The following is a 72,089-nucleotide window of genomic DNA, read 5'->3' as shown; positions in this document are numbered from 1 at the left end:
TAACTACAGGCTTGCACACTCAATTCAAACTGAAATGGAATCTCAGTTTTTCAACTGGAACACATTCCTTTGCCTGTGTGGGTGGCTTAGTGAATGGTGTCGTCCCACTAATGATATATAATGTGTCATTAAGTTCAATTAGCAGTAGTGAAACTCTCCTAAGAACTCAGATAAGTTAAATCAATTATTTAGTTTCCTATAGCTTTGTGAGTTGGGAAGTATTACTTTTCTGAGTAAGAACATGGGAAAGGCAAGAGGAGGAGCACCTGGCTGCTGGATTTGACAGACAGCTGGAATTCTAGGGAGGACAACATGTACTAAAAGGGTAATTACTCCTCCCATTTCATTAACTTGCCTTAAGGTAAACTAGTCTTCCCTTATAGAGACTCAGTTAAATTTCTGAATACAGCCATGACAGTCTGATCACTCACAGTTCAGCTTAGAGAGCTGCTGATGTAGTTTATTTTCCAGGTGGGGGAGTGGCAAGATGTCACACTATGTAGTTTAGGTGATCAGGTTCAGCAGAAAGTTCCTTAAAACACTGAGTAAAGTTTGGGGTCTTTTATAGCTTTTAAATAATTTAACCTTCAAATTAGTCCTAAAGTATCCCAGGAAGGGCAGACTTAGATAAGTGTGTGGTATGTACAGGATTGTATCTCCATATATTCCATAATCAACATTGCTTTGAAAAGCATTGGGGTGGTTTCTCTCCCTCCCCTTCTCCTCTTCTTCCTCCACTTCCTCCTCTTCTTCCTACTCCTCTTCTTCCTCCTCCTCTTTTTCCTTCTCCTCCTCCTCCCTTTTGGATGGCCCTCTGTTTCTTTTCTCCCTTCCAATAGAACTTAGACTTTTGAAGACTGAATACTCTGGAATTATCTAAATCCCAACTCTTAAGTCAGCTGAAGTGGACAGGTCAGTAGACTCCTCCACAGAAGCCCTGGGTTCCGGTTTCTGGGATGTCTCTTAAAGTTCTCAAAGAAATCACAGTGATGCCTCCATGAGCAGCCAGTCAAGCAGGGTAAGTGCACAGAAAGCGTTACACATCTCAACTGCTACTGCTTTCTCACAGCTGTAAGCACCGAGTGTGCTCGCTGACCTTCAAGCCCATCCTAGTGCAAGACGGGAGAATGTCAGAGAAGCATTTGGGGTGAGACCTGATTTTTCCATGACTCAGTATTCTAGAATATCTAAGTAAATCTCATGATGTCTGGAAAAAAAAGTCAGGATTTGGGATTGGTTGAAGTCTGACAAGTACTTGCAATCAATAATTCTCTTAAATGTATTTTTTTAAATTTCCATTTGTACTAACTTTGTTTTAAAATAAGATGAATATAAATTCAAACACTGGAATCTAGATTATAAATAGAAATGTTATTTTCATTTTTATATATTAATGGATAAGGCCATTTTTAAGGGAACAGAATCCTTGCTCTAGGTAAGGAAGGTAGCACATTGTAACCCAGTGGCAGTGATTTGTAAACAACCATGCCTTACATTTTCTATAATTTCTATTAAAATATCATCATTTTCAGTAGAAGAATGAAACACATATTTTTTTAAAAAAATAAGTTTATCCTTTTTAGTTTTATTTGCTATACTTTAGTTGATAGTTTTCATCTAAAGGAACACTAATACTGCCTTTATTTGCTTAATTTTTTAGTTTCCATATTTTTCATTTATTTTGATCACTGACCTCTAAGATTATTCTATTAGATAAAGTCCTTGCTTCAATGGGCCCCTCACACAATTCAATTAACTTATTGTTTCATTCTTTTTTTTTGTAAAACATTCATAAAGTCTCAAGCTTCTGAGTCTCTTCAGGAAATGGCACCAAACAACGTGAGTAAGCCAGGCGTGAAATTAGAAAATACTGTGAATAGGGCTGGAAAGTCTATTTCCTTTAATGGAATTTCTAGCCATAGCTTAACACATTGAACAACATTAAGTTACATTAAGAAATCACAGTGCTACAGAGTACAGGAGTCAAACAGCAGCACGAGGAGGCCCTGTGGAAAGGATGCAACTTTCTGACCGTGGCCGGGTGAGGCTAGAATTAACTTCTCCCCAGCAATGCTGGGTTGCTCTTTTTGCTTTCCCCCCAGCATTTTCAGATGGGTTTAGAGGTAGATATAGCTTCCACTCTGCCTCCTGTTCAAAACAATCATCTCTCTTCCATCAGATCCCCAAGCTTGCCTTTATACAGACTGCAGACAGTTGACTTAGTACTCCCCATGCATAATGGATATTCTACAACAATGACAACATACAGTTCTCATGCACATAGCTATATTTACCCAGTGTTGTATGAATCAGTAAATGCACCAATCTCATTTCCCAGTTAATTGATCTGAGGAACATAATAGATTGAATAGGAAAGAGGAGTGATCTCCACTCTTCCAATGGTTCTCTTTAGGTGGACCTGGGCTCTGAGCTAATAAGTGTTAACTCTATAGGATTGTTTGTTAGCATGCTCAAGGGAATTTACAGCAGGCAGAATGAACAATAGCTTTAGGATCCAAGTGCCAACTTAAAATGATATTTATTTTGCCGCAGTGACAATGTTGGTGTTGTGGGATGCTGCATTTTTCAGTCTCTGATTATAGAAACTAAGGTTTTGTTTCTTCCAAATAAGTTGTATTACACCAATGGTCTTTTGATAGCTGAAAATAGCTACATATGATTGTGCTTTGATAAACAAAGTTAGCATTAAAACCGCAGTTATAATTTTTAAGCTGTCTTGCTTGGGTTAACCTGTTTTCTGTGATATGGCTTAGGCCCTATTAGGTCTGTTTACTTATTCTGTTACTACTGAGTGCTTCTTTTCTTTTTTATAACTGAGTAATTATTAATAATAAAGAATATACATTTTCTATAAAATCACGAGAAATGTTTTCTTCACTCTAATGAAGTTTATTACTTAGAATTATGAGCTGGAAAAAAAAGTTTATATTTCCGTGTCATGGTTCAAACAGAAAACTTTCAGTTTCTCAAGATGTGATAAAGAAGAGCCTGCTTTCTAATGGAATGTGAAGGCAATGCGACTGGATGGAAGCTAAATCATGTGTTCTTTTTGCTACTGATTTTGGCTCTTGTTTCATATAAAACTTTCGTTATAAAAACTCTCTCATGAATTTATCTGGAGATAAGACAGAAAAAGTATCAGGATACCATCAAGTCCTGTCTCCTAAAGAGAGCTGCCTTATAAACAAGGAAATGACTTCAGTTTTAACCACTGACGTATCACAGACACAATGAAATCTATTCCAATCAAATGCATTGAAGTTTAACTTCAAAGAAGTATCTTGATTTTCTGTGCCCACCTCAGAAGACACCTTAGCTTTTCACCACTGCAGGCTCTGCAGCGGGCCGATTTGCTATCTGGTATTGAGGTTCTCTCCTCCTGAAGTTAGAGGGTATGGCATATTTTGACGTAAGGAAGCCTATTCTATGAAAAATACCTTTCTTCCTATCACTGGAACTGAGGAGAATGACAGGAGATATTTTCAACAAAATGTCTTAAGCAAAAATATGCCATCCGGAAAAGCTGATTAAGCAAACACAAGTTTACTCTGCCAACAACTCTGGCCATTTATCATCTAAATATGTAATTTTTTAAGGAGCATGGAACATAGAATATGTGTTCAAGCAAGGTTAGAAGGCATTCTTTGTACAGTGCCCTTTGATTTGATTCTACTGTGAACTGATATACTCATATCATCTTAATGAGGGTGACAGTATTACTCAGAAAAATGGAAGGATTGAAGAAAAGTTCTAATCATCTTGGGCTATGGGTAATGTGTAGAGTTTAACTAAATGGTTGCTTATCTGAAAGGTGGCCGTGGCTAGGATTGACAGTGGGTTATGGGCTCTTGGTGCAATGTGAGATGAACCACAGCCAAATTCATTCAAGGATTAGATTTGCCAAGCTGATTGCAGGATTTGGGAACTGAAGATTCATACATGGATGCCATTGTGATCTAGTCCTGTAGGCATGTCTTCCCCTAACTGTTCAGTGGGAATCTAAAGGCATGAAGATCATTTCAGAAACCTCCCAGGACACATACACTTAGATCCAAAAAGATTTGCACATAAAATCATGACTGAACTTTTCTACTACACTATAATGAGAGTAGAGTTAACCACTTCAAAGATTAAAAAAATTCACTGCTACACATTTTAGTGTGTGGTAATGACTTTTCACTGTGAGTTTTTGTGTGTCATTTTTATCTAAGGTCTCTGTCTGTATTGAGTCAATTTTATTGTCATTAATGGGACTCTCAATCTTTTGGCCACATCTAGCAGCCTCAGGAAGGGCGGCCAACCAGCAACAAGAGCAAAAGCAGAAACAGGAGTTGGTGGGGAGGGTGGAGGGAAGGGAGACCAGAAGTTCAGCCAAACAGCCAGCCAGAGGGACTAGGCCAGCTCCAATAGGTCAGGCATCAGTCAGCCAACATTTGATAAACAAGTGAACTCAGCTACTGAGCCCCAGTCAGCTTCATTTTGTGGAGTCCCATCTTGGGAGGGAGGGGACCTGACTATTCCTTAAGCTTCGGAGGGCTTTCCAACAAATGCACTGTGTTCTAGAGCCAAGTTCTGAAGAACATTACACAGGGGACCAAAAGAAATGATGATGTTTTCGTCAGTATCGGGAGGATAGAAAGAAAAAACTTCAAAGATGGTTTCATCTTTGCCAAGAATCCAGATCAGTAATAGTGCACTGGAGTCTAAGTTTCATAAGACAGGATGATGTATATTTAGTTGTTTCTTTACTGTTGTGTTTCTTTACTTCTATTTATCTGTTTTAAATTTGTTTCAAATTTACATATTTTCTGAAGATTCTGCAAAGAATTCCCATATTCTCTTCACAAAGAACCCCCAGATTCTAAAGTCTTCCATGATTAACACAATTCTGCATTTGTTCTTTCTGACATCTTTCTTTCTCTCTTTGACAAGGAAAATATTTCTGTCCTAAATTTCTATTATGTAGTTATCCCATTAATAGCTTAACAGTAATACACATGTTATCCAAACCTCAGACTGTTTAAATTTCTCCAACTGATCTTGCAAAATCTTCCTTTTTCTCCCTTCCTTCCTTCCTTCCTTCCTTCCTTCCTTCCTTCCTTCCTTCCTTTCATTTGTTTTGGTCAGGGACCCTAATTACTCATCCATGTACCTTATCTGTCATGTCTCATTGATAGTGTTTGAATTGTTCTTCCATCTGTCCCTATTACCCATGCTCATGAGGTTATGGAAGAACCCATTTTATTTATATGTTATTTCTGACTGATATATCCACATGACAAACTTTAAGCCAAACATTCGTGTCAAGAATTTCACTGAAGTGAGATGGGCTTCCCCATCTGTAATTCCAGCCTTCTTTCATCACAGAAGTTGATAACTTCTCTAGCCTAGTCTGTTCCTCAGTTGGACTCATTGCTAAATCATTACACAATGCCATTGGAAATAATAAGCTATATTTTCCAAATGATTGGTAGGCCATTTGGCTTTACCCCTGTTTTCTCTGTCACTCATATTGTAATCACATCATAGGGTCATCTGTACTACAGAAAATAAACTAGAGGGGGAGATAAACTAGAGGTATATGAGAAAAATAACAGAAAGGTAGTTACTTGGACTTGAACTTTATGAAGAATGATAAAAAATGATGGAATGGGTTTGTAAATAGAGGGAGGAACGAAGCATATAGTCATGGAACTCATAAAGAGGAAGATGGTGGGGTTGAGAGAACAATTCCAGAATCTATGAATGTGGGGAATGAGGGGCTAGAAGGGTATCTACTGAGTCAAGAGTCATAAAGGTATCTAAGGCTGAGACACAAGTCCAAAATAAGCAATTTTGTACATTTATATACAATAAGTACCATGTGGAAATTTACTCCTGGGCAGCCATGACACTGGTGGAAACAATGGAAATAAAAAGAAATCGAGAAGTTTAGTATTATATAAAGGCTGTTACTCTCATGACCTACAGCTGGCCTTCTTTACTTTTCACATTTTATAATTGGTTTTATATATTCAGAGCTCCCCTCAGATCCAGATTCATATTTAATAGAAATGCTAATTGAAAATGTTATATGGGAAAATATGAGTTTGGGCAAGAAAATGTTCCCACATTTTTTTAAAAATAATTTATGTCTCAATAAAATGAAATACTTTTCTGTTAGCAAAATAGTTATGGTCTTTCTCCCAGTATTATTGAATTTTCTTTCATTGCTTTTATTTTCTGAAGTAGATCTAGCCATTTCTAGCTGTGGTAGTTGGATTACAATTCTAAAGCCGTGCCTTTACTTAACGTGTATTGTCATGTTACCATATTGACTGATATCTGTGCTTCTCTTCTGTATCATGTAGGCATGTGTGTGCTCACACCATAACGTCACCACCAGAGAAAGCAAATACACAGAATAAGAGGAAGGCTTTGCAAAGTTTCTAAAGAAACAAGAACAAAGCTTCAAGTAACAAGTTATCTGCTTTCCAAATCCTCTTTCAACATAGAGTTATCAAATTCTTCAAAATCATGTAACTGTCATATAAGCAGACCACATGGCCCATGAACCACAAGAATCCAGAGATAAATGAAGAGAAATTGGTCCATTGGTAATTGACAAAGGTCCAAGAACACAGAAAGGAAAAAGGACATTCGTGTCAATCAGTGCTGCGTATCTAAGTGGATATCCACATGAATACAAGTAGACCTTGAGCTTTACTCTCCACTGTTCACAAGTCAATTATCTAAAAATTATTCACAAAACATGAGGCTTGAAGTTATTCATGTTCCAGAGGACAACACATAAAGACGGCTTTGTGGGATTGATTTTGGCAATAGTGTATTTTTTAATACAACTCTAAATTAAAGTCAATACGGCTAAAATGGAAAAAAGGGATTGCATTATAAACAAACAAACTCTCCACTCACCGAAGAGACAATGATGATAAGGTGATCTTTAGAACTGGACTAAATATCTGCATACCATATTTGATAAAAAATTTATATCCAAAATAAATGAGAAATTTTGTTCAACAGTGTAAAACTAGATGATGTGGTTTTAAAATGAACAAAAAAACTTGAAGATATTTCTTTTAAAAAAGTAATACAGGGAGGACGAACAAGTGTTCAAAAAATGCCCAGGAGCATGAATAGGCTTTAAAATCTCTCAAAATTGTGAAGATGGGTCTAGGAGGAAGAAAAAGAAGCAATTGTCAAGTATGTGCTGGGGAAAGAATCATCCTATACTACTCCAGAGAGTGTGATTAGGAAGAGTTTCTGCAGCCAAGTGGTCCTCATAATGTTAAACGTAGAAGCACTACAGGACCTAGCAATCTTACTTTTGTGTTATACTCAAATATAATGGAATGAGGGTCTAAGAAAGACACCTGTACCCTAGACTCACCAGGGAACTGTTCAGCATGGCAAAGATGGGGATTCAACCTAAGTCTTCGATGGGGAAAGACAATGTAGAATGTCCCCATGCGGGGAGGGGAAGAGAGTATCGGTACTATTAAACCACAAAATGACAGGCATCCCATAATTTTTAACAAGATCACTGAGCCCAAGGAACATTGTTCTATGTGATTCAAAAACAGCCACAGGAAGAACAACGAAAGAAAGCTGTGGCAGGGCAGGTCTTTCTTGTGTGTGGAATCCAAAGCAGAATGGTAGCTGTGGAGAATTGGAGGGTGCAGCATGCTGATTATAGTTACAGCACATTCCAGGTTCAAAATATGCACAGAGAATAGGTTTGAAAAGCTTGTAACCAGAGACACCACCGGACCCTGAAGGAAACAGACCGGATAAACAGTTCTCTGCACCCAAATCCCGTGGGAGGGAGAGCTAAACCTTCAGAGAGGCAGACAAGCCTGGGAAACCAGAAGAGACTGCTCCCTGCACACACATCTCGGACGCCAGAGGAAAAAGCCAAAGACCATCTGGAACCCTGGTGCACTGAAGCTCCCGGAAGGGGCGGCACAGGTCTTCCTGGTTGCTGCCGCTGCAGAGAGCCCCTGGGCAGCACCCCACCAGCGAACCTGAGCCTCGGGACCACAGGTAAGACCAAATTTTCTGCTGCAAGAAAGCTGCCTGGTGAACTCAAGACACAGGCCCACAGGAACAGCTGAAGACCTGTAGAGAGGAAAAACTACACGCCCGAAAGCAGAACACTCTGTCCCCAGAACTGACTGAAAGAGAGGAAAACAGGTCTACAGCACTCCTGACACACAGGCTTATAGGACAGTCTAGCCACTGTCAGAAATAGCAGAACAAAGTAACACTAGAGATTATCTGATGGCGAGAGGCAAGCGCAGGAACCCAAGCAACAGAAACCAAGACTACATGGCATCATCGGAGCCCAATTCTCCCACCAAAACAAACATGGAATATCCAAACACACCAGAAAAGCAAGATCTAGTTTCAAAATCATATTTGATCATGATGCTGGAGGACTTCAAGAAAGACATGAACACACTTAGGGAAACACAGGAAAACATTAATAAACAAGTAGAAGCCTACAGAGAGGAATCGCAAAAATCCCTGAAAGAATTCCAGGAAAACACAATCAATCAGTTGAAGGAATTAAAAATGGAAATAGAAGCAATCAAGAAAGAACACATGGAAACAACCCTGGATATAGAAAACCAAAAGAAGAGACAAGGAGCTGTAGATACAAGCTTCACCAACAGAATACAAGAGATGGAAGAGAGAATCTCAGGAGCAGAAGATTCCATAGAAATCATTGACTCAACTGTCAAAGATAATGTAAAGCGGAAAAAGCTACTGGTCCAAAACATACAGGAAATCCAGGACTCAATGAGAAGATCAAACCTAAGGATAATAGGTATAGAAGAGAGTGAAGACTCCCAGCTCAAAGGACCAGTAAATATCTTCAACAAAATCATAGAAGAAAACTTCCGTAACCTAAAAAAAGAGATACCCATAGACATACAAGAAGCCTACAGAACTCCAAATAGATTGGACCAGAAAAGAAACACCTCCCGTCACATAATTGTCAAAACACCAAACGCACAAAATAAAGAAAGAATATTAAAAGCAGTAAGGGAAAAAGGTCAAGTAACATATAAAGGGAGACCTATCAGAATCACACCAGACTTCTCGCCAGAAACTATGAAGGCCAGAAGATCCTGGACTGATGTTATACAGACCCTAAGAGAACACAAATGCCAGCCCAGGTTACTGTATCCAGCAAAACTCTCAATTAACATTGATGGAGAAACCAAGATATTCCATGACAAAACCATATTTACACAATATCTTTCTACAAATCCAGCACTACAAAGGATAATAAATTGTAAAGCCCAACATAAGGAGGCAAGCTATACCCTAGAAGAAGCAAGAAACTAATCGTCTTGGCAACAAAACAAAGAGAATGAAAGCACAAAAACATAACCTCACATCCAAATATGAATATAACGGGAAGCAATAATCACTATTCCTTAATATCTCTCAATATCAATGGCCTCAACTCCCCAATAAAAAGACATAGATTAACAAACTGGATATGCAACGAGGACCCTGCATTCTGCTGCCTACAGGAAACACACCTCAGAGACAAAGACAGACACTACCACAGAGTGAAAGGCTGGAAAACAACTTTCCAAGCAAATGGTCAGAAGAAGCAAGCTGGAGTAGCCATTCTAATATCAAATAAAATCAATTTTCAATTAAAAGTCATCAAAAAAGATAAGGAAGGACACTTCATATTCATCAAAGGAAAAATCAACCAAGATGAACTCTCAATCCTAAATATATATGCCCCAAATACAAGGGCACCTACATACGTAAAAGAAACCTTACTAAAGCTCAAAACACACATTGCACCTCACACAATAATAGTGGGAGATTTCAACACCCCACTCTCATCAATGGACAGATCATGGAAACAGAAATTAAACAGTGATGTCGACAGACTAAGAGAAGTCATGAGCCAAATGGACTTAACGGATATTTATAGAACATTCTATCCTAAAGCAAAAGGATATACCTTCTTCTCAGCTCCTCATGGTACTTTCTCCAAAATTGACCATATAATTGGTCAAAAAACGGGCCTCAACAGGTACAGAAAGATAAAAATAATCCCATGCGTGCTATCGGACCACCACGGCCTAAAACTGGTCTTCAATAACAATAAGGGAAGAATGCCCACATATACGTGGAAATTGAACAATGCTCTACTCAATGATAACCTGGTCAAGGAAGAAATAAAGAAAGAAATTAAAAACTTTTTTAGAATTTAATGAAAATGAAGATACAACATACTCAAACTTATGGGACACAATGAAAGCTGTGCTAAGAGGAAAACTCATAGCGCTGAGTGCCTGCAGAAAGAAACAGGAAAGAGCATATGTCAGCAGCTTGACAGCACACCTAAAAGCTCTAGAACAAAAAGAAGCAAATACACCCAGGAGGAGTAGAAGGCAGGAAATAATCAAACTCAGAGCTGAAATCAACCAAGTAGAAACAAAAGGACCATAGAAAGAATCAACAGAACCAAAAGTTGGTTCTTTGAGAAAATCAACAAGATAGATAAACCCTTAGCCAGACTAACGAGAGGACACAGAGAGTGTACCCAAATTAACAAAATCAGAAATGAAAAGGGAGACATAACTACAGATTCGGAGGAAATTCAAAAAATCATCAGATCTTACTATAAAAACCTATATTCAACAAAATTTGAAAATCTTCAGGAAATGGACAATTTCCTAGACAGATACCAGGTATCGAAGTTAAATCAGGAACAGATAAACCAGTTAAACAACCCCATAACTCCTAAGGAAATAGAAGCAGTCATTAAAGGTCTCCCAACCAAAAAGAGCCCAGGTCCAGATGGGTTTAGTGCAGAATTCTATCAAACGTTCATAGAAGACCTCATACCAATATTATCCAAACTATTCCACAAAGTTGAAACAGATGGAGCCCTACCTAATTCCTTCTACGAAGCCACAATTTCTCTTATACCTAAGCCACACAAAGACACAACGAAGAAAGAGAACTTCAGACCAATTTCCCTTATGAATATCGACGCAAAAATACTCAATAAAATTCTGGCAAACCGAATTCAAGAGCACATCAAAACAATCATCCACCATGATCAAGTAGGCTTCATCCCAGGCATGCAGGGATGGTTTAATATACGGAAAACCATCAACGTGATCCATTATATAAACAAACTGAAAGAACAGAACCACATGATCATTTCATTAGATGCTGAGAAAGCATTTGACAAAATTCAACACCCCTTCATGATAAAAGTCCTGGAAAGAATAGGAATTCAAGGCCCATACTTAAACATAGTAAAAGCCATATACAGCAAACCAGTTGCTAACATTAAACTAAATGGAGAGAAACTTGAAGCAATCCCACTAAAATCAGGGACTAGACAAGGCTGCCCACTCTCTCCCTACTTATTCCATATAGTTCTTGAAGTTCTAGCCAGAGCAATCAGACAACAAAAGGAGATCAAAGGGATACAGATCGGAAAAGAAGAGGTCAAAATATCACTATTTGCAGATGACATGATAGTATATTTAAGTCATCCCAAAAGTTCCACCAGAGAACTACTAAAGCTGATAAACAACTTCAGCAAAGTGGCTGGGTATAAAATTAACTCAAATAAATCAGTTGCCTTCCTCTATACAAAAGAGAAACAAGCCGAGAAAGAAATTAGGGAAACGACACCCTTCATAATAGACCCAAATAATATAAAGTACCTCGGTGTGACTTTAACCAAGCAAGTAAAAGATCTGTACAATAAGAACTTCAAGACACTGAAGAAAGAAATTGAAGAAGACCTCAGAAGATGGAAAGATCTCCCATGCTCATGGATTGGCAGGATTAATATAGTAAAAATGGCCATTTTACCAAAAGCAATCTACAGATTCAATGCAATCCCCATCAAAATACCAATCCAATTCTTCAAAGAGTTAGACAGAACAATTTGCAAATTCATCTGGAATAACAAAAAACCCAGGATAGCTAAAGCTATCCTCAACAATAAAAGGACTTCAGGGGGAATCACTATCCCTGAACTCAAGCAGTATTACAGAGCAATAGTGATAAAAACTGCATGGTATTGGTACAGAGATAGACAGATAGACCAATGGAATAGAATTGAAGACCCAGAAATGAACCCACACACCTATGGTCACTTGATTTTTGACAAAGGAGCCAAAACCATCCAATGGAAAAAAGATAGCATTTTCAGCAAATGGTGCTGGTTCAACTGGAGGGCAACATGTAGAAGAATGCAGATCGATCCATGCTTATCACCCTGTACAAAGCTTAAGTCCAAGTGGATCAAGGACCTCCACATCAAACCAGATACACTCAAACTAATAGAAGAAAAACTAGGGAAGCATCTGGAACACATGGGCACTGGAAAAAATTTCCTGAACAAAACACCAATGGCTTATGCTCTAAGATCAAGAATCGACAAATGGGATCTCATAAAACTGCAAAGCTTCTGTAAGGCAAAGGACACTGTGGTTAGGACAAAACGGCAACCAACAGATTGGGAAAAGATCTTTACCAACCCTACAACAGATAGAGGCCTTATATCCAAAATATACAAAGAACTCAAGAAGTTAGACCGCAGGGAAACAAATAACCCTATTAAAAATGGGATTCAGAGCTAAACAAAGAATTCACAGCTGAGGAATGCCGAATGGCTGAGAAACACCTAAAGAAATGTTCAACATCTTTAGCCATAAGGGAAATGCAAATCAAAACAACCCTGAGATTTCACCTAACACCAGTGCGATTGGCTAAGATCAAAAACTCAGGTGACAGCAGATGCTGGCGAGGATGCGGAGAAAGAGGAACACTCCTCCATTGTTGGTGGGGTTGCAGACTGGTAAAACCATTCTGGAAATCAGTCTGGAGGTTCCTCAGAAAATTGGACATTGAACTGCCTGAGGATCCAGCTATACCTCTCTTGGGCATATACCCAAAAGATGCCTCAACATATAAAAGAGACACGAGCTCCACTGTGTTCATCGCAGCCTTATTTATAATAGCCAGAAAATGGAAAGAACCCAGATGCCCTTCAACAGAGGAATGGATACAGAAAATGTGGTACATCTACACAATGGAATATTACTCAGCTATCAAAAACAACGAGTTTATGAAATTCGTAGGCAAATGGTTGGAACTGGAAAATATCATCCTGAGTGAGCTAACCCAATCACAGAAAGACATACATGGTATGCACTCATTGATAAGTGGCTATTAGCCCAAATGCTTGAATTACCCTAGATCCCTAGAACAAAGGAAACTCAAGACGGATGATCAAAATGTGAATGCTTCACTCCTTCTTTAAATGAGGAAAAAGAATACCCTTGGCAGGGAAGGGAGAGGCAAAGATTAAAACAGAGACTGAAGGAACACCCATTCAGAGCCTGCCCCACATGTGGCCCATACATATACAGCCATCCAATTAGACAAGATGGATGAAGCAAAGAAGTGCAGACCGACAGGAGCCGGATGTAGATCGCTCCTGAGAGACACAGCCAGAATACAGCAAATACAGAGGCGAATGCCAGCAGCAAACCACTGAACTGAGAATAGGTCCCCTATTGAAGGAATCAGAGAAAGAACTGGAAGAGCTTGAAGGGGCTCGAGACCCCAAAAGTACAACAATGCCAAGCAACCAGAGCTTCCAGAGACTAAGCCACTACCTAAAGACTATACATGGACTGACCCTGGACTCTGACCCCATAGGTAGCAATGAATATCCTAGTAAGAGCACCAGTGGAAGGGGAAGCCCTGGGTCCTGCTAAGACTGAACCCCCAGTGAACTAGTCTATGGGGGGAGGGCGGCAATGGGGGGAGGGTTGGGAGGGGAACACCCATAAGGAAGGGGAGGGGGGAGGGGGATGTTTGCCCGGAAACCGGGAAAGGGAATAACACTCGAAATGTATATAAGAAATACTCAAGTTAATAAACCCCCCCCCCCCCCCCAAAAAAAAAAAGAAAAGAAAAGCTTGTAACCATGTAAGAAGATGGAAATGGTGACGGGTTTTGCAGAAGCCATTAATTTCATATGTATATGTCGAAACCTCATCTACACTAAAAAGTTGTGCATTTTTGTTCAATGGTACCTGTGTGTAAAATTGGGACTATAACTAAATAAATATGTGGGTTAGCAGTAGCGGATAGCACCACAGGTTGATGATGACTCAGCAAATCAGGAAGCTCAATCAGTAGAAGAAACATATTAGTCACCAAGCTTATGTGGCAAATAGTGTAGGGGAAAAGGGGGAGGGAGGGAGAGAGAGGGGGGGAAGGGAGAGGGAGAAAGGGAGAGGTAGAAAGAAAAAAAGAGCAAAGGAGAAAAGAAAATACACGCTACATTTCTGAGACAAGGCAGACGACAATTATCTAGAAGAACCATCTAGACTGGTCATGATGTCAATCTCACCTCTCTGAGCTATTTTTTCTTCTTCTTTTTTTTTTTCAGCCACAGTCCTTTAAATCACTACCGTTTGTGCAGCTCTCTGATATTTGGAACATTAAAACCATGCCCGGGTTTTTCTAGTTACTCTTGGCAGGAGCAACTTTGTAACACGCTATTCGGTTACTAAATGGATTGCTGTCTTTTGAATGTTTATTAGCCTCAAAGGTCTGTGGGGAAAGACATGGCTCTCAGGGTGGCCTAGTGGGAGGTCTTTCAATATTGGCCTTGAGTTCTCTCATGTGACTGTAGGATTCTGGTGTCATCATCTTACTTCAGGGTTATGATGTGTTCTTTATGGCCAGTCACATCCTCAAGCTATAACATGCTGTCTTTAATAGACACCCAAAGCAATGTGGCTACTTGATGTTGCAAAGGAACTTCCAGAATTATGAGCTAAAATAAACATTTTCTCTTAGTAAATTTATGGCTTCATGTGTTCTGTTATAGTAGTTCAAAGATGAGCCATAGAGTGGTCATCACTTTACAGTAAAAAAGAAAGAAATTTGTATTAACAGTTTAAAAACAGAAGCACAGAGCATCTGAGAACTTAATTGACACAAGCCTTCTCTATAATGTCAGCACCATTTGGAATTGGCAAGCACTAATTTTCAAGTTATAGAAAATTTTGAATTAATCTCCTGCCAGTCTGAATATCTTTCAGCATCCAGCTAACAGTGACTCTGAAAGTATTGTAGATGCTGTGTGATACTCTTTAATAATGTAATATACAATATTATGTCTTGTATGCAGTGGTCATTTTGTTAATGTCCTTCATATGATTAGCTGTTTTTCCATTTGAAATCCAAAGGCTTATTTCTTTCTTAAAAATTTGTTTTGTTTTGATCATCTGTGTATGGGTGTTTTCCTGGATGTATTTATGTGTACCCCATGTGTGCCTGATGATCATGGAAAGCAGAAGAGACGGTTAGATCTCCTGAAACTGGAATTGTGAGCCAATGTGTGGGTGCTGGGAACCAAATCTGGGTCCTCTGGAAGATCAACCAGTGTACTTGACCTCTGTGATAGCTAGTCTTGTTTGTCAACTTGACTATATCTGGAATTAATTAAAACCTAAGTGGTGATTGGGTACACCGGTAAGGGACTTTTTCTTAATTAAATCTTTTGAAGTGGTAAGACCCACTTGGAATCCAGATATTCTTAGGTAGAAGATTCACTTTAATCTGGGCCATCCCCTCTGCTGACAGCCTGTACAAAGGACATGGAAGAGGAATCTTGGTCCCTTTGCGACTTGCGCTTGCTCTCTGGCAAGTCCATCCCTTCATTGGTTCTAGCTTACTTTTCTGGTTTCTGGCATGTAGTGAAGTCCAACTGAGATACAACTACTGGATTCATGAACTTTCAGTTGGTAGGCAGCCCTTGTTGGACTGGTTGGACCACCACCTGTACACCATTCTGAAAAACTCTCCTCTATACACATTAATTCTATCAGGTCTGTTTCTCTAGGGAACCCTGACTAATGCAACCAGTGAGCCATGTCCCTATCCCTTTAAGGTTATTTCAGATAATACTTTAAGCACCCTAATTCTCAGAGACCTGAAGCCAGTTAATTAAGACATGGAACAAGTCTGAAATATTATAATATGCACCAGAATCTTTAGCAATTACATGTATAAAGTGAAGTCCCAAGGAGAAACATGAATAAAACAATCTTATTTTTTTAAGGGAGCATTTTTTTTTGCCTCGTGAGCTTTAGAAATGTAAAGTTCCCATGTTTAAAGATATTATATAGTGTATTGATTTGTGTTGAAAGAACAGTTTGAGTTTCCCAAGATACCTTTAAAGTTTTTAATTCCTGAAGCCAATAGTTGGGATAGGACTTCGGAGACAAACACATCACAGAGTGCAGAGGCAGGAGCTGCCAGAGGAAGGTCTCCATGACATGATGTGATGTGGGACTTTGCCACACTGACACCCAGGGCTCTGGGGACTTTGAGATAGTTGCAGCAGAGCAGGGTCAGTTACGCATTGTATACTGTGAACCTTGCTCTGCTGAGATTTAAGATCCCAGAGTGACTTCATCAAGTTCAGAGTTAGAAAGGGAACAGGGGCTCTTTTGTAGGCCAACAGTGATCTAAGCGGAGACTATGCTGTGCTTCTAAGTAAGTCAGTTATGTCCAAAAGTTAGCTACAAACAATTTCACAGGATTCTGCTCTATGATCTGTTACAGTACAGTGTGGTGAAGTTCAATTGCAAATAACTTGGACATTCAGAAAGATGGATGCTCACACATGACTGGTTGGAGAAGCAAACCAGGAATGACTCAACTAATGGAGGGAAAGCAAGGAAATCCCGTGGCCTCATAGCTTCAGGCAGACCATGTAACCTAAGAGTTATATGCTGCTGACCAATGGATTTGTTCTCAACACAGTGTGGTCTGCTTAGCTGTATCCTGTGCAGGAAGCACAGTGTGTAGTAGGAGCAGGGAACTTGGTGTTCTCCTGAGGCTGGGAGCAAACATATGCAGAAGTCAGCTCTTCCCAGGTGCGGAAAACAATTATACAAAGCTTTCCTTTGATTTTGTTTACTTGTTCTAGCTGAAGTGCTGACGGAAATGTTGATTTTTCACTAATTTATACCACAACACTGTATTTCACACATATGATTGCTTAGAATCTAAGTACAAGTAGATTTTAATTCTAGGGTTAAACAAAAAGGATCCACTTACCCATGTGTGCTGGCTTAGGGAGTGGCACAAGAGGAGGTGTGGCCTTTTTGGTATAAAGATGGACTTGTTGGAGGGAGTGTATCACTGTGGGGAGTGGGCTTGGAAACCCTCCTCCAAGCTACCTGGAAGCTTCCTTTGGATGAAGATGTAGAACTCTCAGCTCCTCCAGCACCATGACTATCTGGATGCTGGATGCTGCCATGTTTTCTGCCATGATGATAATGGACTAAATCTCAGAAGCAGTAAATGTTGTCCTCATAAGAGTTACAAATGTTGTCATGGTGTCTCTTCACAGGAATGGAAACCTAACTAAGACACCATGCATCCATGGCATCTGTCCACCTGTATTTTCAAGTATTAATTCAGCAGTTTTCTTCTTTTTAAATTTAATATACAGATTACCTTGTCCCCTGAAAATAATAAAGTTCAAAGATTACTTTTGAATCTGAACAAAGAGCATAGATTAGAAAACATAAGACTGCTTCACAGTTGTGTTTGGGCATAAAGGGGGGGGATTTTATGTAGAAAGAGGAACTATGTTAAATTTTATGATATAACAACTTTAAGTGTCATGTGTGTGTGCATGTACATGTGTGAAAGAGAGAGATAACACAGAATAAGCAAACAGAGAGTAGAAAGTATAAAAAAGAAGTAAGTTCCTGCTTGTGGGAGTCTAGAACTATCTCTGTGGGAAGGGATAGGGACTCCTTCTGCACACCTTTTAATACTTTCTTAGCGAATCATGTGAATGTAACTTTTACTGGCAAACATATTTAAATTTCAGTTAGAAAATATGCACATATGCATATGAACACATGCGCACATGGACACACACACACATTCAGAAAGACAGGCAAATGGTTAGAAGAATAGAAGGACAAGTACATATACACATATTTTGGCTACTTTTGAGTTTATCAGAGTGTGGCCATTGTTTTATCTCTGTGACCTGGATCTGCTGATACATGGCCTGTTCAGTACACATCGTCTGTATCTAGTTGGGATGTGTTGTTGGCAAATTTTTCCTTTCTTCACTACCTCATATCTAATTGTATGTGTTATTGAGCATAAGGCATCACAATGTTTGAATGTTATAGGGGAATTGTCAATTTCTTCTTTTCAACTTCCCTTAAACTTTTTATGCATTTGGAAACAATATTGTTAGGAGAATACATACTTAAAATTGTTATGCTTTCTAGGGTAGAGTTGTGATTTTATTACAGCATAGTGGGTTTCTTTGAGTTAAATTACTTTCCCCCTAAAGCCTATTTTGTGTATTAGTATGTCATCTTAGATATCTTTTGAATAAGCTGACATCGAGTATATTTTTCTACGCTTTTACTTTCAACCATTTTATTTCTTTAAATCTAAAGCAAATTTTTAGAGATATTCAAATTTCATTACCCATATATACTTTCTTTAACTGGGAAGTTTAATTTTTATGTTTAATGTTATTTTGTTTAAAAGAATTTCTTCCTTTCCTGTGCTGTCTCTTACCTATACACTTCCTGTCTTTTACTATTCTCTAATTTCTTCATTACAATCTTCTTTTTGCATAAAATAACCTCAAATGTATCTTGTCATTTTTCTATGCTTTGGAGAAATTTCCTCATAACTGATAACATGATGAAAGCCAGTGTATGGTCTGAGAAACACCTGCTTACTTACCTACAGTTTACATTAAATGCTGCTCTGATGAATAGTTTATTGTGCTCATGATGCCTTTTCTTTCTCCACCTTGGGTGGCTGTCCAATATCCTTTCATTTCAGTTTTATCTCCTCAGTCAGTATCTTTTGGTTGCAACATCGACATTTGAATGTTTTCACGCACCAACTGTGGATTTTATTCCTCCTACTTATTACAGCTATCAGTGTTTACATTTTCTGAACTGGGCAAACATTGTTCTTTATTGTCACTTAAAGTCTCTAATTATATCAGGAAGTGGGCAAGGTGATGTGTGAATGGCGATTTCCTAAATATTTAGATCCCCTAATTTTTTTTCTCACTGCTTAAGGCCTGTATTACTGTGAGTACTGAGTATACTAACAGTGCCATCCAGAGAGCATTTTCTGCTTTTGCGTAGCTGCAGAGTCAATTAAGGTGGGAACTGCTGCTTTCTTTTGTTTGTTTTGAGCATGTATATGTTGCATATAGTTTTACACTACCACCTTTGCTCCGATCTGCCTTCCCTTAAATCCTCGGACAAAAGACACACACAGTTTTTTCCTTTTCAACTTGCCCTAAGACACAATTGCTGTGTGTTACTATCTCCTGCCTAGAAAAGTGTGCTCTTAATATTTTTATTTCCACTCCTCCAACCTGTCTCAAACTTCATTGGCTAGTCACATCTAGCCCCTGCCAAACATCCATGACTGCCTGCCTGTAGTAGTGGCCACAGGTCCAAGCTCCTAGAAACCTCACATGAGGTCTGCAAACTCCAAAGCACGGAAACTCCTCTCCTTCCTTGCACCTGCCATTTCCTCCGGGGACCCGGAAGTCCTGCCTATACCTCCTGCCCAGCAATTGGCCTACGGCTCTCTTTACTGACAGATCAAGAACCAATTGGAGAACAGGACAGCATCAGACCCCAGCCCCCACGCACACATGTGAGGAGGGAGCCCCCCATATGTGTACATTATGAATAATTATTTGATTTCTATTTTACTTGGGAATGTAGAAGCTTGGAAAAGCATTAACATATATCTCATTTCTTAGTCTTCTTTTTTTTTCCTATTCTGTTGACCTTTGATTTTCCTCAGCACATTAGGCCCAACCTCCATTTATTTAGAAAAAATTTCCATTGAAGGAGCAATAGTATTAGGGAATGGACATCCCATTCTAGCAGTTGAAGCAAAGTGATAGCATCTGAACTTGTCTTTTGGATAATCTGCAGAGAGAAACCAAGCAACCAACCAACAGAAAACTGACTAACCAACCTATGAATAAACCAACCAACAGAAAACCAACCAACCATTAGCCATTAACGTCATATCTCTGTGAATGAGATCTGCTCTAATGAATGCAGTATTTGGAATGCCTGAGAACTTCTGACTCTGTATAATTGCGTGTGCTAATTTTCATGTGTGTTCTATGATGTCAAAAGACTGGTGGAAATTACGGTTTCAAAAGAGTTAATTCTGACTTATTTTATGAAATAGCAATTTTCAATTCTGTATTTTGCTACTGTGATTGCTGCTGTTGATGTCATCACGTGCACATTTTTATTGTAGAAACTCCTGGTTTTTATATCCACCTCCAAATTAGTGGTTTATTTTCTTAATTTTTCATTAACTGATAAAATTTTTTTCTTATTTATTTTTTAAGTATGTAAGTGTTTTGTGTAAAAATTAGGACTGGTTCTTCCTCCTAGTCCTGTGCTCCCAGAATTAAGACTCATACTCAAAGATATTTACAAATATCTTGGCCATATAGCTACCATATTTTCTGACTAGAATCATAACTTAAGATAATCCATTTATTTTAATCTACATTATGCCACGTGGCTGGTTATCTGTGCTCAAGTACCATGCATCTATCTCCTCACATCTTCCCAGGCAGATCTTTCTGTGTACTTCCCTCTCACAATTCTTTCTGAATGTCCTACCTTCTATTTCCTGCCTAAGTCATAGGCCACAGCCTTTTAAATGGACAGATGATACAGCCATACAATACACAAGATATTCTTTCTTTAGTTCCCCTTTCTAGTCTAATACTTTTGCATGCACACACACATGCATGCACAAATACATGCCGTGTATTTATTTAGTACCCACAGATCAGAAAGGGCATTGGATCCCTTGGAACTGTAGTTATGAATGACTGTGAGCTTCCATGTGGACCTTCTGCAAGAGTAGGCATGCTCTTAAGCACCAAGCTGTCTCTCAAGTTTTATGATACCCCTCCTCCCTCCTTTTACAACTATCTATTATAGTGTTAACTCATCTGAAACATATGTTTCAGATACAAAAGTATGCAATTGAATAGCAAAGTGTATTATGAAAATAAGCATCAGCATAGTGTGATGGTATATGTACTTGATATTCAATATTGATACCATGTTTTTCTTATATGAATAAATTTGCCTTTTAATTAAGTTATTCAAAATAAAATAACAAAGTGAATTTAGCACCCGGGTGTTCTACTGTTGAGAGAATTGTTCTACTAAAGATAGAATAAGCATTTTCAGAACCAGGCTCTCTGCCTGGGCTTGTTTAACTTGGACCACAGAACTTGTGGGCTGAATGAATGATGTGCTTTCTTCCAACCTCGAAACTGTCAGCTAAGTTAGGATGTGTTGATGAATGCTATTTCTCTTCCTAGAAGTATGAACCCTGACACATTCTCAATGCCTGCTTATTTTATGGCACAATGAAAGAAAGATCTTGGGGCTTTCCTCTAGAAAGTAGATGTTGGGCCCTGAGTCTGACAGGTATATTCCAGTCAGCCTAAACTATTAAGTTCCATTTTGCCTTTGGTAATGGCCCCAGAGGCACATTTACTCTACTTCTCTTGTGTGTATGTGTGTGTGTGTGTGTGTGTGTGTGTGTTACTATAGATCCCTCTGAGACTATCCAGGGGTTATTTATAATATACTGATATTACCTCTCCAGGATTCTATTTCTACACAGAAGCACAGAGTCTGTTGACATTTGTTTTACTATTGAAACTTAAGTTTTGGTGTTGCATAGGTCACTGTGGGGCTTCTGAACTGAAATGTTATGACAACTTGGATAAAAAAATCATCCCATCCTTATTTCCCTCAAGGTCCTGGGGATTTAAATAAGCATCTGAGGAAGCTGCTGAGATTCACATTGTTGTAGAATCTGTATCATCTGTCACTTCTGATGCTCATAGTTTTTAGGGTTGTGGACTCCCTTTCAAATACCCTTTAGTCTAGATCCAAAGCTACAGAATTCGTGTCAATTTATGGAAGGGGGACACTAAAGAAATTTTTATTAATTTGGGATAAGTGTCTTTTTCAGTGCCAGCTGTCTAGTGATTCACTGATCTGCATGGAGGAACAAGGTAGTACAATGAGGAATCACATTCTGATCCTCTTAGGGGCAGTGAGTCTTCTTCTTTGCCCAGCTTTTTAGCTTTGGGTTATCTATTTATAAAGGATGCACAACCATTTTTAGAATACATTTTGTTAGTGCTTTGAGAATTCCATGCGATGTATCTTGTCTAAAGTCACTTCTCGCTCCTCTTTGTAATCCCTCCCCACAAGCCCACCTTTCATCAGGTCACCTCCTCCCTGCTTCTCATATTTTTCCTTTTGCATCCTTTTAACAAACCACCAAGTCCAACTTGTGTTTCAAGAGCACATGAATGATGCCAAGCAGGAAAGCAGTGGATTCTGGAAGAGAATCATGCCTTTCCTAAGAGGTCATTGGAGGTTTCCTAGAAGTGCTGTTCATTGAGGCCTAGTGGGTTGAACAATCACTGACAAGACAAAGGAAGTGGAGGGAGGGTGTGAACAGCACAGAGGGATATCCATGCACCCAGGTCTGAGGGATGGAGAGAGGTGTGGAGCAATGCACCTGGGAATGTGGCAGAGTTTTGTAAAAACTCCTGAGGACTTTTAGAGGAGGGATGAGATGAGTAAAGTCAAGACAGTGGTGCTGAACCAGGACAAAGTGAATCTGCAGAGACTGTTGCCATATAGAGACCTGAGAAACTGGCTGACGTGTAACAATTATACTCAATTTCTTACTCAGACCTGCTGGCTTGATGTCATTGGACACCAGCATGGATGACCTATTTGGTTTATCTTGTGCATTTGTTGTCCTTTTGATGCTTAGATGAAATTCAGGGCCTTCTGCATGTTAAGCCAGTATTCTACCACTGAGCTCTACTCCAGCTGCTACCCTGGAAATCTGTGTCACCTGATAGTTACGATCTTTTCAACCTCAAGGTTGACTTCCCTACTGTTTGAATTCATTACTAGTTGGAGATTGCATTAACATGAATATGTTTTATCTCTAACAAGTTTCACTCAGTTAAATATCAATATAAACTAGACAGGTCTTCTCAAAAGCAAATTAATTAATCCAATGAATCAATGATGAGAAAAGACGATGAAAATTCGTAAAATTCAGATGTCAATGTATTTAGACATAGCAAGAAAATAGCACATGACAGAAATATCAAGGAAAAACTTCCTTTTAAAAAACCTTTTTATTGATTCTTTTTGAGTTTTACATCGTGTACCCCAGTCCCACTCATCCCCCCATATCCACCCTTTACTTTTGTAACCTCTCCCCACAGGATAAAAACAATACAAACACACAAACAACAATAAAGCATAGAAAATATCTCACCATGGAAGCTGTAGTGTGTCACAGTGTGTCCCACAGTATATCTCTCTGCCCACGTATCTTCACATGTAAGTGTTCATTGCAATAAATCATTGGTCTGGTTTGAGGCCTCTGACTTCTGTGACACCTTCAATATTATTATCATCAGGACTCCCCCCACCCCAGTTATCTGGTTGTTGCCCTGTGTCATGGAGACATGTGTTTGGAACAGAAAGACTGGCCTTTTGTGGTGTCCCAACTGTTTGCAAATGATATAGATTTTGTGGTGGGCCATCTCGGAGTTCTGAATCTGGGCATAGTCAGTAGCAGAGCTGGTCAGCCCAGGGGTCCTGCCTTATCTACAGCAGCAGGATGAACTGGCCAGTACTGCTCTCCCATTAGGTGGAAGCAGGGTGAGCTCCTGCTCTCACGCCCTCAGGGATGGCTCACCAGCACCCACACCTCCATAGCCAGCTCTACTGTGCTGCCCAGTCAAGGTACAAGGTCTCCTTTCCCAAGTGCTACTGCTTATGAGGGGCTAGGCCAGCTTACTCATGCTCTTGCCCTCAAGGATGGCTTACCTGTGTTTTCACCAGCACAGTCAGCTCTGCTGTGCTTTTCAGGCTAGGTTTAGAACCTGGTCTCCACATTCTGCAGCTGTTGGGGGCCTGGGATAGCTCTCCTGAGCTCATAACTCTGTGGACAGCATTCCTGATGGCTTGACATGACGAGGTGTGTGTGTTGTGTGTGCGAAGCGTCCCTTCTGCACCAGTGCCATCCCAAGGCAGATGAGTGGGGGGGTCAGCTCTCTCATACTCATGCCCTAGGGTAGGCTTACTCCCTCTGCCCCCCTTTAAAAAATATCAGGGCCATCTCTACTGTGCTGCCTGGGTGAGGTGCAGGAGCAGGAGCTGCTCTCCTGAGTGCTGCAGGTTATGAGAGATAGGGTCAGTTTTACAGAATGCAAGCAAGTTTTACAGAATCAAGTTTACAAGTCAGTTTTACAGAATCCAGCAAGGGGAAGGTCTAGTTCTGCATAGCCCCTCCATATCCATGTGGTCCCTGGCAGCTGCCCTGACTAGGTACATTCCTGTGTTCTCTAATGATACGAAGAGCTAAGGTCATTGATGCCAACCCCTGCTACTGAGTAGTGACAGACTCATACATGGCCGTCAGTTGTGGCTTGGGCTGGGACTTCACCATGGCCCCAGGTGGCAGGGCTGGCCACTGACAATAAGCTATTCCTCTCTACCCTTGAGTCTGAAGTTTCATCTTTCTTTATACTGCTTAGACTGCTCTGCTTCTCTCCCATCTGACCACCACAAACATTTTTATGAATCTTAGGCATAAAGCATAAACCCAGGGGCATTAAGCTAGGATGAACAAAGGACTTCCATCTGCTCTGATCCTGTCTGACAGAACACCACCAACAAGGTGTCTCTTGTCCATTGACAGGGTGTAAGAAAAGCATTCTTGTTATAAACATTTTAAGGCCCCAGGGTAAAAGAACTTCCTAAGGTGAAAACATGGTTAAGAACACATGATAAGGTTTAGGGAAGGTCAATGGCATTTCCTGGCTCACAGACCCTGTGCAATTGGATCTCCAGGATTCCCAGTACTTTGCTTGCCTTGCTGTGCCATTGAGTTGTCTCTTCATGAAGTTACTGTCAAATCGTTCACATTTTCTTCAAGTGCTTACACATGGTTTCACCAGCCTAGATTAATCTGGTTTAACACTTTTTACTATTTACAAAGGGATTACAGGATGTAAACAAGAAAGAACTCCTACAATCTCCATTATAAAATTGGACAGACCCATGGCTCCAGTAACATATGTAGCAGAGGATGGCCTTGGTGGACACCAATGGGAGGAGAAGCCCTTGGTCCTATCAAAGCTGGACCCCCCAGTGTAGGGGAATATCAGGGTGGGGAGGTGGGAAGGGGTAGATGGGAGGGTGGTGAACACCCTCATACAAGAAGGGGAAGAGGGGATTGAATAGGGAGTTTATGGACAGGAAACCGGGAGAGGGGGTAACATTTGAAATGTAAATAAAAAATATCCTATAAAAATTAAAATAAATAAATCAGGTTTAGGAAACATGAGATTTCAGAAATGCAGCCTTGTCAGTGTTACTATCTACTTGTGTGTGATGGCTTGGATGTGTGGATATGAAATTAACCTTCTGGGGAGGATTTGGTCCCAGGTAAAGCAGTGGCAGACTTGGGAAATGGATGGTCAGCTGGGCTCTGTTCCCAACAGTGGACTAAGATACTGCTGGATTCATAATTTCAACACACTTTGGGATACTCATGGACTCATGTTTGTCTTTCTGCATCTTGCCCACTGTGATGAGAGGAGCTTTGCTGCACTGCATGAACTTGGCTGTGATGTGTTGTTTCCTGTCAGGCCCCAAATTCTACAGCCAGACAGCCCGGGGATAAGACCATTCCTCCAAACACACCCTCTTCCTTCAAACTGTTTCTCACCCGGGTGTCACAGGACAAGAGTCTGACTATCTCACTTAGGAGGAAAGACTGAGGACACATTCAAAGGAAGTAGTGGTCTCAAGCAAACTAAGGCACAGCGTTTTAACACTTTTCAAAGCATCATGGCAGTGCCTAAGAGCTTTATACGTAGACTTCATAGGTGTTAAGATTGCAGGTCTATGTGCAGAGGAAAGCATAAAGACATTTAGCTGCTTGATTGGCACTTCGCACATGTGATGTTCTCACACTGGCACTGTGTGGCCTCGGATGAGTTCTTAGAAGCAAGAGCAACCAGAATGTGTTTTGTCTTCAAGGAGACTCAAGCTTTGCAAAAGAGATTTTTGGGGTCACCAGAATGAGGAGAGAGGGGGGTTGGTGAAGAGAAAAAGCCATCCCCTCAGCACATAGGACTCCTTGTGGGGTTTCCTTGATAAAATGCTACATGTTTAAGTAGGAAAATGGAGACTGCTTCCCCTTCCCCTTCATTTTCTGTTTAAAAGCACTTAACAGCTTTACACAAATTCTAGAACTAAGACTAGGTCTAAAACTTATGTAACTTGCGTTCTATACTGTAGTCTCTTCCTATAGAACACAGCACAGGTAGATACTGAATTCTCTCTTCTTCTCTGTTCTTTTATCCCCTCCTCTCTTCCTTTCTCATCCTCCTCCTCTCTTCCTCCCTCCTTCTCCTATGCCTCCTTTCTTCCCTCCCTCTCAACCTCTTTCTCTCTTTTATCCATCTCTCTTTTACTTTTTGCTCCCAGTCTTCTGCATTCTAAACTTGATTCTGTACAACTGAAATTTCACCCTAAGCCTGGGTATTAGATTTTTAATCAATATAATGTGCTAGATGGCAGTAGAGTGGTTTCTGCAGACTCACCCACTGATCTTTCCTGATGTCCTAAATTGATACCAGTGGCGACTAATGCAGTGAGTTGTAAGAAGTGAGCCCGGGTCTTTTCTCAGATGATGTCATGGATCCTTATTGTTTGAGGACTTGCTGGTATTAACCAGGCTGCTTTTAATTAATTTACTCTTCTACAAGTAGAAAAGTTTCTTTGAGGGATTAAGGCACATGCCGTGCTTGGTAATAATTCTGAGTGTCCTGCACTTATGTTCATGCACAATTTCCTGCCTAGCTTATCAGTAGTTCTGATTGACACACGCTATCTCTGAGAGGAGGCTTTGCCCAGGGATGTAACCAGATCTTTTGGATAGGCCCAGGAGAAGTAAACATTCCCTTTTATGAGTTGGAAGCACGCCCATTTTCAAATTTGTTTAAAAGGAAAAGGAAATTTCTCCCTGCTGCTTATTCTGTTTCTAAACATCCCAAGAAGGCTCCTTTCTCATCTTTTATTGCCGGACATTTTAAGGATGGCAGAAATTAGGCATTCTGGCCACTTACAAATGTAGTGTGTTTGAAAGGTATATTGCTGTTTCCTGTGGAAATTAAGGTAATAAGAACTCTTTTACAGACACTATGAACTATAAAGACACAAACATATTTCGTGTGTGGCATTTCTTCTCAATGGGGTAGTGGTGTCTGGGCGGGGTGGTTTCTCCCCAGCCCAGATACTGTGTCCCCAGTCCTGCCAACTTCCTGGCTGTCTTTGGGGCTAAGTCTGAGTCTAAGCCATCTTTGTATCCACTTGAGTTTCTTTGCCTTTTATTTCCTTTCTTCATGTCTCCTACCTCTTTATGAACCTGTGTTCCTATGTGGCTAATGGATGTATTTTTTTGAAACTTGCCCTGAAATGGTTTTACTCTTTCAAGACTTGTACAGTCGTCTAGGTGAAGATCTCTTCACATTATCCTGCGTTGGCTTTTCATCTACATGTGATTGAACTGGTGGTTAAAGTGTGTCTCAGATGCCTTCCTGGCTGGGGGAATAGAGACAGCAGCAGTGACAGTGTTTTGTTTTGGTTTCCCCTCACCCATTGAACCCAAGCCTTAGTATATTCTGCAAAGCAGGAGACAGAACCTTTCCTGAAGATAAGTCTACTCTTCCTTTTCAATAACACTTTCTCTGTCTGTCTCTGTTCCTCTCTCTCTCTTTCTCTCTCTCTCTCTCTCTCTCTCTCTCTCTCTCTCTCTCTCTCTCTCTCTCTCTCTCTCGCTCTCTCATCTTTGTTATAGAATGTTGGCAAAATTACTTCCAATGTACTTCATTGTAAAGCAGCTTTCAGTCATGGACATTTGCTGACTACAAACATGCGTAGTCATAGACACTGATTATATCATCCCTGGGTGTTGTGAGTACAATACTTGATGCTATGTTCATGTGTATGTTGTATACATGTATGCATGCATGTTCATGTGTCCTTGCATGTGTGTAGAGGCAAGAGATCAAGCAGGTGTAGTCCTCTGTCATGCTTTTCCTCCCTCTTAGATCAGGGTGCCTCCCTGAAACAGGAGCTTACTGGCTGGCTAGACTGGCTGACCAGTAAGCCTCCTGGGGTCCTACTGTATTTGCCTCTCAGACCTAAGGTACAGGAATATGTCCCTGTTCCTGAATTTTTATGTTCCTACTGATGATCCAAACACAGGTCTTCCACAGCCAAATATTGTGACAGAAAAAAGAAAATAGGACATTTTTGAGGTGAAAAAAAAAGTTGGGAAGCCCTTCTAAATTTTTGTTTTATATTACAACCTTCAAAATTCAAATTTTATTATGATAGCATATACATTTAACAAATTCATACAGTCACATGTCAAAGTTATTTATAAAGGAGGCATGGAAAAGTATGATGACACAGGCCAGTAATTCCAGCTACTGTAGAGGGTGAGACGGAAGTTTCAAAAGTTCAAGGTCAGCCCATGCTACACTGAGTTCATGCCAGTTTGATCAAGATCAAGCCTCAGAGGGACCAGTTGATGCATCCCCCAGAGCCCAGATCTCACAGAAAGGCCTTTTCAGGGTGTGAGGTCTATTTATGGGGGACCTTGTCAAGTACTTTAAACAAGGAATTAGAGAAAACTTCTTTACTTCTTTTGGTTTATTGTTTTATTTTCATTTTGACTTATTCAAATATTAATTCATCCACCCAAATGTACTGAGAAGGTAATTACTAAAGTACCTGTTAGAAATGTTAGGGTCTCAGCACTGGGCAGTAAGACTCAGTGGGCACCCAGTTCCATCGTATGTACCTAGGTGACCATATATGACCATATATCATCTGTAGGAGGTTAAGCTGAGGAAGTGTTAGAAGGAAGAAACAGAGCTCTTCTAGAATGTGACTATGGATGAGGCTTAGCTGTGTGGTGACGGGGAAGATACTGGGCAGTAACTTAGGCTCTAAAACCTGCATTCTTCCTAGGAAGCTATCTACCCCCAACATGTTACTGTCGCCTTTCCTTGGCCAGTAGCTTTGACTTTTCATTTTCTATATCAGGCATAAGAAAGGACTAGAGTTTACAACCCCATAGGAAGAACAACAATATCAACCAACCAGACACCCCAGAGCTCCCAGGAAGTAAACTACCAGCCGAAGAGTACACATGGCTCCAGTCGCATCTGTAGCAGAAGATGGCCTTGTTGGGCATCAGTGGGAGAAGAGGCCCTTGGTCCTGGGAAGTCTTGGTGCCCCAGTGTAGGGTGGGAGGGAGTGGGTGGATGGGGAGAACACCATCATAGAAGCAGGAGTAGGGGGGATGGGATAGGGGGTTTCTGGAGGGGAAACTCAGAAAGGGGATAACTTTTGAAATGTAAATAAAGAAAATATCCAATAAAAAATTAAAAACAAGAAAGAATATATTTTCAGCAGGAGTGGAAGGGAGACTGAGAGTTATCATGTAGACTTTTATGTGAATACATTAATTCCTACCATTCCAGAATGTCCAGCTCTTATAAATAATTCGTATCTTTTGTTAAGTGCTATCTGAATTATGCAACATATTTATGCACATATAGTTATGGATGCATACAGATATACACAGAGAATATGCATGTAATTATATATGAAATATTAAGAAATTCCAATTTGATGTGGTCTTAGAAATCTTGTCAAAAGCACTGTTTGAAAGCTGCAAAGATATCTTCTTAGTCTAATCAGTACAGACTAAGAATTTTCATTTAACATGTAAATATTTTCAGTAGTGGCATTACATACAAAGAGTCCCATCACTTACATGACTGACCCGAAGCGCTGGAGTCTAATGACTGAGATCTATCTGTTTCTGTTCTGTCCAATAAATGACTTTGGGCAATCTTGTTGATATCTCATTTGTTTCAGTTATTTCTTGTTTCCAGAGTAAAAATTACTTTGAGTCACTCAGCCCAGATTTTAATGAGTTGTCTGAGGAAACGTTGTTCAGAAAAATAGACATTGGTGTTCACTGTCTGAGACTATTTAATAATTTTATGGGTCTAAACTGCTTTATAAAATTATTGTATGAAGTCATACAATTTAGTCATTGAAATGGCATTCAGAATTTGCATTCTCTCTCTAAATCTTTCTGTAGCTTTGAATTAATAATGCAACCACATTATCTGTTAATAAAAAGATAATATTGAGTATTACTTTAGAACACGGTAAAATACAGCCCTTATATAATGTGAATGTCATCACTATAGGCTAATAGCCCTACAAGTGAGATTGAGTTCAGTAGATTAGTTCAGCATTTCCAGTGTGATTTTGCTAAAACCATTAAAAGTGCATGAACACAACCTTAACTGTAGGCTCTTTGAATTTTTTTTACATTTTAAAATATTATTTCTATTGTTTTGGCTAACCTCCATTCATCAAGTCTCTGAAAAAGGATCAATTGTCCTAAGGACCTAATGGTCTAAAGGCCATTGAGCAAGCACCATGGAAAACAGAAAAGGGATGTGCAGTCTCTTCCCCTCTCTCTCCCTCCTACTGGTACCTTGCAGCCTGGGGTCTTCCTTTGGTTTGCCTTATGCTTTTGAGCATCTGAGTTAGGACCTGTTCCAGAAATTGATGAGGAAAGGTAAATTCTTCTATTGCTTGAGGACCTGTACTCTGAACCTTGCACTTTTTTCAAATTCTTTACTCTGAATTTAGAACGCTCAGCAGGAAAAAAATCAAATGAAAAAGATTGGTACAGATCAAGAGGTTCAGAGTGCTTAGGGAGTTCAGAAATGAATTCTGCACTGCAGTATTTTTGCAATCCTCTAAAGTTCCCTCACACACTGATTTGTTTGTCTTTCCTGGGGTTTGCATCCAGCTGCTGCACAGGTGGTGATGTCAGAAGCTCTAATAGCTCTGCCACTCTCACTGTGCTGTGGAGACTTGAGAAAATCCTCATGGTCCCAGAAAGGCAAAGAAGCTAAGACTGATGTGTATTGAAGCACACCTGTGTAGAACCCCTGGGGAGTTAGGGACTGGATAGCACAATTTGACCTCACCCCCATCCTCCCACCTCTAAATTACTGCACACCAATATCCCCTCAGCTACAACTGTGTCAAATATTGATGGACTCATTGATTTATTTTTTTTAGGTAGACCAAAGCGTTAATCATTCCCTAATAAATTGTAAAGGCCTATGCCATTCTGAATGATTAGAAAGCATTTTAAAAATTGTAGTTTTTGTCATGCATGCTTAGGCTTGGGGCCTATGTGTAGGACTATTTCCTTGGACACATCGCCAGCTCAAGCGTGAGTCACCATGTGAATGCCGTGACAATGAGAACTGCTTGAGTGGGAGAAAAGAGAAAACTGTATTTCATATGTTTGGTAGACACAGTGTGGCGATGCAGAGTGATTTCATTTTCTAACACATATTCTGTCCTGTACTGTCAGACTGAAATTTCAGAGAAAATCAGGAATATGAAAATACATTTCAGGTGTGCTGTTCCCGATCCATGATTTGGTAGAGTTGAGCATCATGTATTCCCACACAACTCGATCACAGAGGCTTCCATGTTGCCCACACCACGATGGACATTGCTTTCATTTTCTCTAAGCACCAGCTGATCTGGACTGAATTAACTTGAGCTCGATAGAAGTTCAGCAACAAGGTACCATTAATTGGTCATCTTTTCTTAACCTTTAACCTGTAGTCATTAATACATAAAGTGCTTTTCAAGTTCAATTATCCCACATGCAAATATTTTACTTTCAAATTTGATATACTTTCAATTGCATTTGTTATATGGTTAAGCACATATGTTTTGAGTGAGATTGTTTCTGATGTTGGTTAATAATCATTTATTAATTTTTGTGACTTTACCACCAGTAGACATAACAATGCTTTATCATCCGTCCTACATGATTATCTGAGTGCGTGGAATTCAAGATGTTTTCCGTTTTTATACATCAACATAGGCAACAACTAGATAATGGGAAACATATTTTTGTTCCCTCTGATTGCATTTTATGTGAACCATAAAAAGGAAATATTAAGCAGACAACTGAAGGTTTTCAGATTAGGAAAAACCTAGATAAAGATAACACATGAGCCTGACTTTCCATGAACAATGCAGCGAGGAACCCATAAACCTAGCTGTCTTCTCTCTTTCAAGGTCTCTCACTTGAGCTATAATAATGCAGCATTCCTTTTCATCAGGTTTGAACTAAAGATAAGGGTTGGACTCATCTGTTTTCTCTCTCAAATCTCTCTTTCATTTTCCAAATAACCCAGCAACAAGAGAAATAGCTGTTCATGTTTAACTTTCTCATTATACCAGGCTCTTAAGTCATACGGCTTTTATGTGGCACCCACATTTCTTTTGTTTGCATTAAGAACATATTATTGTGAGCAGTGTTGTGTTTAACAAAGTACATTACTTTTAACCATAGCATACACTTGTAGTATATCCACCATCTTCCCTGACTCCTGCTTCTCACGTGCAGACCAGTCAGCCCCGTTCTCTTTTTACTCCAGGCTCCATCCTTCCCCAGGTTCCCCTCTGATTTAGTTTATGTATATGATCTCTCTCTCTCTCTCTCTCTCTCTCTCTCTCTCTCTCTCTCTCTCTCCCTTCCTCCCTCCCTCCCTCGATCTCTCTCTCACTCATGTGTGTGTATGCGTAAACATGCACTTGTGTATGCATGTACATTAAGTACATATTCTACAATGTATGTAGAGCAGTCAGAGGACTTTATGGAGTCAGTTCGTCAGTTCTCCCCTTTCCTCTTGCAGGGAAAGTAATCTGTGCTGCTCACTTGCTCCTAAGTTTCAAGTTTTTGAGGTCTTGATGTAGTTTGTACGGCTGTTTGAACAAGGTAAGAGACAAAATCCACCATCAGATTTCCACATGTAGATATAGGGTTTTCACAGTACCACATGTTGACAAGGCTATCTTTTCTCAAATGTCTGTTTTTATCTGTTTAATTTTGTGCCACTACTGTGCTGTTCTAACCATGACTAATGATTAACATGCCTGTCCCTCTGGTCGTTTTGTTCAGGGTTATTTTGACTATTCTGGGTCTTGTCTATGTGAATTCTATGAATGAAGAATGTCATTGGAGTTTTAATGGGGATTGTGTTGACTCTCTAGATCATTTGTGGTAATATGACTATTTTTATAATATTAATTCTGTCAATCTATGAGCATAGATCTTTCTTTTGGTGTCTTTATCAATTCATTCATCTTTCTTTTATTTTTTCTTCCTTCCTTTCATTCTGTCTGTCTTTTTTCCACTCGACAGGTTTATAAACATTCTTAATTACATTAAAATACTCAAAAATAACGCACAACATCCAAAGGCATAAGATATATTTTAAAGCATACATGTGTTAGTTTAGTGTCTAGACATGCAAATTAATCTGTTTTGGACATTGTGTTCCTAGCTATTCTTTGGCAGGAAAAATTAAGAGTTTGTTTTGTTTTGTTTTTAAATCTTGTCTTTTCATTGTATGGGCTTCACTTCACTTCACCAGCTATATTTCTGGAAATTTATCTTTGAAGGTATTCGAATAAAATTATTTTGATGTTTAATTTATTTCTTATGAAATATTGGGGGCTGACTTTGGTCTGTCTTCCTTTAGAACTGTGATGGTCTCCTGATAGATTCTTCTCTTAAGCCAATTGAAATGATCTCATTTTTGTCTAACTAGTTTTCATTTGAAGTCTATTTTGTCTAAATTTTCAAGTCAACTAAAAGTGCAAAATGTGAATAAAAGAAAAAGACTCAGAAGGTTAATGTATAAATTAAGATAAATAGAAAATTATTAAATATCTTAATGTTTTAAAATTTTACATTGATAGTAAGTCACACTTTTTGTAAAAAACAGTAGAAGCATATGATATTAACATGGTTTACAGCAAGATAATGTAAAGATATATTTATTAGTTTTATAAATTTTATAATCATGAAAAATGATTTAAAGTCCCTTAAAAGTAATATTTAATATCATACTAATGTATAACTCAATTATCTACTAGTTATTAGCAACATCAAAAACTTAAAACTTGAATTATTTTGAATACTAAAACAAAAAGCCACATAAAATTAAATTCAAATAAAGAAGTGACTTCTACATGAATTTTGGCATATTTCATATTTAATGTTAAATTTCAAATGCATATTTATTATTAGTTGTATAGCTAGTTATTTTAATCTTATAACTGATTTTCATAGACATATAGAAGCAGGAAGCACATTGTTAAACAATTAGCAGAATAAAGTTTTCATTGGAGTAACTCAGGCAATGCTACGAGCGGTCAGACAACAAAATCTCTAATGAAGAGAATGAAATCCTCATATACCCTAAGTTAAATATACATGATGAACAAACAAAAATTACTTTTTCTTCATGAATCTGAATGTTATTTAAATTGATCCTAATAGCAAAGACAGTGGTAGATTTATAATATATGAAGAACATGTATGTAAGTTAATTGATTACATTGGTGAATTCAACTCTCAAAATTTATTAAAATGCTGGATCAAGAAGAAACATTTAATAAATAATTGAATTTTATGTGTTCTACCTGTATGTATATTTGTGTACCACATGTGTGCCTGGTGCCTGGGAAAGCCAGAAAGGGTCATCAGATCCCCTGGAACTAGAGATGAAGATTGTGGTGAACCACCAGGTGGGTGCTGGGAATACAACCCAAGAAAAGTAGCCAATGCTCATAACCTCTGATTTGTCTCTCCAACCCCCAGAGGAACTAATTTTTAATGTACACAGTACTATATGGTTCCCTTCAATATATTCACAGGCTGAAATACATAGGAGTAACATTTCTCAAAACTACGCTTTATGCTTTTGTTAATAAGCATACAATAGTTACATGTATCAAGCTAACACATTAGCTTGAAATATGAAATATTGGAAATTAAATTAATTTGTAGCTTGTAATTAATTTGTAAATTAATGTAATTTGTGCATACAATATACTTTCTTTGCTAAACCACAATTATATATTTTTTATTTTATTGACTCATTCATCAAAAACTCTAATTAAAATTAAAGAGTAATTTTTATGTTCTTTTTCATATGTGGCTCCTAGTTTCAAATCTGGAGTACATGCAACAATTAGAAAACTAGAAATGGGCTTTTGATGGGGAGAGGAATATTAGAATATAGCTGAGGTGAAAGTGGAGAAGGAAGTCAAGCTCACAGTGGAGTGACTATAACAGGGAAAGCAGGAACCAGAAGAATGGTTAACCTAAATAAACTGTGTGTGAAGAAGTTACTTGGAGATATGGCAATCCAAGTAAAAAGCATAGCTAGGAGATGAAATACATGTGATATGGGAGAACAAGTGTGGAGAATACAGGGAGTTAAAGGTCTAAGCAGGGCTGGGGCAGAGAGGTAGGGAAAGGGGGGATATGAGTTGGTTAACAGGAACTAGGATAAATGAAGAACCCTCTTAAACTCCATTACATGTGAGGTAATTAAAACAGAATGAAATTAAATAAGGCAGAAGAAGGAGGAGGAGGAGGAGGAGAAGGAAGAAGGAACAAAAGGAAGAAGAGGAAAACAATGAAGAGGAAGAAGACAATGGGATGACACTGTTTTTCCTTCTGTCTTACCACACGTACAGATAAAATCATCTCCCTAGAAGGTTCCAGTTCACCTCATATATTATGAGACATATACTTCTTGTGTTTCACATGTTCAACCTTCTTTTTTCCAGTACGTTTGGTTCTCTACACTTGCAGAGGGAAAAATAATTCCAAGTTTTTATCTCAACTTTAACTTCTCCTTCAGCAACTTCTTCTAGCTGTATCAATGAAAGCATTGTATCTGAGAGTCAGGCCCAGATTAAACAGAAGGCAATGTTTTTGCAACAGAACATGATGAGTTCCTACCCAATGGGCTTGACAGACTGACTTTAAAAACCATTGGAAGAGGACAGACTGATTTTGAAGACCTTTGGAAGAGAAAAGACTGACTTTGAAGACTATTAGAAGAGGAAAGACTGACTTTGAAGACCATTGGAAGAGGAAAGAATGATTTTTGAAGACCATTGGAAGAGGAAAGAATGGTTTTGAAGACCATTGGAAGAGGAAAGAATGATTTTGAAGACCATTGGAAGAGGGGTAGAATATTCTCAGAGTTACTGCTGGAGGAGAGGAAGCAGTTCCTGTGGCCTTCAGTTCCCATCTATCATTGACAGACCCTTCTGGGCTCAGAGGTTGCTGTCTCCCCAGCACTACTCACCTGATAAGGCAGGCATGTTGGCAGTGATATAGGATATCTAGGCCATAACTATGGAGTAAGGTGTTATTCTTGGAAAGAAGAACTGCTGAGTGTTTCAAAATTATGGAAAAGGCCAATAAAATTATTACAGAAAGATTTTTTCTTTGGACACTGGTAAAATTTAAAAATGAGTACATATTTTAAACCAGAAAGGTAACATTAAGTGAGAAGATTTTATGGCCTATTTATATGGAAAGTAATAAATGATGGTGTTTCCAGTAAAATGTTATAAATTATTTCAAATTACACTCAAGTTCAATTTTAGAAGAGTTACCTATAATGGAAACTTAAGAGACTTCACATTTTTAAGAGATAATTTGGAACATAAAATTCTAAGTTTAAAAATGATTTTTGCTATTTATTAAAAACCATAAATCCTTTATCATCTCTATTATAAAATAATTACATATATATTCAAATGCCAACAATATGTTTCATAGTTCCTTGATCTCAGTGTATAAGTTTTATAAAAGGAATTTTTATCAAAGGTGGCAGCATACACCTTCAGTGCTAACACAAGGGAGATGGAGGCAGGATGATGAGATGGAGACTCCGCGTGCCCTGAACTGAAATCCTGTGTTAACAATAACTAAAAAAAAAAAAAAAAAAAAAAAAAAAAAAAAAAAAAAAACCCCAACATGTTAAAACGGTCTCTTAGTTTTGCCAGGATTTATACTTTGGACCCCAAATGAGGTTGATTAATACGTTAATTGTTTGTTATTGAAAAGAAGCTTATAATTTGATTTAAATCCCTTGTTTTAAACAAGACGTACTTGTTTCAGGGCTTAAATTATTTATTATATATTTTAAACTTTTATTTATTGATTTTACTTAGAAATGTTAGCAGAAACCTCACATTCTTCTGCTGTGCTTAGAATCCTGTACCCATACGTAGTTAGATGCTCTGACCAACCTTGGCATCAGAGATGACCATGGTCCCAGGTCACCAACGTGAGGCTTTGCGTTCACCATCTGTGCTTAAGCAATGGCTGAGATGGGCACGGGTGCTCTGTTAATGAAGCATTCACTTTGCTGACTGCGTTTTCTTCCCTGTTTCCATTGGGTTTACCAAAATACCTTAGATCATATCAAACACCAGCTATTGCAACCTATACAATATAAAGAACAATTTGTGTAACCCAAGGATTCTGAATTATTCTTCTTTTTAAAATTTACTCTTTTTACTCTTGCCCCACTTATTAAATTACCTGAGAATTCAGTTCAGGGATTGAAATGAGAGTAAATTCAGTGTTTTCTGGTTTGAGCTACTGGTCTCGAAACACTCAGGACCCCCAACCCCAAGCACAATGTGTCCTGTTCAGACACAGCAGTCTAGGATCATGTCCTGGTGCTGAGCCTCCTGTGGCTGGGCTGGGCGCTGACAGAATTTGTGTTTAGATCTGATCACACTCAATGTTTGTTTTGTTCATCCCTGACTTTTCCTTTTGTGGTTCATCTCCATTGAAATCCAACTTCTCTTCATTTTTCTTGATTACTTTTCTCCAGTTGAAAGATGAGTCAGGGTGTGTTAGGTGACAGATTTTAGTCAGTTTTACTATTGCTGATTTTTTTCCCTGAAAGAGTTTTTGTTTTAAATTCCTGTACATTTGTATATTATAATGTATATTTGAAATATAGCTGATTTGACAATTTTGTACTTTTACTTTGAAGAAAAATTTCCCATGCAGGCTGCAAAGCCTAGTTTAATTCTTCTTTAGCTTTCTAAGAGACTCCATTCATCTTCTGATGACATCTGCTTGCTCATTTAAATTTTGCAATTTTGCGAAACTTTTGTGGTGCTTCGGTTAAGCATTTTATTCTGTGAGGAAATTATTATGTGGTTTCTTGACGTGGCTTATTTCAAAGGTCACCTGAGAAAGGGAATGCATCCTCAATTTCAGTTGTAGCACTGTGCACCCATCACCTGGTAAGGCCGGAGTCTCTGCTGCCTGACGGGTTTGAGGAGCTGGACAGCTTGCTAGAACCCTAGCTTCACTCAGTGAAAATCAAGTGCTGTGCTACCAGGCAGAGATTCCCCCATCCAGTGTTGCTGGGCCTTTGGTTTTTAACCAAAGTCTAAGATGCAACCCCAGGCCATCATTTTCCCCACATTAGAGATATGCATTCACTCTGTAACTCTTTACCACTGACTGAGCACTTCAAACACTCCCACTGGGCCTGTGCAGAGTTGTCTAACTGATGGTTAATATGTGCCACATACTATTAGCAGCTGAATTGAAAAGAAAAGGAGAAGTATGTGGGATTAATGTTACCATGACTTTAATCTGACATATCTAAATATTACTATTTTACTATGTAATTATATATTAAATTATATAGAAAGATGATGCATTATATAAATGTAATGCAAATGTATGGTATATACTTTAATACAAAGAATTTGAGATCTAGTGAAGCAGCAGGCCTTCTGCCCTCCATTCCTCTCATCTTGCCTGGATGGGTAATACTACATCACCCAGACTGTTTGCGACTGATCCTCTGGGTATGACCTGGAATGGGTCTGCAGCTTTTTTTCTGAAGGGTATGGTTTCTACATCCCATGTCTGGATGCTTCCTTGAGGTAAAACCCTGGTGAGCAGTGACTGGGGAGGCTCCAGCAGAGCTGCTCTTTGCTTCGCTGGTCCTGGGGCTCTGAAATGTGGCATTGTTTTTCACACTGTTTTTAAAAACTGTTTTATTTATTTATATTCCAAATGTTATCCCTCTTCCCAGTCTCCCCTCCAAGGGTTCTACCTGGGAGTGTTTTTCCCACTGTTTGTTCCTCCTTGGAACAAGCCTTATTTCAGCACCTTTCTTTTTCTGGAATACATTCCCTGTTCTCACTTCTCCCCACATGGCTCTTGTTGTACTCCCTGCTAAGTGTCATCTCTTGACTTTGTAGTTGGCCATGTAAACTTTCTACTCCTGGCTGAGAGAGGAGAGTGTCCTTGATGACGTCATCAATGTCAATCATCACCCAGCACTTTGTAGGTTCTTAGTAAATGCTCATTAAACAGGGAGCTGCAGAGCAATGCGCTGTTGTGATAGATGGGGCAGTTCAAGAGCATGTGACCCAGAAGGACCCAGCAACATGGCTCCTGGTACCAGGGGCACATACTGTATGAATCGTGCTGAGAAAACAAACAATGCAAACAAAGGCATGCCACATGCTTAAAGACTCCCCTCATGAGTCTGAATTATGGAAGCACAACAGAGCTTCTAGCTTGGGATTCACAGTGAGTGTCTGATGAGTCTTCCTGGACACACGAGGACGCAGGCATTGGAACTTACCACCTGCTTCACCCCTGCTTTGTCTTCTCTACCTTATGGTGCTAATTTTGTATCAAATCATATGCAGCGTTTGATTGCATGGCACCTTTAAATTGTTTACTGGCTTGGGTTATAGCCTTTAAGTAGCTTCCAACTGATGAGCTCCAAAGGAGAAGAATCTTAAGGATGGTGTCTCACATGTGTTTCTGTTGATCTCACAACTTGGGCATCAACCTTTTGTCCCCTCTATTTGTGGCAATGAAAGGATCTGTTTTTAATATATATGTATATATATATATACATATATATATACATATATATATATATACCGTGTATATATGGGTGTATATTTTTATCATATAAAGACACCTTTCATGAAATAATTGAATTTATTTTGTGTGTTTTTCTCTCTTTGCATTGTTAGTGAAATGACTTTAGCCTTCTCTTCCAAATAATTTATTATTTCTAGAATTTAGACAAAAAATAATGATCTGAGAAACAGTTTAATAATTCTAGGAACTTTAATCAGACTTGAGCTCCGAACTTTGGCCTTTAAGAGAGAATAATGTCTTAAGGTTTTGATTTATTGGAGACAGTCTTACTACATAGCCCAAGCTAGCCTCACATTCCCACTCTTCTTGCCTCAGGATGGATAGTGCCAACTTAAAGGAACATGCCACAAAGCCCAGAATGACAATGATGAGAAAGTTGAAGACCACTCTGTGTTGTACATTGCAATCCTCTAATCTTACTCTTGCTAAGCTTCTACGAAGTCCTGTGGACAGTTTATGGTGATTGGATTTATAGTATCAGTGGAGAAAATGCCGACCAAGGAAAGGTCTGAGGTCTCTACTGTGCACAGGATGTGTGGACACAGTTGAGGACTCTAGCAGCACCTGTAGCAGTGGACCTGAGGATAAAATGTGGACAAGTGGAATATCTTTTCATGATCTGACTTTGGGCTACATTCTTTTACTTATTCAGTCAATAGTTTACAATCCCTGATTTTTCTTTCAGAGGAAAGCCCTATGCAACCATGCAGGCACTTGGACCAGCAGATATTTCAGTTTCAAACCAGAGGACTCTATAGAATATAGCATTAGGTTTCCCAGGCTTGCCAGTGTAAACATTGGAACTTGCTAATGATCAGAGGTCTCCTGAGTCAATTCTTTAAAAAAGAAATCAAAGCTGAACTGGCTGAACTGTAGATGATGCTTGCTTTGTTGTTTGTTTGCAACAGAATGGATGCTTGCTAAATCTTCTTTTCTCCAACAGTTAGAACAGATACTTTACAGACTATGTATTTTATGCATGTATGAGATGCTGTAAATCCTATCATTCTGGTTAATTAGTATATGCTAATGAAAACTTTTTAAAGATATGCTTCTGCATTAATAATGCAGTGTTTATTTTCTAAAACACTCAGGCAATATTGAGTCATCTCAATTCTTTGGTCATCTAAATTCTTCAGAGCCTGATTTACAGAGGAATTTCACATTTTATTCTATACTTACTATGGTTGTAGGAGGCCATAATGGCCCACATCAGCAACTGCTTCTGAATTTCACCTTTCCCCTCAAAACAATGGCTTATATCATGTCACTTGGCTCAGGTCTATGAAGCATGTTATCCATGTGACTCTTGTATAAATTAGTTTAAAGCAATAGCCATACTAAAATACTAGGACCTTGGGTACAGGGTAAATGGGGAGCCAAGAAGTTTGCCTTCACTGCCAAAGGATGCACAGAGATCACAAAAGCCACCAGTGAATGTGTGCTGCCTCTCTTCTCAAAGTGTCTGTGTTAGAAACCCAAAATGCCACATGGGTGACCTCTGTGTGCCACTAGTCTTTCCTCAAAGGTACTAGAAAACAATAGCATTTTCTAATTGTTTGCTTTAAACATCTGGGGAACTTGAGACTCTCTGGTAGGTGTATAGTAAATTTTTAAAAAAGTGTCTACCATGTAGAAATGGCTTAACATAGTGGGTATAAATGAGCTTATAAAGCATCCTAGGATATATTTAAGTCACAGTAGTGGGGAAACAAAGAGTGAGTGACCATCTTGGGTTAGAGGAAAGGGGAAAAACTCACAAAAGGGTGTCTTTTATGCCACCAACTACTAGCTCTGACTAGTTATCAGAAAGGTTTGGGTAGCTCATGGTTCTTGAAGAAGGAGGGGTCCTTTTTTCACAAGAGGTTGCAGGTCATGGTGAAAGGTGAAATCTTGGATACATGCAGCCATCAAAGGTTGGTGGTGCCAGAAACTCATTTTATTATGTTAACCAGATGACTCAGATGGACACTGCCTGGAAAACCATGGGTACAAAGGATTTGCATAGAATATTCCATGGATGTTACTTGGATTCTAGTTTGGGGAAAATGGGCCCAAAGCTTTATATGATCTTAGTTGAAGCTAAAATGACTGGAGATTTTGTCCAAGAATAGCTGGGCAGGGTGAAGAAATTAAAAGGAAATGAGCCAGAAAGGCTTTGCATTTTGCAGAATATTAGCTTAGAGCAGGAAGGTCGGTGCCTGAATTAAAGCAGAAATGAGTTGGCATTCTCAACAAAAAGGTATTAAAAGGCATTGATGTAAATGAGTCTGGTTCTAATATAAGATGTAAAAATGCATAGAATGTGGAAGACGGATGCAGCTTAAATCCCCTGTGTGGTTGGTCCAGTTCTGTGGTACCCTTCCTAATATAGGAATTTCAGCCATATGGGGTTGGAGGACAGGCAGATCCTCCTCTCCTGTCTGTCAAATGCATAAAACTTCTTCATTCAGGAAAAGCACTCCGCTTGACTGGTCACCCTGCTCAGGGTTGTAATGAAAGAAAGTATTATTTCCAAACACCCCCCACCTCTCCTTCCCTGCCTCCAACTTTCAGAATGGTTTGAAAAAACCCACTAGAGACAAAACAGAAAGCAGGAGCAATTATCAGCTAACCAAACACTGCGAGTTTGAACTCTTATCATACACAAAGTAAAAACAGGTTTTTCCAACTGTCTTTATAAATTTACATTCTGCTTCTGTATGAAGTTTTCCCTGAGCCATCTAACAGGTAGCATGAGGGCAGAGTTATTCTTGCAGACAGACTTCCCTAGGGGTTGAAATGAATGACTTCTGAAACCAAGCATTTCTTAACAAATCATATAAAAACCTCACTGGAGACTTCTGCTGCCAGGAGAAAGACTTTAAGCATCCGCTGATGGCTCCTCCAAGACAATAAAGAGCCAGATGCATCAGGCTTGGAGCTTAAAACTGCTGATGGCCAAATTTAGCCTAAACATGCTTCATCCCGTTTTGAAGTACTAATGTAGTGCTACATTCTTGCTTGTGAGGTAATGCCGTTTTTGTTGTGTAGAGCCTTTCTTTCCCGTTAATACAAATCAGAAGAGTGGCTGTTTATATAAAGAAAAGAAAAATAAATAAAACCATGTATACTGATTTATTTTGGAAAGAAGGAGCATGTTTTAATAGAGGGATTGAAAAGGATGTACAGGAGGAGGAGGAAGAGAAGGAAAATGGGGGAGAGGAGGAGGAAGAGGAGGAAAATGGGGGAGAGGAGGAGGAAGAGGAGGAAAATGGGGGAGAGGAGGAGGAAGAGGAGGAGGAGGAGAGAAGAGGAGAGAGAGAGAGAGAGAGAGAGAGAGAGAGAGAGAGAGAGAGAGAGAGAGAGAGAGAGAGAGAGATTTTTTATTACGAAAGTCAGGAGAGGTGAATGACTAATCCTAACTGATGCATTCTGTTAGTTAAACACCAAGAAAACACAGCAACATATGGAACTCGGTCATAGATCAGGGCTTCAGAGTGTCGCTAATGACCTGTGTTCTACAGAAGAAAGTTTGCGGTGCCTGAGTTGTTCACACCTCCACCAAGGAACTGGCCATGTGGAGACATGGATTTCTTGAAACCTGCAGAACTGTATTGAAAAAAAGGGGGATTTTTCTGCAGTGGATTAAATATTAATTAAGGACTATGCATATTTCAGATTGCTTGAGAGACACATTGCTGGCCTGAGCATCTTTGCAGGGACTGTCTCTGATGTATGTTAATTTCATAATTTATTGAATCAACTAGCATAAAGATATTAAAAATTAATGCTGAGGTCTGGAATGTCTATAAAAGTTTCACTGAAACAAAGCAAGTTCTTCGGCTTAAACACAGAATGCACAGGGGAGCTTTAGATGCAAAAGTTCAAGTTTCATATATTCTCCCCAAAACTAGATTCACTTCACCTTGGTTGAAAGGGACAAAAATGATGGTGTTAGGGTGTTCGTCATGAAGACTGGTAGAGCTAATTATTGCTAATGAATAGCTACAGCCTCGGATAAGGTCCTCAGGGCAGAGCAATGGGCTTTGGCCAGGTGCTTTAACATTGTCTTGTAACTTTCCCTTTTGTAGCAATTAACAATTTGAGATTTAAAAGATTTTTTTCCTCCCACGAAATGTTTAATGAACTCCATTTCTAAAGCCAATAGTTAACATTATTTCTGACATGGCTACTTCCAATCTCCTAAACTTTGGATTCTATCCCCGGCTCAGCCAAGCCACTTTAACCTTCTAATGGTCCCCTTACATTGCTCATTAAATCTTAACAACCTATTATTGGCTCTAGGCTCGTCTGGCTTTCTACAGAAAACTGTGCTACCTCTGAATCATAAAGGCAAAGGGACTTTTATTTTGAAGGGGTGGGTTAGATGAGGGCCATGGGTATAGCCAACCTGGCTTGAAGTGTCCATATCTGCTAGAAATCTCTAGTGTGGCTCGTTAGGCAAAGAGTGAGGAGGAGAGAAATCGGCTGATGAAGTTGGTGCTTCAAAGTGGCATTGCTTAAAGGAAAATCACATGTTTACATAAAAGCAATGACTCCCATCACATCACACATCACGGTTCTTCCTCTCCCTGGCCTTTCATATGCTTGCCTTAATGTGTCAGCTTGCCCAAGCTGCTTACTCTCTTTATTCTGTATAGAGGACACTTATTAGCAAAATCTGCAAAAGAGAAACAGAGTTGCAAACCTCAACTCTGTAAATAACTGTAATGTCTGTCCGTGAACACTGTGTTTAGAGAGGAACGCATCTTTGGGAGACATTGGAACAAACTAAATTACACAAAAATACCTGGATGAATAAAGTGTCCGTTATAAGTCAATACAGCAAATGATAAATTTCTGGGCGAGGTATAGAACTCTAAGTGTTCCATTCAATGAGAAACTCCTCACATCCAAATGGGATCTCAAGCAAGGCTATGTGAGCTAATGGATCCTTCTAGAACAAAAATATAAGAGATGCCCAGTGAAGTTCAAACAGCTCTTGAAAATAGTATTGGGTATTAGAAGAGGCAGAGTCAGAGAATTTCTCTGAGGGGGGTTTCTGACTGAGTTCTCAGACCCACCTGATGAACTACTAATGCTGTTGATACAACACAGGGAAGCCAACTGGCTTAGTTGCCCCGTGCAGATTTGGCTCCCTTATTTTGAGTATTGTTTTAGGTTTTATTCAGTGCCTACATCACTGACAATAAGGGAAGCTGTACATGATTATAGCTAAATGTCCAAATTCATTCAAGGAGAGATGAAGGGAAAGACAGGACAAAGACTGGGACTAAGGAGAAAATGGAAGGGTGTCAGCAGTGGGGATGGGGGCATCACCAATTAGAAAAAGATGGAGGCATCTTTTATAGTCACTGGATTCTAGTTCCTTTCTATTGCTGTGACAAAATCAGACCAAGATTACACCATCAGAAAACCTACAGAATCAACTAGCCTGGCCTCAGGGACTGAACTGTCAATTAGGGAGCCTGCATGGGACTGACCTGGGTCCTCTGCATATAACTAACAGTTGTGTAGCTTGGTCTTCATCTGGGGCTCCTAGTAGCAGGAGCATTGGTTGTCTCTGACTGTGTTGAATGCCTTTGACCTTTTTCCCTACTGGGCTGCCACTTTTGAATGCTTTTGACCTTTTCCCCCTTCTGGGGTTCCTCTAACCCCAAGAGAAGATATGCCTAGTTTTACTGCAACTTGATAATTGTAGGCTATCCAAGGGAAGATGGAGCTGGTGGATATCCAAGGAAGGGATATCCAATAGATATGGCTATCCAAGGGAGGAGGAGTTGATGGGGGAGGGATATGGGATGGGGGAGAACTAGAGGGAGGGGAAATTGTGGTAGGAATGTAAAGTGAATTAATTAATTAAAAAAATCTGACCAAAACAATTTAGAGGAGGAAACGTTTTATTTCAGCATCCAGGTAGCAATCTAGAGTTTAGGGACCTGAGAGCAGGACCTCAAGCAGGAACTGGATGTAGAGTTGATAAAGGGAAACTGTGGGTTTTTGGTTTTTTTTTTTCTCACTTTCAGTCTCATGCTTAGCCAGTTTTCTTACATATTCACCTGTCCAGGGAATGGTGATACTCACAGTGGACTAGGCCTTCCTATATTAATTATCATTTAAGACAGTTCTCCACACATGCAAACATTCTGATCTGAGAACTCCTTCTATTAGATTCCCTTCTCAGGTGATCTTAGGTTGTGTCAGGCTGACACTTAAAGCTAAACGGATGCTCCACAGAAGTGAGAACATCTTAGAAGCAGACTCCATAGTTGGCTCATGTTGAGGTAGATGATGGTATCTACCTCACATATCCACACAAAACGGTTGGAGAGTTGATCACTTGTGTAATCAAGGTCTTTCAAGAGGATAGAGAAGCTTGAAGCCCAACCTGAGGGAGCTGGCAGAGGAAACTGTCTTAGGTTTTAGCCTAATGGGCTCGGCCACGAGTGGAAGTTGTCAGGTCTGGGCTGCTGAGTGGTTTCAGTGCAGATGATGTAAGGGGAAAGACATAGAGAAGCTAGGGCCATGGTCAGCTTGGTAGGTGGGAGCAACAAGAAGAAGAGGAAGAAACATAACTCAATGGCTATCAGCAGTCAAATCTCAAAAATATAGTCAGAGTTCTCCTTATAATTCAGGTTGCTTTACTAATGCACTCTGAAGCCGTGTATAGACTGTGAAGAAAGTCTGTTTTTCTTTTCACTTTCGTCAGGAGTTTCAGCTTACCTTCAGACCTAAGGTCTAATGTCTTCTTATCTGTGTTCCTGGAAAACAACACCTTGCTGCTTGCTGCTTGTGTAGATGCCTTCTAGCCTGAAATCTATCCAGCAACCTTTTTCAGAATCTCCTTGAGAGGGGCTGCATGCCAGATGATGCCAGATGATGCCAGATGATGCCAGATGCCAGATGCCAGATGCCAGAATATAATCTGTACTGGTCAGAAAACCTCTCCAGAGAACTGTGTGATCAGAGCTAACTCCAGTTGTGGCTGGAGGTCTCAGCTCATGTGCTTGGGCCTAGATGGCCATTCTCATGGTAGACAACGAGAGATTTTGTTTCTTGAAAGAACAAAGTTCAGGAGAATCTCATTTAAAATAATGTGAGTGGATGAGGCCAGTAAGACTCTCTTGAGGTATATGGTTCCATGGTCATTGTCACATAGAACAGCCATGACAACAGAGTCAAGAATTTACTATGCCAAGAAAATAAATTTGTCTCAGAGGAAAGATCTACCTTCTTATTCACTGTTGGGGATTATGACATTCTAATACATACTTCTAGAGAAGTCACTGTTACTTGTCCCCATCACTAATAGATTTTGTTGTCACTTGACACATGACAATTCATCACACACACACACACACACACACACACACACACACACACACACACACACACACACTATCCACACAGGTAATGCAGCTATTTTATTGCCCTGTTTAGGTGGTAAAACCTCCAGAATAATTACTGATCTGTAATCTTTAATGTTCATATTAAATAAACACTATCATTAGCTATTTCCATAAGGTAGTGAATGATGTGCCACAGCTGTATGGGAAATTTCAAATGTGCCTATATTCAGTCTTGAACTGAGTCTTAGAGTAGAGATTGCTCATCTGTGTTCACTCATGGAGAGTCTTAACTTGACCAAAAGAATTGTTTCTAGAAGTTTTTGTCCTTTTTACCTTCATCCATTAAGCAAAGTTTAAATGTATTGTAAGTTCAGCTTGCCGTTTGAAGTCATGTCAGATAATGTGGATGTACCCAATTTTGGCACATTTTATACTTCAAAGTAGACAATGATTTGCGTGGTTTTTCACCCCGGATTTATGGGATCACGCTCCTCTGCTGTGGAGTAAGTACTGCTGGGAAAAGATTCACAGTTGTCAATATTTCCTTTAGCATTGGAGTGCAAGAACTGAGCATTTACTATTTGGCTTTTAGCAAAATGTTCTTATGAAATAAACAGATGCCAAAATTTTGTTCCATGTCAGTTTTCACTAGATATTAAATCAGAAGAGGGAATTTGGTTTGGGTAGATCAAAAGGAGGCCAGCTCAGTTTTGGCTCTCTGGCTCTCTGGCTCTCTGGGCTGGCCTTGTTTGTACACTTGCTTTTATCAACTCCAAGCTGTCAAAGAGAGGAAAGTCTGGGTGATTTCCATTGCGCTTCCTGTTTTTGTTTGGCACCAGTTCATGCATCTTGAACAAACGTCTTTTCAAAAACCAAAGGAAAGAGGCTAAGGATGATTTCCCAAATTTTAATCATATTTTCCTCAACTTCTAAGTTTCACAATATTTTTTATCTTTGTTTAGGCTACATGGTCGAAAAAAATCATTCCCATTCAACTATTTTTGTTGATGACATTTCTCAGTTTTTATCTTTACCTATGCACAGGGTTTTGAATAAGTGCTTTTATTCTTTTTCTATGAACACATGTGTTTAAGGCACAGTTATCCAGGAAATGTGTTGAGCATGTTTATTCTGGTGATTTTTGATCTTCATTCCTTTTCCTATCATCTTAATGTTCTTTAACCCATTTTAAAACTTCTAATTTTAAGAACTCTATTTCTCCCTAATTTTACATTAGGACAAGGAAGAAAAGTGCCACTGAAGATGGAATCAGACAAATTACAAATAATATTTCCTATATGTAGTGCTATGTAAGAAATGACAAAAATACTCTAGAATGTTAAAAACAATTTTAGTTTGTTTAGTCATATATTATTTTTATGTTTCTTTAGAAGTCACGAAAGGTAGAATGTCCTTCCAATGTCCTCACTCTAATCCAGAGACTGTGAACATGTTACAAAAACAGAGAGTTGAGCCAACCCTTTACATCTTGGAAATAGCTGGAAGACAGACATTTAAACCCAAATGCACGAAAGTCTTCGAGATGTCAACAATCCTAGTCATTGTTATGTATGCAGGATGGAATAGACTCTAGACAACATGTGTAAATGTGCCTACCTTTGTTCGGGCAGGTATGAGACTGCTTAGTGTTTGGAAAAAGTCCTGGAACATCTCTGAAGTTGGGCACAAAGAAGAAAGTGTTTTTCCTGTTTTTATTTTAATATAACACCTGATCATTATAGGTTGGGTGAGTCAAGCTCAGGAAGCTAGTGGAAAGATCTGTCTCATCACATTAGATGAGACACTCAGATCTGATTAACTCAAATGTCCTTTGTGTGTTCATGCCTCGATGTGCATTCTCATATCCATAGCTAAACTGTCCAAGATGAGAAGAAATAGAGCTGGGGCATCAGTGATTCTCAAAATTAGAGGAAGGAGGGGCGGGCTCAGCCAAGTGTTGCTGTGAGCATTGGATAGTCAGTATCTTCCAACACATAGTTAGAGAAAGCAACCATGAGTGAACTGTCATCTTAAACTAACTACAATGGAAGAAAACAACCAGACAGACGAAAAACAGGCATCACTCTAGGCATCACGCCAGAGTGAATACAAGAATGGAATTTTAAATTGATTTTATGATTGAGTGACAAGCATGTGCACGTCGGTGCGCATGCGCACACACACACACACACACACACACACACACACACACACACACACACACACTACACTTCTGGATCTTGGGACTAAAGAGTTCGCTCAGGAGTTAAGAGCATTTGCTGTTCTTGCAGAAGACCCTGGTTTGCTCTCTCTTATCCACATCATGTGACTCACACCTACATATAATTTCAGATTCTGGGACTACCACGCTCTCTTCTGGCACAGAGTAATAAAAATAAAATAAGTCTTAAAAATTAAAATAATAAAACAATCCATAAAATTTTCTTGAAGTAATTTTTCATATGACAAATTTGAAAAAAATAGTCACAAGGTGATTGGGTGATGATGAAATCTTGAGAGACTAAAATATATATTATAGATTTTCAAATTATGGCTGACATTTTAATAATATTTTTACAATAGTTATTTTAACTAAAGTTAAATATAGTAAGTGAAAAATACAAAAATATATGGTTTGCATCAATTTACTATATTTTTCTTTCCTAAAATTGTTTTCTTCACTGATAATGTTAATGTTTCCAAACCTTATTTGTTTTTCTCTGGAAAACTAGCAAGTATGTCTTCCTTTTTTTCTTTCATTCTTTTTTATTGCACCCAGATCATTATTATTAAGGATTCTTATAAGAATTTACCAATAGTATTAAAATGCGAGAGACAATTTGGAATTCCAGAGGCATCTTACTAATACCTTAGATCACATCCTAAGACTGTAACTGTGTGCAGAGTGGATGGTGGCAACACGAAATTTACACTGGCTTCGAAATCATTTCTTTTTTATAAGGTGATAATTTTATAATTACACACATTTATGCCCTTAAATTAAACAGGGTTATTCTGTGTGTGCGTGCGTGTGTGTGTGTCTGCATGTGCAGGCCAGAGACTCCTCAGCTGTTGTTCCTCCGCCATGGTTCTATCCTAACTTCTGATGCGAGCATCTCACTGACCTGAAACTGGTTGATTTGACTAGGCTGGCTGCTGACTGAGCCCTAACGATTTGTTTGTTTATACCTTCCTATGCTGAGATTTGAAGCATGTGACCATTCCCAGCTTCTCCATCTACTTGTTTATATATTTTTATTAACATGAGTTTGGAAGATCAAACATCATTACATTTGCACAGCAATAGCTTTGGAAGAAATAAATGGTTGATTTAACCATTGCCCTAGCCTCTAAACAAATTTTAACACATAATCTATATCTGTCTGTCTGTCTGTCTGTCTGTCTATCTATCTGTGTGTGTATACACATGTATATACATATATAGCATATTCATTATATATAACAGTAGAACTATCGAGGTATTCATGAATAGCTAAAATTCTCTTGCAGTTATTATTGGTCTATCTATGTTACATGAAGTCATATCTGGCACCACTGATACAACATCCTGTTTCTTTAGTAAATAACTTGTCAGCTGAGGAATGTCCTGGAAGTACACTGTTAACGTAGCCATAGAGGTTAGAAGTACTGTAAGTCAGAACTTATTAATATGTTAATATACAGGCCTACTCTAGCTTTTGAAGTGATCATTGACATATAGAATAATTCTAGCCCTTCTTCTACACTCAGTGGATGGACTTTAAAACAAACACAGCTGAAAGCAAAATGCTTTTACAGTGCCGTGAACTTGCCAGAATAAATCTTTATATAAAGGAAAAAGGAAAAAGAGGCAGGAAACATGTAAGTTTGACCACATTTGATAGTGTAAGTACTGTACTGAAGTAGTCACTCTTAGTAACTAGTAAAATAAAATGAAAATGTATTCTGACTCTGCCTGCTTTATCGTCTTTAACATGGCTAATTCTCTACTGATATCCTTAGAATTGGTATAGTTACCTTAAGTCCCTTCACTAAAGAGTCTTATTAATGTGCCAACTATAAAAGCTATTTTTATGCTTTACAAATAATACCAATGAATAAAATAAGCATTGACTGACAGATGATGAATTGATCTAGACTAGATGAAGGAATGTGGCTATATTTTATCACTGATTGCATGATCATTTTTAGACCAATACAATTAGATACAACTAGACTGCATATGCAAAAAGGCCACACTTATAAAGCTTATAATTAAAGAGTCTGTGGATGTACTTAATCACTTCTGGATTCTTTTTATTTGTATTTCTGGTAGTTAAAGCATCCAGGATACTCACTAGCATTTGGGATCTAAACATATGCTCAGAAGAGATAAAAATTATCTTATTTTGAAATACAGAGCCTGTCTCCCTATGTAGTATATTCTTCTCAAGTATAAAAGTCACACAACAGACTGCAGGCTTGAAAACATTTTATCTTATTTTTTCCTTTATTTTGCTTGTTTATTTTTCCCTGGGAAGTTCATCTTTGAAGTTTCAAGGACAGTTTGCTGTGGTAGGGAGTCAGCCTTGTCCCCCTCACTAAGATTACAAATCACCAAGGAGCCTAAGTCCTTTATTCCTGCAATGGCTAGCCAGGCCTTGCTGGCACTGCAGCTCCATGGGCCCACTAGACAATGAGATTCACAATGACAATTTTTAAAGCACTTTAGACTGAGTTTTTGTGTTTATTCAAATCTCTTCCCTTAAGAATTAAAGTCAAAGATGCCATTTTAAATAATCCTTACCCGTAAGGGTGGGCCTGCACAGCCTTTCTGCATTAGTAGTAGTCCCCGTCTGCACAATTCAAGTTGCTGTCAGATGTTGCTGCTGCTAATGCATCTGTATTCCACTTCACTATGCCCGAAGTTTTGTTCCGCACTTTTAAAAAATGAGGATTTTAACAGTGGAGATTGGAGAGGATGGCTGGCTCACACATCCTGTTCATAGCTATGGCGATGAATTCTGGAGTAAAGTCAGCGTTCAAAGAACACATTGTTGAGCATCATAACAAGAGCCCCTGAGATGCCTTCATGTCATGGAAAGGGACACCACAACCTGAGCTTGAACTCTAAGACTCACATGGTGGGACGAGAGAAGTTACCCTTTCAAATCGTCTCTGATCACCACACACACTCCTACTGGACCACACTGCATCGGGACATAGACCCACACATACACAAACTGAAAAATTAGGTGTGTAAAAAGTAATGGCCTGAAAATCTACAATGATATCTCTGTAATGGTTGAAGCTGAACGCGTATGCGGAATAAATTAATGTATAATATTGTGGATGCATTTTCAACGAGCTGTAAATTCACGGACTTAGACCTAAATGCTCACTACATTGAGCTCCACAGACCTCATTTTAATTGTCCTGGTTCCAAGTCTCTTTTCCGGTTCTGTTGGATGAAGTATGAATCCTTTTGCCTGTGTTCAGGCTTCATACAGTTTTCTGTGTTTTGCTCCGTTTGCCTCCTGCTCCAGTTTCCATCATGCTACCTCCCTTTTCCAAAAGACACATCATCTAAACACACTTTTCTTTGTCTCTCCCTACCATGCTGTTTCCCCACTCACTGGTATCTTGTACTTTCCCTGTAGCTAAGACACACCATTCTGCCCCTTGCCTGACTTCTTGTTTATTCAGTTCCCCTTTAGGGGCCAGTTCTGTTAGCAGTGCCTGATGCCCTCTCCCTGGAGCTGGGTGCCCTCTCACCTAATTGTTATCTTAGGCTTTAGGCTTGCTCTTGCTGTCAGCATTTTCTTAGTTCTGTCAGATCTCACATCCTGTAAGATCTTAGGTGTGGATGTGTGGACTACAAAGTTCTGTGCTCAGCAAATTCTTGATGCAGGAATCATTTCACTCTACTAGTGGATAAGAGCAGATCTAGCAAAGACCCCATGTTTCTGGCCACGCCACGTTTCCAGTGGTCTTCCAAGTCTCAGACAAAAAGTTATTGTTTGGCAAAATTATACTTTGAAAGTCCCATGGTCTATTTCCATAGTATATACAAGTGGTTATGCAAAAGTGCAGATGAATAAAATCAACCCTTTGAACCACTTAAAATATTATACAAACTGCATCGGTGTGTATTAATCATATTATTCATGCCTCCATATGGAGCAAGTGCTGTTTTGTGTTTTTCAAGGGCTGTCTCCACATTCACTGTGTTTTCCTAGTGCACACATATTAGTTACCAATGCATTTGTGCTCAGCACTTTGTTTAATTTGCTTTTCATTTGCTTTTTCTTTGCATAAGTCTGTATATTGTGTTTTATTTTAATTGTGAAGGATGTTGTGAAGGAATTGTGAAGGAAGCAAAGACAGTCATTATGTACTCACATATATGTCTAACACAGTCCTTGAGAAACTTTGTAGAAATGTCCCTTACTAGTACCTTTGAAAATAAATTTATAGTTGGTTTAAAGGAGCCTTCCTATACAGAGGCAATGTGTGTATGTGTGTGCATGGCAGAAGACTTGTATGAATATTGTTCCAAGGTTGCTGGTTCTGAGTTATTGCTGCATAAAATGCAGAGGGTAAAACCTTTCTGATCCCAAATACTTGGTCTTTATTAATCCAACAATAAATCCTTTCACGTAGTGGATGCTACAGGGGTGTGTGACTCAGACAGAAATTATCACAGAAGCTAATATTTGAGGGGCAAAACGGAATTCCTTGTTCCCTTTCCATGGGCACATAGATTACAAAGACAGATGTTGAGAACAGATGTCAAGGAGCCATTTTTCATACCCTCTGGCTTGTAGCTATGGACATTCCATTTATCACCTCAGATGGGACCAGTTAATTTGACAGTGAGTATGTTGGTTATTAGCCAGCTCCTACATGAGTCTTATGTTTGTGAAATCTGATTTGCAGAGATGTGATCAAAGACCTACTACTAACGTGATTTCTGTGTTTTTGAGTTTACCAACATATATAATGTGGACGGGGGAATGTATGCCCTCTCATGTGGATGACATATATTGGGTGTTGGCAAAGAAATAATGAAAATGTCATGACTGAAATATAGTATGGTTAATCTAATTGTAGATTCCAAGGAACTGAAAATCAGAGCCTCATACTGATGTGTAACATAGCAGGCTACAGCAGGCTTCACTTATTTTGTATACTTGCCTGCAACTGAAGTGATCATTAAAATATTTCTGGCAATGTTTGCACTCTAATCATTTCTAAATTTTGACTTATTTATTTTCTTCCACTAATGAATGATTTTGCTATAAGAAAGAATACCATCTTTCAAGTTGTCTATTAGGTATGCTTATGTAAAAATATTTCCAAGCAGCCAGTTTCTATAGAAACTAAAATATAAATATAATACTGTTTAAGAAACAGGTCTGAGGGGGCTGGGGATTTAGCTCAGTGGTAGAGCGCTTACCTAGGAAGCGCAAGGCCCTGGGTTCGATCCCCAGCTCCGAAAAAAAGAACCAAAAAAAAAAAAAAAAAAAAAAAAGAAACAGGTCTGAGCTTGTGAAAGTGGGTCAGCCTGTAAAGGTACCTGCCACTAAGCATGATAAAATAAATTGTCTTGGGATTGATCAAAAGAGAGAGCTGACTCCAGACAGTTGTCCTCTGAGAGCCACACTCACATTTATAAAACAGGTCTGAACAATATTGAAATGATAAATAATTATACTAGCATGTATTCTATCTGTAATTTTATGGCAATTTGATGAAGCAATCGTTGTCTTATTTCATTTTTCTCAAAGATTGTTAACCAAGACTTCATTCTTAGATTCTCAGTTCTCTCTTCCTCTGTCCATTCTTCCTTGCCTCCCTCCATGTAGTATTGAGGGATGGAATCATGGTCTCTAGAAGGTTTATTTTATTGCTCTCATTATATTTTGCCTAAGTCCTCATTTAATCAAAAAATAATCAACCACTTTAGTCAGAAGTTTGAAAAATAGATCGAATTCTGCCAGAACAAGTATGACCACACTGCCAAAACTTAAGGCGTTGAAAGCTTTACATAGACTGATGACTTTAATAAATACCAAATACATTGGTTTAAATGTTTTACCTACAGTCAGTTGCTTGCCTGGCAGGCATCCTCCCTTTCTTTGGACACACATTGACATTCTGATCCTGCCTACACTTCAACTCTAAGAACTTGCATTGTATGCTGAGCATGAGTTGGTACTGTGCTTTCTTGCTGTGGTGACACAATACTTGAGAAGAACATCATAAGGAAGGAAGGGTTTTTATTGGGTCACAGTTTATGGAAACAGCTCAACATGGCCAAGGAAGCGTCCTAGCTGTGTCTGTAGCAGCATGAGGCAGTCTGTTACACTGAGTCCAGTGAGGATGCAGGGAGCAGGGAAAGCTGGTGCCAGCTTGCTTTTCTGTCTTCATTGAGTCTCAGACCTAGATTATGGGATGATTACCCCAAGACCCAGAATGCCACTGCTCTGATGGACTTAGTTAAACATCTTTGGAAACTTCCTCACAGACACACCCAGAGATGAGTCTCCTGTGTGATTCGAGCCCTGTCAAGTTGAGTATTGTTACTTTCTCTGTGGTTTCAGCAATTCAGTCTCAGACTTCTAAGTCTCTAGAACCATAAGCCAAATAAGTTTCTCTTCTCCATAGCACAGCGACATAAAATGGACTAAGGCACTGTCACAGAAATAATTGTTAACCTGTTTCAGCTTCAATGGCTGATACAGGATTGGTTATGATAAACAAAGAAACAGAGACTACCTTCTTATATTTTCTGAATCCTTTCAATATAAAATTTGTATGCAAAACAAGAACTTCATAATAACTCTGGTCATATCTCCTAGAACACCTGAGAGTTAACTATGTAACAGGACCTTCCATTTAGGTCTCGCCAGCATTAATATAAGTCAGGGAAAAGTTTATTTTTCACATAACAATTAGTGACAATTACTGAAGGGTTTAAGAGCTCTGATTATTTTGTTAATGTAAATTTGGCCCTCTTAACATTTTTATAATTTTATTTTATGACCCAGATAAATATGATCCTCCAAGGGAAAAGTGACTGAAAATATAATACCCATCAGGCCTTAGGTTTTGTTTTCTCATCTGCAGATCTGCAAAACACATTCCATTTCCATCCGCAACTTCACTTCTTAAAAGTTGTCTTAAGAACTTTATCTGCATGAAATATTTAGTAAGTTCTAAGTAAATGGAAAAAAATTCCAGAGATTTTATGATTAAATTACTAGGGATAAAAAAGAATTGGGATTTCAGTGTGGTTTGCTTAAGTAGTCATAGTCTTCCGTGGTTAAGTGGCCTGGGCACTCACTGCCTTCTCTGTGCCCTATGAATGACTCTGAAAAATCAAATATGACCTCCAAGCCAGGTGAAGGGACAGCATTAGCCCAGTATGAGAAGAGGGGCTACTCTTCAGGAAAGTTGAGTTTCAGCATTTCTTCGTGTATTAGTGTTGTCAAAATCTTTCACCCTCAGCTGGAGAGATAGCTCAGTTGTCATGAACACTTACTGTTTTCCAGGGATCCTGCTTTTGGTTTCCAGAACTCAGGAAGCCAGCTCATGACCACCTATGGCTCAAGATGTAGGGGATTCAACGCACACACACACACACACACACACACACACACACACACACACACACACACACACTGAATTAATACAACTTTTTTCTCTCAGGTTACTAGATACCCTTTTTCAAAAAAGGGGGGTTTCTAAAACAAAAAGCTTGATCCTTTGTGTAACCAATCATCCAGTTCTTTGTAGTTCACTTCTGCAGCTTTCATAAAACGTTATTGTATATTGGAGGTTTGAGATGTTCCGTAGTGACAAGGACTTACTGCTTAGAGACCTGACCCCAGTCTACGACCTGGGTTTTCATTTTTACACATGCCTTGTTATTTTTAAAAGTTTCATTTTCTTATTTTAATTATCTGCATGCATGTGTGTCTGTGTGTGGGTAAGTGCGTGTGAGTACAAATGCTCCTTGAGGCTGAGAATTCACGGAACCCTGAGAATTAGAATACAGGCAGTTGTGAAGTGCTATGAACCAACCAGGCCTTCTGCAGAAGGAGCATGCACTCCCGATCTCTCCAGCCTTCAAACTATTAAAAAAAAGTGATGTTGAGGAATACCTTGTCAAGGGAAGGGACATAAGACATTATTGTGGTGACTTATCCTTGGACTTTCAGAATTTTTCATTGAACTGAGAAATCTAAGAGAAAGAGATGATTTCGACGGCCCCTCATGGAACCCACCATTTCATGCCTTACCATAATGCTGGACACAATAGCCCTGGAGATACGTCCCTGAACTGTTGTGGATCCACATCAACTGCTCATTAGAAGTTGTTCCAAAGTTATAGACCTATCTATCAATAGCCCCCTTGATAATTGAAAGGCAGCCTCACACATCCAACTTTCTACTGAAGCGATCACTGGGTTAGGGTCTATGGTAAGGACGTTATGAAAGGACAGTGGGGACTTTTCCAATTAATTTGACCTCAATACTTTGAAGCCATGTAAGAAATGTCAGTCTAAAGGTTAGGCTGTACATGGAAGTACAAATGGGAAGTCCTTACGAACCCAATTTACATCATTTTCCTTTTATGTACCAAACATGCATTTGACATAGTTCACCCTTTAATCTTAGACTTCAGCTGTCTGTGAGCTCTGCCAGGTTCCCGCCAAGGGAACAGCACAGAGACACAAAGCAAGGGTGAGTTACTGTCATTAATAATCCAGCCTGCTCTTCCCCAAACTCATTTAAACTAATGGACCATATGTGGCCATTTTCTTTCAACTGTATCCAAGAACATTTCAGCACAGGAGAGGGGGCCATGAACTTGCCCACGACTGCAAGTTCACATTTATTGGCCAGTTAAGACAAGGAATGGTGGGTGCGATACCTTGTTCATCTTGATGAAATTCATGCTCAGTTATCTGTGTGAGTTGTACAGAATAATTACATTTTTCTAACTTAAGTTAATGTATGAGAATTTATTTCTGAGACTCTGTCAGGGTTTCTACAGTTGGAAGCTGTACAGAAACTAAACCATCAGTGTTTATCTTGCATAGTGACATATATGCCCCTCCCTGTACCACTCAGATTGATTGGCTAAGCCTTCCTTTGTGTCTGAAAAGTCTTAAAAAGTAATGTGTATCACAAAAGTTTAGAGAGCACTGGGGGATAGGGGTATGGGTTTTAGGTGGTAGTGAGAATTAAATTAGAGAGTCTAGCATAAATCATTTCTGGGTGCAACATACTATGAAAACAACAAAACAAAACAATAAACAACAAACAACAACAAAATCTGAAAACCCAAAAGACTGGCGGGAAGTCATAGTCAAAGGGATGAGGCTTGATAGAGGGCTGTTGAGCATGTCAAACCTTCATGGAGAAACAAGCAGGCAAACCTTCTCTCCAGGAAGGTGGTACCCGTGAGAGAAAGATGGGGGCAGCACACAGTCGAATTCAGGACACGGCAGGGGTGAGCAGCCCTCAGCTGTGAGCAGATGGCTGGTTGGCAGCTGCTGAGGCAGAGCCTTGACCGCCTCTGATTTCAAGTCTTTTCACCCTGGCGTGGGAGCTTGCTTTGACAGTTCATTCCGGAACTTGTCTAAAGTACCAGAATGTGTTGAGAGTACGACTAGTGTTGGTCTTTGAGTGGACAGTCTGTAGCTGAGCTCTGAGAAAACGCCGAGGCAAGAGCATCAGCTCTCTGGAGCTTTGACTCTGAGCAGACAAGGCTGGGGAGTGATCCTGGGTAACCTAAGGAAATCCCTTTGAAACTGTTACTCTCACACCCACAAGGCAAGTTTGAGTTTGAGCCTCAGACCTTTTAAAAATTATTCCTTTGAGACCCAGCCTGGATAATTGTCCCCGATTGGTCCAGAACTTGCTCTGTAGCTCTGACTGGACACTTTTCTCGATGTTCACATTAAATGGGGTTGAGGCAAGAGCACCACACTTCTGCTTCTTTCCACAGTGTTGTAATGTTGTGAGCTGTAGGGAATATTTAACAGGAATAAAAACCAGAGAGATTGGTGTCTATTCTGCCTAGCCAGTGCCTCTCAGGCAGAGAACTAGAGAAATGCTCATTTATGGAAAAACCAATGCTTTCTACACTCATGTTTATTGATGCTGACAATTTTCTAAAATTAAAATATAAATTGATTCAGAAAAAATCGTAGCTTGCAAATAAAAACACAAGATTTTTACCAAAAAAGGTAACAGACACATAAGACTTCCAAATCAGCCAAAACCTACTTTTTCTCCTTCAGATTATATCGAAGATGCGTGTGAAAAACACCAACTTAAAAAATGAACATTCAGAAATTAGAGCATCCGCGTTGTCCAGTGTTTTTTAATTTGATTTTATCCACTTCCTCAATTTATTGATTTTCTCTGGTCTTAGTGCACTTGACAATCATTACTCTCTTTTTCCTCAGGAAATATTCTTATTTCTTCTTACACTCACTACTTTCTTTTGTTCAGCTCTCATTGAATTACAGAATAATATGGATTTTTAAGACATCCAACTTGTTTTGCCCTCTACCACGCTAAGAGTAGAAAGTACATTCAATTATTTGCCTGTTCCATCGTTAGTGCATTGGTTGTATAAAAACATACAAGGACTGACACGCAGATGCAACATTTGGAGCATGTAAAAACTAGCAACAACAACAGCATAACCAAAGTTATTTTACCCAGCTTACTCGAGCCTGCTGTTACTAGTTATTTGGGCAGGAAACAGTGTAGACCACACACTTCTGGAGTCCTGGAGTATTTTTTCTTGCTGTGCGTGGAGAAACAGGCAGCTATTCTGGAGCACGCTTGTTCCAATTACAGCAGTGTCTTCATGCGTCTTGAAATGGCACTGGAAGCTATAGCTGTAAGGGTCAACATACTGTCTTCAAATCGGACGGTGACACTTACCAGGTGTTAATTAAAGCCCACTCTTCCAGTTCTCAGTGTTCTGATCTAGGAGACTGGGTGTGTAGTAGTCCAGACCCCCAGAGCCATTGTGAGGATGGATTGAGATCTGTGCAAAAAAGAAAAAAAAAAACGACAACAACAACAAAATAAAACAAATACATGGAAATTTATCAGGTCTCAAGAAATGTCAGGAGATTCAAACCATACCATTTTAACAGACTGATTTAAAGGTACTGAAGCATCATTTGTTATTCTGTATCCAGTGTTAATAATTGCTCCTTACCAAACAATATATCACCACGTGAGCCCTTGAACGACTTCATGCAACAGAAACTAGCCAGATGGTTTTCCGGCCATAAGTAAGGCAATCTGAAACCTTTGCTCTTGAGGGCGGTCTAAGGCTTTGTTAGGGAGCTGCAGAGAACACTCAGAAAACACGGATTTACTAAATTAACACTCAACATTAATGAGCATTTTGGAAAACAAGCTTCATCCTAGGAATCTCCTCAGTTCAGAGCAGCGTTGCTTATGGCTTTGTTGGTGAATGTGGTCTCCCTGCGCAGTTGAGCACGCAGTCTGTGGAGCTCAGCTGTCACTTTCATTCATACTCCTCCCCATAATGACTTCATTATATTTCATTCTTGTGTTTCGGGAGTAAATACAGCCAATTAACAAGTATATTCCAAGTGCCTTTTAATGTAGTGTTTATATAATTCACGGGTTAGGGCTTATTGTGGTATTTTCTCTTACATTGATTTAATTAGCACATTACACTGTTTCACTATAAGGAATGTGACTAATGGATTCTGATTTTACTATTGCTTGAAGCCCTCATTTTAACTCTACAGCCACATAGAAGTTCTGAGTTTGAGTCAGAGCTCTTTTTGACACATTTGTTTTGTGTATTATTTCTGGTGTTTAAAACCTCAGAAATGAAGTGGGTAGCATACCTCAGTGTGATCACTTCTTAGTAAAGACTTCGAACATTTTTGAAAATGTTATCTTTAAATGAAATTCAACAGTTTTTAAAAAGTTATAAAAAAGACAAGTGTACTTTTAGAAAGTTATCTACACAGGACTGACAAAAAAGGACTAATTTTTTAAATGTTGGAGTTAAATATTCCTTGCAAATGATTGTAATTTCTCCAACCATCATTTTCTGGAGCAGGAAAGGTGTTCATTTTTATATTTACTCGAAAATATAGAGTAATTCACCGTGAGGGGATCTTCCCATCACTCCCTGTAGACTCTGGCTTCATTTAGTAATAATTTTGATTTTAATCTTGAGTTCTTCTGTTTAGTTCCTTGCTTTTTAACTGAGCTGAATGGCTGAGAGAGGCTCACGGGAAACTTAAGTGAAGTGTCGTTGACTGAAGCAAGCAGAGATGTGTTAAAGCCTGTGCCTGTGTGTACAACTCATAAATTGTTGGTACATAAAATATACATGCTGCATACCATAACTGCCTCATTACATAGAATAAAGAATGTTTCTTGCAATCAGACAAGAGTCCAGATTCTAAAGTTCTGCATCTTGATTAAAGAGAACTCATTGGAAGTCTTGCCTGTTCTCATCAGTGCCTTGCTGGGACTTCAAGATACACAGCACACACTGGGGCTACAGAGTTTGCAGAATCTGTTTTAGATAATTCAGAATGAAGTAGAAGTATCCAGTGCATGAGGAGGGGTGAGATGACCAAGCAAATCCTCACTCTGGAATCTTAAGCTGGCCTAGAACTCACGACATAGCGCACGTTGGATTTGAACTTAGGACAGTCCTTACGTCTGTGCTGCTGTAGAGTTGGCATTCTAGGCCTGTGCCTCCCAGGAGAACTCAATAGGTGTTGAATTTTAAGTCAACCTTTTATTAAGGTCAAGCACAGATGTCAAATGCTTACCAATCCTTGAGTCTAGAGGATGCACCTTCTTCCAGCACGCTGGGGACGTCAGTCCTCTGAAGGAGAAACTAGAAAATCTTTCGCAGGACCCTCCACAAGTCCCTTAAAGTCAGACATTGTTGACTTCTGATACTGTAGGTTCGTTTTATCAACAGTGGCTTTTGATTAACCACAGCGCATCTACTTACTATGACAGGGGGATCTTGCACGAGTACTAAATGAAAACTTTAGATGATAAAAATCATCTTGATTCTGTGTCTTAGCAAATAAGAAGGAACCTATTGGAAGCCGAACTAAACCACTGAAATTGATGTAGAATCAGTAGCACAGACACAGATAGCCTAGGCATTGTTCGTAACTGAACCCGACACCTGGAAACCTGGCCTGTGCCCCACTCCACAATTTATTGCATGACATACTTTGGCATTGGTCATTGAGAGCTCAAAATAAATAAGTTAGCTCCCCTAAGAGATGGGGATCCTAAGGAGGACTATAAATCTGGAGCATAGTGGCCATTGTTAAGAGCCCTTGTTTGTCTTTATAAATCCCCACTTTCTCCAAAGGAGAGCAAACAGCCACGCCTAGGAATTGCTCAGTGAGCCATGGAGAATGGGATTGGAATTCAATTGAGTGAAATAATGCTGGTGGCTGGGAACCCAAACAGGCAAGTAAACAAAAGAGAGGCTTCCCTGAGAGAGGCTCTCACTGAGGCAATGACTCTTATGGCCTAACCAGCAATATTTTGGGTTTAATTTGGGACAGCATCCTGGTGGGCCACATCAGTATGAAACTGTAGCCACTTGATTATTTTATTATTTTAACTGAGAACAAAAGGAACGAACGAAATAACAGTCGTTTCATAGCATTTATCCTTATATGCACAGTCTTTAGTCACGTAAGTGAAGATGGTAGAGACTTTGCATTTGTTGCCAAGTTTGTAAACAACCGTAGATAAGGTAGGAAAATCATGCCTAGGTTTCAAAAATAATGCATGTAGAAATTTAGCATGTTTGTTAAATTGCCATCACATCTGCTCTGCATCTTCTGATATTCTGCTATTTAAAATGCTGTGTGTGTGTGTGTGTGTGTGTGTGTGTGTGTGTGTGTGTGTGTGTGTGTGTCTATGAGTGTGGGGGATTCTTTTAGGAAATTCTTAAAGACATCTCTTTGAACTGTCTTTTCTCAGTTACAAATATGATTGTTTTTCATTTTTACTATCCTTTTCTAGAATAGTTTTGAGTGCCCATTCAAAGTGTTTGTGGTCACCAGAGAAAGACTGTTCTATTCACAGTTAGTTAGAAACACTAGAGTTGTTAAGAGTCTGTTTGAGAATAAAGGATGCAAAGAAAGGGCTGCTGTGTCTGTGACAGTAATTCCTTCAAGTACATTTTTTAACAATTTGTGAATCAAAACAAAAGTTTAAGAAACTCCACCCGTTTCTGAAGAATGTCCCCCATTATCTCAGTTGGCTGTGTGCTCAGGAAATGCTGAGTCAGGTTTTCAGACACTACACTGTTGAGAGAGAAGACAGACACACAGTGTCTAGTGATTTTTAAGCATGAAGGGGGAGAGCCTTGTTCTGTATGCACAGGCATAACTATTGCCACTACTGCATAAAATTGAATACCAGATTTAATTTTCTACTTCCCTCCTTGTTATTGTCTTAATGAGCTGCTAAGTATGATACAAATAAATAAAACCTAGTTTCTTAGTATTTTATTTTTGCGGCTTTCATACCTGTGTACAACAAGGCATTGTTTTTATCTGTTGTCTATCCCCTCCAAGTTCCCTCATGCTGCTCTCAACATTCCCTCCACTCAACCTCATGTCCTCTTTTTTTAACCCATAAAGTTCAGGTAGAGCTGTCCATATGCACATATGTTTAATTAATCCAATAAAATGTCAACAAAAGAATAAATAATACAAATCAAGTGAAATAAAAGAAGCCCCAACCACTTCTGAATTATTTTGATTTTTCACCCAATCAGACTTCACAGAAACAAGTTGTTTCCATCAATGACAGGTGGGCTGGGTGTCTCCAAAATGATTTCTGTAAAGAAAACAGAGGTACCTGACACTGAGGGATAGCAAATCTTTGCTTCTGTGTTTGCTAAAATTTATGTTATTCTTTAGCATCAAACTATTTTGAATCATTGCTACAAGGACTGTATCAATATTGTATAAGTATTAGTCTTCAGCATCTAGTGAAACCATTCATATTCTTTATCATTGAAATCCATTCTCTCCTAACTAATTATGCTATAGGTACTATCTGAAAATCCTATAGTGCTTTAGATATTTGCCTTATATTGATGTTTTCCTAATAGGGCAGTTGTTTCAGAAAAAGAAAAAAAAATGAGTAAAGGAACATGAAGACCCTTTATCTTTTTTTATCGAGACATAGTTGAACTACTGCCAGTCTGGCTACTAGATTTATAAATAAGGCTTTGTTGGGATTCAGTCCCTAATTCACTCTAAGGAAAACACGCATTTAATATGTCAAAATGTGGTTGTTTAGTTAGGATTGCTCTTGCTACTATCAATGGGAGCTTGAAAAGAAATTTTGGAAGCTTTTTGCTGACCATGCTATTCTTTTCCAGGATAATTTATAAATCAGATAGACTCTTCTAGAAACTCCTATTTTTCAGTGACTGCATCTGTGTTTGTACCTCCTCCCCCAGCAAAAACTTTCTTTCATGAAGTATCTCTTGGATGATGTTCATGCATTTTGTGGAAGTGTTTGTGGTACTGAAAATATTTTCAAAATTCCTGGGACATTAGAGTTTTATAGTCTCAACCCTAAAGTCAGTCCCAGGAGTTTGGAATAAGAGCTTGATGTTAGCAACACTTCAAAACCTGACACAGATCTATGAAGCTCTGTGAACTTTTCCCCTCTTTTCATGGTTTAAGAGAGGAAATGGTGTGAACAGAGTTCTACTTAGCAGGAGCCAATGACATGAACAAAACACCAACCAAGAAGACAAAACCTCACTTTTCAGATACAATTAATAATACATTCTATTTTCATTATGATAAGCAATAGCCAAGGTAATGGGGCAATAGGATGCAATGGAAATTTTGCAAACATTAAAAATCCTGAGAAGGCTTTCAGTAGCTCTTTACATGACACTAAGACCAGAGGTTGCTATTCCACACAATGCAGAGTTCAAATGAAAGCTATTTATTAAAGAAATTTCATTTAGCTACTAGACATTGGCATAGATAGAAAAGATAGTTCTGTGTTCCCAAGGCAGAATATTAAGTCAGAGTCTATGGGGCTTCTCCAAATGCATTAGGAAACTTGCCTGTCTCCATGAGGTGCTGTTGAACCCTATTCTAACCTAGATGAAAACATGGAGTGGGACTTCCTCTCAACGAAGTCTAAGCCCCCAATTTACATCCTCTTCCTGAAGTGACTCTCTACTGCTGACCTGTACCCCTTTCCTTCTTGGAAATTAATATCTTTTTCTCTAATTTCTGTTCTCATTTATTTTTAGATAGTCCCTCATTCTGAAGCCCAGTGTAGCCTATGGTGTTGTAAAATCCATAGTTCATCGAATTCCCCACTCTATCCTCCAACTCAGCCTTCCAAGTGCCAGGATTCCCAGGGTGAACTAACACTCCAGGATGTTATAACATTTTTGGTTGAAGAATTTCTTCAGAAGAATAAGAAGATAAATATCGTGGTTTTATTTTTTTTATTTTTTATTTTTATTTATTTTTTTATTAACTTGAGTATTTCTTTTTTTGTTTTTTTCATTGTTTTCTTTTTTTGATCAAAAATCTTTTTTTTTATTATTAACTTGAGTATTTCTTATATACATTTCGAGTGTTATTCCCTTTCCCGGTTTCCGGGCAAACCTCCCCTTCTTTATGGGTGTTCCCCTCCCTATTCTCCCCCCCCCTTGTTGCCCTCCCCCCAACAATCTAGTTCACTGGGGGTTCAGTCTTAGCAGGACCCAGGGCTTCCCCTTCCACTGGTGCTCTTACTAGGATATTCATTGCTACCTAAGAGGTCAGAGTCCAGGGTCAGTCCATGTATAGTCTTTAGGTGGTGGCTTAGTCCCTAAAAGCTCTGATTGCTTGGCATTGTTGTACATATGGGGTCTCGAGCCCCTTCAAGCTCTTCCAGTTCTTTCTCTGATTCCTTCAACGGGGGTCCTATTCTCAATTCAGTTGTTTGCTGCTGGCATACGCCTCTGTGTTTGCTGTATTCTGGCTGTGTCTCTCGGGAGCGATCTACATCCGGCTCCTGTCGGTCTGCACTTCTTTGCTTCATCCATCTTGTCTAATTGGATGGCTGTATATGCATGGGCCACATGTGGGGCAGGCTCTGAGTGGGTGTTCCTTCTGTGTCTGTTTTAATCTTTGCCTCTCTATTCCCTGCCAAGGGTATTCTTGTTCCCCTTTTAAAGAAGGAGTGAAGCATTCACATTTTGATCATCCGTCTTGAGTTTCATTTGTTCTAGGCATCTAGGGTGATTCAAGCATTTGGGCTAATAGCCACTTATCAATGAGTGCATATACCATGTGTGTTTTTCTGTGATTGGGTTACCTCACTCAGGATGATATTTTCCAGTTCCAACCATTTGCCTACGAATTTCATAAAGGCATAAGTGAGTATTATTCCATTGTGTAGATGTACCACATTTTCTGTATCCATTCCTCTGTTGTAGGGCATCTGGGTTCTTTCCAGCTTCTGGCTATTATAAATAAAGCTGCGATGAACATAGTGGAGCATGTGACTTTTTTATATGTTGGGACATCTTTTGGGTATATGCCCAAGAGAGGTATAGCTGGATCCTCAGGCAGTTCAATGTCCAATTTTCTGAGGAACCTCCAGACTGATTTCCAGAATGGTTGTACCAGTCTGCAATCCCACCAACAATGGAGGAGTGTTCCTCTTTCTCCGCATCCTCACCAGCATCTGCTGTCACCTGAGTTTTTGATCTTAACCATTCTCACTAGTGTGAGGTGAAATCTCAGGGTTGTTTTGATTTGCATTTCCCTTATGACTAAAGATGTTGAACATTTCTTTAGGTGTTTCTCAGCCATTCGGCATTCCTCAGCTGTGAAGTCTTTGTTTAGCTCTGAACCCCATTTTTAAATAGGGTTATTTGTCTCCCTGAGGTCTAACTTCTTGAGTTCTTTGTATATTTTGGATATAAGGCCTCTATCTGTTGTAGGATTGGTAAAGATCTTTTCCCAATCTGTTGGTTGCCATTTTGTCCTAACCACAGTGTCCTTTGCCTTACAGAAGCTTTGCAGTTTTATGAGATCCCATTTGTCGATTCTTGATCTTAGAGCATAAGCCATTGGTGTTTTGTTCAGGAAATTTTTTCCAGTGCCCATGTGTTCCAGATGCTTCCCTAGTTTTTCTTCTATTAGTTTGAGTGTATCTGGTTTGATGTGGAGGTCCTTGATCCACTTGGACTTAAGCTTTGTACAGGGTGATAAGCATGGATCGATCTGCTTTCTTCTACACGTTGACTTCCAGTTGAACCAGCACCATTTGCTGAAAATGCTATCTTTTTTCCATTGGATGGTTTTGGCTCCTTTGTCAAAAATCAAGTGACCATAGGTGTGTGGGTTCATTTCTGGATCTTCAATTCTGTTCCATTGGTCTATCTATCTGTCTCTGTACCAATACCATGCAGTTTTTATCACTATTGCTCTGTAATACTGCTTGAGCTCAGGGATAGTGATTCACCCTGAAGTCCTTTTATTGTTGAGGATAGTTTTAGCTATCCTGCGTTTTTTGTTATTCCAGTGAATTTACAAATTGTTCTGTCTAACTCTTTGAAGAATTGGATTGGTATTTTGATGGGGATTGCATTGAATCTGTAGATCGCTTTTGGTAAAATGGCCATTTTTACTATATTAATCCTGCCAATCCATGAGCATGGGAGATCTTTCCATATTCTGAGGTCTTCTTCAATTTCGTTCTTCAGAGTCTTGAAGTTCTTATTGTACAGATCTTTTACTTGCTTGGTTAAAGTCACACCAAGGTACTTTATATTATTTGGGTCTAATATGAAGGGTGTCATTTCCCTAATTTCTTTCTCGGCTTGTTTCTCTTTTGTGTAGAGGAAGGCTACTGATTTATTTGAGTTAATTTTATACCCAGCCACTTTGCTGAAGTTGTTTATCAGCTTTAGTAGTTCTCTGGTGGAACTTTTGGGATCACTTAAATATACTATCATATCATCTGCAAATAGTGATATATTGACTTCTTCTTTCCAATCTGTATCCCCTTGACCTCCTTTGTTGTCTGATTGCTCTGGCTAGAACTTCAGAACTATATTGAATAAGTAGGGAGAGAGTGGGTAGCCTTGTCTACTCCCTGATTTTAGTGGGATTGCTTCAAGTTTCTCTCCATTTAGTTTAATGTTAGCAACTGGTTTGCTGTATATGGCTTTTACTATGTTTAGGTATGGGCCTTGAATTCCTATTCTTTCCAGGACTTTTATCATGAAGGGGTGTTGAATTTTGTCAAATGCTTTCTCAGCATCTAATGAAATGATCATGTGGTTTTGTTCTCTCAGTTTGTTTATATAATGGATCACGTTGATTGTTTTCCATATATTAAACCATCCCTGCATGCCTGGGATGAAGCCTACTTGATCATGGTGGATGATTGTACGATGTGCTCTTGGATTCGGTTTGCCAGAGTTTTATTGAGTATTTTTGCGTCGATATTCATAAGGGAAATTGGTCTGATGTTCTCTTTCTTTTTGGGTCTTTGTGTGGTTTAGGTATAAGAGTAATTGTGGCTTCATAGAAGGAATTCGGTAGTGCTCCATCTGTTTCAATTTTGTGGAATAGTTTGGCTAATATTGGTATGAGGTCTTCTATGAAGGTCTGATAGAATTCTGCACTAAACCCGTCTGGACCTGGGCTCTTTTTGGTTGGGAGACCTTTAATGACTGCTTCTATTTCCTTAGGAGTTATGGGGTTGTTTAGCTGGTTTATCTCTTCCTGATTTAACTTCGGTACCTGGTATCTGTCTAGGAAATTGTCCATTTCCTGAAGATTTTCAAGTTTTGTTGAATATAGGCTTTTATAGTAAGATCTGATGATTTTTTGAATTTCCTCTGAATCTGTAGTTATGTCTCCCTTTTCATTTCTGATTTTGTTAATTTGGGTACACTCTCTGTGTCCTCTCGTTAGTCTGGCTAAGGGTTTTTCTATCTTGTTGATTTTCTCAAAGAACCAACTTTTGGTTCTGTTGATTCTTTCTATGGTCCTTTTTGTTTCTACTTGGTTGATTTCAGCTCTGAGTTTGATTATTTCCTGCCTTCTCCTCCTCCTGGGTGTATTAGCTTCTTTTTGTTCTAGAGCTTTTAGGTGTGCTGTCAAGCTGCTGACATATGCTCTTTCCTGTTTCTTTCTGCAGGCACTCAGCGCTATGAGTTTTCCTCTTAGCACAGCTTTCATTGTGTCCCATAAGTTTGGGTATGTTGTACCTTCATTTTCATTAAATTCTAAAAAGTCTTTAATTTCTTTCTTTATTTCTTCCTTGACCAGGTTATCATTGAGTAGAGCATTGTTCAATTTCCACGTATATGTGGGCATTCTTCCCTTATTGTTATTGAAGACCAGTTTTAGGCTGTGGTGGTCCGATAGCACGCATGGGATTATTTCTAACTTTCTGTACCTGTTGAGGCCCGTTTTTTGACCAATTATATGGTCAATTTTGGAGAAAGTACCATGAGGAGCTGAGAAGAAGGTATATCCTTTTGCTTTAGGGTAGAATGTTCTATAAATATCTGTTAAGTCCATTTGGCTCATGACTTCTCTTAGTCTGTCTACGTCTCTGTTTAATTTCTGTTTCCATGATCTGTACATTGATGAGAGTGGGGTGTTGAAGTCTCCTACTATTATTGTGTGAGGTGCAATGTGTGTTTTGAACTTTAGTTAGGATTCTTTTACATATGTAGGTGCCCTTGTATTTGGGGCATAGATATTTAGGATTGAGAGTTCATCTTGGTGGATTTTTCCTTTGATGAATATGAAGTGTCCTTCCTTATCTTTTTTGATGAATTTTAGTTGAAAATTGATTTTATTTGATATTAGAATGGCTACTCCAGCTTGCTTCTTCTGACCATTTGCTTGGAAAGTTGTTTTCCAGCCTTTCACTCTGAGGTGTGTTTCTTGTAGGCAGCAGAATGCAGGGTCCTCGTTGCATATCCAGTTTGTTAATCTATGACTTTTTATTGGGGATTTGAGGCCATTGATGTTGAGAGATATTAAGGAATACTGATTATTGCTTCCATTTATATTCATATATGGATGTGAGGTTATGTTTGTGAGCTTTTCTTCTCTTTGTTTTGTTGCCAAGACGATTAGTTTCTTGCTTCTTCTAGGGTATAGCCTCCTTATATTGGGCTTTATCATTTATTATCCTTTTTAGTGCTGGATTTGTAGAAAGATATTTTGTAAATTTGGTTTTGTCATGGAATATCTTGGTTTCTCCATCTATGCTAATTGAGAGTTTTGCAGGATACAGTAACTTGGGCTGGCATTTGTGTTCTGTTACGGTCTGTATGACATCTGTCCAGGATCTTCTGGCTTTCATAGTTTCTGGCGAAAAGTCTGGTGTAATTGTGATAGGTCTGCCTTTATATGTTACTTGACCTTTTTCCCTTACTGCTTTTAATATTCTCTCTTTATTTTGTGCGTTTGGTGTTTTGACTATTATGTGACCGGAGGTGTTTCTTTTCTGGTCCAATCTATTTGGAGTTCTGTAGGCTTCTTGTATGTCTATGGGTATCTCTTTTTTGAGGTTAGGGAAGTTTTCTTCTATGATTTTGTTGAAGATATTTACTGGTCCTTTGAGCTGGGAGTCTTCACTCTCTTCTATACCTATTATCCTTAGGTTTGATCTTCTCATTGAGTCCTGGATTTCCTGTATGTTTTGGACCAGTAGCTTTTTCCACTTTACATTATCTTTGACAGTTGAGTCAATGATTTCTATGGAATCTTCTGCTCCTGAGATTCTCTCTTCCATCTCTTGTATTCTGTGGGTGAAGCTTGTATCTTCAGCTCCTTGTCTCTTCTTTTGGTTTTCTATATCCAGGGTTGTTTCCATGTGTTCTTTCTTGATTGCTTCTATTTCCATTTTTAATTCCTTCAACTGTTTGATTGTGTTTTCCTGGAATTCTTTCAGGGATTTTTGTGACTCCTCTCTATGGGCTTCTACTTGTTTATTTATGATTTCCTAGAATTCTTTCAGGGATTTTGTGACTCCTCTCTATGGGCTTCTACTTATTTATTTGTGATTTCCTGGAATTCTTTCAGGGCTTTTTGCGATTCCTCTCTGTAGGCTTCTACTTGTTCTCTAAGGGAGTTCTTCACGTCTTTCTTGAAGTCCTCCAGCATCATGATCAAATATGATTTTGAAACTAGATCTTGCTTTTCTGGTGTGTTTGGATATTCTGTGTTTGCTTTGGTGGGAGAATTGGGCTCCAATGATGCCATGTAGTCTTGGTTTCTGTTGCTTGGGTTCCTGCGCTTGCCTCTCTCCATCAGATTATCTCTAGTCTTACTTTGTTCTGCTATTTCTGACAGTGGCTAGACTGTCCTATAAGCCTGTGTGTCAGGAGTGCTGTAGACCTGTTTTCCTGTTTTCTTTCAGCCAGTTATGGGGACAGAGTGTTCTGCTTTCGTGCATGTAGTTTTTCCTCTTTACAGGTCTTCAGCTGTTCCTGTG

This window comes from Rattus norvegicus, chromosome 2 (genome assembly GCF_021556685.1).
Source record: "Rattus norvegicus strain SHRSP/BbbUtx chromosome 2, alternate assembly SHRSP_T2T, whole genome shotgun sequence".
Lineage (NCBI taxonomy): Eukaryota > Metazoa > Chordata > Mammalia > Rodentia > Muridae > Rattus > Rattus norvegicus.
The sequence above is the reverse complement of the archived record's forward strand: the minus strand, read 5'-3'. Positions refer to the sequence as shown.